At 45.5% G+C, this 50,878-nt stretch overlaps 4 protein-coding genes across 7 annotated transcripts; 1 reads left to right on the top strand and 3 right to left on the bottom strand.

The window, feature by feature from the left end:
• The first annotated feature begins 5,063 nt into the window (after positions 1-5,063).
• meis3 (myeloid ecotropic viral integration site 3) lies at positions 5,064-16,788 on the top strand. 3 transcript variants are annotated; one of them, XM_068585680.1, is made up of 13 exons: positions 5,064-5,420; positions 5,866-5,958; positions 9,914-10,053; positions 10,369-10,543; positions 10,649-10,699; positions 10,792-10,842; positions 11,486-11,635; positions 11,781-11,889; positions 12,276-12,421; positions 13,312-13,388; positions 14,240-14,298; positions 14,437-14,520; positions 15,354-16,788. In XM_068585680.1, exons 2-13 carry the CDS (start codon positions 5,947-5,949, stop codon positions 15,554-15,556), a joined length of 1,257 nt encoding a protein of 418 aa, XP_068441781.1. In that variant the 5' UTR covers positions 5,064-5,420; positions 5,866-5,946; the 3' UTR covers positions 15,557-16,788. The 3 variants fall into 3 exon arrangements, with proteins under 3 accessions (XP_068441781.1, XP_068441783.1, XP_068441782.1); XM_068585682.1 differs by lacking the exon at positions 15,354-16,788 and having other exon boundaries at positions 13,312-13,377; positions 14,437-14,522; XM_068585681.1 differs by lacking the exon at positions 5,064-5,420 and having other exon boundaries at positions 5,748-5,958.
• A 5,798-nt stretch (positions 16,789-22,586) lies between these two features.
• Positions 22,587-30,038, bottom strand: rinl (Ras and Rab interactor-like). Its single transcript, XM_068585846.1, has 11 exons — positions 30,031-30,038; positions 29,781-29,976; positions 27,265-27,361; positions 26,603-26,675; positions 26,360-26,448; positions 26,200-26,282; positions 25,305-25,527; positions 24,503-25,186; positions 24,096-24,413; positions 23,886-24,017; positions 22,587-22,981 (listed from the first exon to the last, which is right to left on the bottom strand). Exons 1-11 carry the CDS (start codon positions 30,036-30,038, stop codon positions 22,587-22,589), a joined length of 2,298 nt encoding a protein of 765 aa, XP_068441947.1.
• A 1,011-nt stretch (positions 30,039-31,049) lies between these two features.
• Positions 31,050-37,128, bottom strand: sirt2 (sirtuin 2 (silent mating type information regulation 2, homolog) 2 (S. cerevisiae)). Its single transcript, XM_068585801.1, has 16 exons — positions 36,976-37,128; positions 36,780-36,835; positions 36,414-36,462; positions 36,039-36,149; positions 35,875-35,916; positions 35,681-35,787; positions 35,374-35,430; positions 35,152-35,220; positions 34,946-35,075; positions 34,802-34,861; positions 34,645-34,700; positions 34,485-34,561; positions 34,223-34,274; positions 34,046-34,113; positions 33,410-33,476; positions 31,050-32,248 (listed from the first exon to the last, which is right to left on the bottom strand). The coding sequence occupies exons 1-16, from the start codon at positions 36,989-36,991 to the stop codon at positions 32,108-32,110; spliced, it is 1,158 nt and encodes a 385-aa protein (XP_068441902.1). The 5' UTR covers positions 36,992-37,128; the 3' UTR covers positions 31,050-32,107.
• An 860-nt stretch (positions 37,129-37,988) lies between these two features.
• dmac2 (distal membrane arm assembly component 2) lies at positions 37,989-40,914 on the bottom strand. 2 transcript variants are annotated; one of them, XM_068585314.1, is made up of 6 exons: positions 40,876-40,914; positions 40,389-40,579; positions 39,509-39,589; positions 38,934-39,073; positions 38,651-38,813; positions 37,989-38,561 (listed from the first exon to the last, which is right to left on the bottom strand). In XM_068585314.1, exons 1-6 carry the CDS (start codon positions 40,891-40,893, stop codon positions 38,387-38,389), a joined length of 768 nt encoding a protein of 255 aa, XP_068441415.1. In that variant the 5' UTR covers positions 40,894-40,914; the 3' UTR covers positions 37,989-38,386. The 2 variants fall into 2 exon arrangements, with proteins under 2 accessions (XP_068441415.1, XP_068441416.1); XM_068585315.1 differs by lacking the exon at positions 39,509-39,589.
• Between the last annotated feature and the right edge of the window lie 9,964 nt (positions 40,915-50,878).

Consider the following 50,878-nt stretch of genomic DNA (forward strand, 5'->3'; position numbering starts at 1 on the left):
ATGGATTTCTCGCAGATCTTATTAGTGTGTGATGCGGACCAGGTCTCACTTTGGATTTATGAACCCTCAAGACTTCTCTCCTTTAATCTCCCTCTCCTCCTCCTCCTCTCCCTTCCTGCATCTGTCCATCCATCATTCCCAGGGTTGGCTTGGGCGGAAGAGTATTAATCCCTCCATCCCATCTCTCACTCCTCGGGACAGATGAGGAGGAGGAAGAGGGGGGTGAAGAGGTGAAGAGGAGGGGGGGGTGGAAGATGGGAGACCTCAGATTACTTTTCATAATATTTCTGTAGCATTGTGGGGGACAAATGGCGAGGCATTATGGGTAATGTATGCAGATTTACTCGATGACAGCGCGCTGCTTTGGCAGCTTCAACAGGTACGAGGACGAGCGGGAGATGTTGAAGAGACCAGGGGAGAAAGCTCCAAACTATAGTGTGGAGGTGTGTGTGTCTGTGTGTGTGTGTGTGTGGTATCCAGTTGTTTGCATGTGCATGTAGTGCGTGGTTGTGTGTATAAGTGTACGCGTCACAGTGAGGTTCATGCAATAAAAATGTGTGTACATCTCTGCAGAAGTGCAACAGAAACGACATCGTGTCACCTGTAGATGAGCAAAGAAACCTTTCTTTTTGTATTTATTCACACGTTTTCACTTCTAGCTACAACGTGAAAGCCCAACGTGTTCTTGTAGAAAACATCTACATGTTTATCTTTTCTTTTAACATATTGTTTTGTACTTTAACAGCAACAGAATAAAGCATCCGAAAAGCACTTAAACTGTAAATCAGGGATTGTTCCTCCGTCCAGCAACACCAGCAGCAGCATCCCCCTTTTCCTGCACTAATGTTAATGTCTCACACACACACACACACACACACACACACACACACACACACGCACAGTATTGTCCAATAAGATGCTGGAAATCAATTGCAGTGATCAGGACATTTAATGAGTCCGGTTCTTGGAGGCCTGATTCTCCCGACGGCAAAAGAAACAAATTCAGAGTAAAGAAAATAATTAAACCTTTGACCAGCAGTCGGGATGAAGCCGACTCTCCTCCTCCTCCTCCTCCCTTTACACCACCCCGCCCTCCTCCCTCCTTCCCTCCCCCCTTTCCCTCCTCCACCCAAGCCCTAGCAGTGACAGGTAGATTAAGGGGTGTGATAGATGCCCCTCTCTGTATCTCCCTCGCTGCACCCCCCTCCGCCCTCCGCCCTCCGCCCTCCGCCACCCCTTTCCCTCCCCTCCATCCATCATGGCGGCTGGTGTAATTGCGGCTGCGTGGGGCTGGCAGAGGGAGCCTCCATCCATCTCCTTAACAACAAACAGTCAGGAGGACGGATGGCGCTGCGCTCCCCCAGTTAATCTCCATCTATAAGAAGGTGGGGGAGGAGGAGGGAGGGCTGCAGAGGGAGAAAATAACAGAAGGGAGGAAGGCACAGTGTTGGCTTACTATAAACAAAAAGAGAGATGGAGATGGAGACGGGGAAGGCAGGAGCGAGGGAGGAGGAAGGAAGGATGGCGAGAGGCCTTCCCCCGAACAGGTAAGGGAAGGAAGAGGAATGAGGAAGTGAAGGAAAAGTTTGCAAACAGGCGACAAGAGCAGATAAGGCCGGGTTTCTCTCGGCGAGCAAGCCAGAGGAAAGCAGGGGAGATGTATGGCGCGAAGGGAGGAGGGCGGGGGGGAGGGGGGTGAGAATTTATGTCTCTGCGGCCAGACGACCCAGAAACTGGAGAGGCACAGGCTCATAAAAATGCACTCTGCGCCCCCTCGTCTCACTTTTACCCCTCTCTCTCCCTTTACTTCCCTCCATCACTTGCCTCTCTCCCTCTCTCTCTCTCGCTCTCTCTCCCTCCCTCTCTTCCGCAGGCGGCGGCGGCGGCGGCGGGGTCACCGCTCTCTGATGTATCGCGCGGTCGCGCCAGAGGTCACGGCAGCCATATTTTCTTAATGGCGGAGTCACTGGAGTCAACAAGGCTGGGTGGCCTCCTGCACCTCCCTCCATCTCTCTCTCTCTCTGCGGTGGAATGAAGTGAACGAGACTCTCCCTCGTCGGCGAGGCGGCGTAGACGCTGCAGACGATGCTTCTCCATGAGCACCACGTGCACCAACACCCTCGCGTTGGGCTCAGAACTACAAGAGGGGAGCAGTTTGTAAAAGTCCGCCATTTTTTCTTGGCCACCCCGTCAGAACTTGATCGTATCACAACGGCAAAGTCCCATTTCTAATTTTGGGGAAAAAAGCGAGACACAACGACACGGTGCGGCGTTTGAGGGTCAGCAAGTTGTGCACACGCCCCTCTCGCTTGTTGTTCCCTGTCAAACAGCCTGGGGCATCGCCTGCAGCGAGGCCCGACTTAGAATAGCATGCACCTCGACGCTGACCCCGCGGCGGGCCGAGCAAACAAGTAAGCAAAGCACACACACACACACACACACACACCCCGCATTGCTAATCTGAGGTGCACGAACCCAACGAGCGAGCCTCGACGGGGAGTGACAAATAACTGCAGCAGCCTCGGCGTGCGGCGTGAGGAGTCTTCACGCGTCAGCGTTGTGCTGCTGGAACAACACGAGGCTCAAACCGGAAGATTTTACATGATTTTGTTGGAGATTTTCACTTAATTTGACATCACTTGAAGACGGCGACGAGAAAAATGTATTTCCTGTTGGAGCAGATGATCCTCTGGGCTCCATCGATCTGCTCTGGATGAGTGAAGCTGTTTTTTAATAATATTAATAATAGCAAAATCATCTAAATTATGACGCTTAGTGTTTCTTTCCTCTGACCTCGCGTGTGCAAAAGTAAAGAAGTGTTATATTATAACTCTTTGCAGCAAACCGGGTTTGCACAAATTGTTTTTTTTATTGATTTTCTAGATATACGGATAAAGAAAAGAGGCGGACAACATAAAAGATACACATGCACGTGATCATATAAATAAGAAATACAAAATAAAAAATACATATAAGGGTATCCCTGCAGATACACACATGTATATACACGTATGTACATACACACCTACACCCTCTTACATACATATACACACACACACACACAGTGTTAACTACCCCCCTCATATGTCTACAAGTTTGCACAATTTGTTGATCGTGACAAATAAAAAAGAGGCTCAAACAATTGTAAAAGAAATATATTAAATTCATATTTCATCTATATTCCATGTGTTTGACAAAAAGGCATTCACAGACTTATATTTGTACGTTTGTATGTGTGTGTGTGTGTGTAACATTGTAATAAAAAGTGGACTCCTTGCACGTCATTCAGACGCCATCTTGGTGTTTTGTGACGTTTGAACTAAACCTCTCTCTCTGTATTCCAGTGAGACTTTACAGGACCTGTGTGTGTGGTGTTGTGTTGCCTTTCAGCACGTGTTTGACAACATATGTTGTGTTAAAATGTTTCTCTCGCCCCCCCTCCATTAACATATGCAGAGCAGAAAAAAAGCAGTATTGGTGTCGTCCCACAGGAGACAATGTGAGTGTGATGAAAATGACAGATCCTCCAGTGCGTTGTGATGCAAATGAGCTCAATCTGCATGTTGAGATTAATGTTACAGAGAGTTCAGATTTATGGTCCCAGTTAAAGTGGCCTGAAGACAAACACTGAAAGAAGTCACTCTCAATTACATTTAAGTAGCCAGTCATTTGTGGGTTCTGAAGGGTTTTTCTCTCTTTCTTTTTTTGCATGAAGAGAAATGAGGAAAATCTAAGAAACCCACTCCTCCGTGACATGAATCCTTCAGATGACACACACACACACTCACTCACACGCACGCGCGCACACACACTTCAGTGTTAATCCTCCTCATTCAACCTGTTAACGCAGTGAAAACAAACCTTCCGCGTCGTCGTTTCCAGCCCATTGACGCTGCGTCACGGCTGTGTTGCCGGCTCAGTGTAGGGTGGTGGTGGGTGGTGGTGGGTGAGGGGGGTGGAGGTGGGGGGGTGCTGTGATCACCCCTGCAGGAAACCAGCACCCTGCAGAGTTAAAAGACCCCTTTGGCTGTAGGGCCGGTGCGCTGCGGTGCGGTGGCCGCCCCACGGTCCAGCTCCACGCCGCCCACGGAGACGCAGGCCGCGGCCCGCGGGTCCCCGCCAGGCCGCTGCTGATTGAAGTGCAGCCGCCTGTTGGCCCCTCGCAGCGGGCCGGGGGAAAGAGGAGCGTTTTGTATAATTATTATGTTACTGAGGTGACATTTACAACACAAGACATCGCGGTTGAGCTATTCCACCAACACGTGAAAAGCTTTCTGTTTTTAAACTTTCTCACGACCAAAAAAAAAGAAAAAGAAGCTTTGTTTTCTCACTTCTTCCAATCAACAAGCAGAGGGACAAAGGGGGACATTTGAGCTTTGTCAAAAGGAGTTACAACTGATTGACAACAACACTTTCAAAGCTATCATCAGCCAGTGCGTTTCTTGTCATGCATCACACTGCAAACTTATTTATGAGGAGCGACTTGATTAAAACGCCTTGTTTTTTCATGCTATTGCCCTTAAAATGAACTCTTCTGCAGGTGAAACAACACACAGACGGATTTGTCCTCTTGCTGATCGCGTTTAAAACTACATATTCCCCATGCACTTTTAATTATATTTGATATTCTGAACTACATGACCTGCCATCTTTGAAATAGACACATCAAGATGTAGAAATAGCAGATATGTGCATGCAAGGATGAAACATCTGACATTGTGCGTCTTCTAATCACCTTAATTGGCTGTTAGGAGTTTAATAGACTGTTTAACGTGCTCCAAACCGCCAGATTGAGAGTTAGCGCGATGCCTCTCCCGAGTTATCCCGAGATTAAAGCGCAGCTGCGGCAGCGGGGATGTGGAGAGCGCGATGGAGGAACGCTATCAGCTCAGAGAGCCGAGATAAAACGGTCGAGGGGATCTTCTTCTTCTCCTCCTCCTTCTTTTTCTTCTTCTTCTGGCGTTTGTGTGTGCGATAAGGAGGAGGAGGAGTAAGGGAGGAAGGGGAGGGGGGTGGAGGGGGGCCAAGAGACCCCGTCGCGTTTTGACCCTCCGAAACCTCCCCGCACACCACCGCCACCACCAAACCACCATCACCACTCCTCCTCCTTCTCCTCCTCCTCCTCTTCTTCTCTTGAGACAGAAAAGCAGCATCTCTCACTCCCGGGCCGTGACATTTTGCAGCCCGTCGCCGTATGCCTGCGCGGACAGCGAGCGCAAGGAGCCAAAATACAGAGGGAAGGGACGCGTTCCGTTTCTTATCCCTCACCCCGCGAGCACCGAGCATCCACGACCGACTGTACGGAGCCGCGAAGCCGGAGCGAGAGAGCCAGAGCGCGGCGCACCGGGCGGAGGCGAGCCGCTGCAGGACCCCGAGCTCCGGACGACACACACCGGACACGGCTGGATATTTACGTCTCGGTGGGACATTTTACACCATTTACTGGAGCCTCGCGCGCGTGTGTATCAGCCTGCACACACACACGCACGCACACAGCATCAGCCAGTAGCATTTAATAGGCTGCGAGCTTTATTGTGGTGTTTATTGGCGCTGAGTGTATTCTGAAGCATTAACGCGCACATCGACAACATCGTATACGAGGTTATTAACGTCCATAAAATCTCTCCAGCCCCATCATAATGTTGTAATTTAAAACGCGATGGGCTCGGAGTAAACACACACACACACACACACACACACACACACACACACACACACACACACACACACACACACGCAAAGCAGGTCTTCACTGTTTTTCTACCCACAGCCTCATGTTTGTGTTGATTCCACTGAGGAGGGGTTTGCATGGTCGTGTTATTGATTTAAAAATAATACTATTTATTTTTGGACTTTTATTCCCAGGGACACAGGAAGGGGCAAAGCTCGCCGGACTAACCGAGCTGCGCATCACCGTCTCCGGCGTGGGACTGGCTGTCGAGTCGCATGGAGAAGAGGGTAGGTCTGCTTTCTTCTTCTTCTTTTTCTTTTTTTCCTCTCTCTCTTCTTCTAATTTCATTTGTTCATGGGGATGGTTTAGACCAGAGTCTGGCGGGAGAAGAGCTTTCCTCTCTGGCGCGGAGAAGAGGTAATTATAAAAGAGAATATTAATGGGAGCATATGGTTGGGAATCCTCTTTGCACTGCTGGTCGGGTGTAGCACCAAAAAAACACAAGGCCACTGCAAACACACTCGTGGACTGAAGGCTGCTAGCATGGACTGCACGCGTTGGGCTAAAACAACAGCAAAGGATGCATTTTAGTTCTTTTTGTAAAGTAAAAACTGTTCGGAAATGTTCGAGTTTTTTTATTGTGCTGTGAAGAAATAACTTTAAACTGTCCCACTCCTTAATTCATGAGGTGAAAGGCACTTCAATGGAGGTCCTGTGTGAGTGGCAATCAGCAATCTCTTAAAACGCTTCACAAGGAACTGTTGATTTGGATCTAATGTGTCATCCTGCCCTAAAATAATGGTATTGAGCAATGCCAGCCAGGCGTAATGATGGCACAATAAGGGTTGGAGTGCTGCGGGTCACGCAGAGGAGATGCAGCTCTGCAGCTTGTTATATCTACGTGAGTTGTTTATATATTTTTTATTTTATTTTTGTTTTGCTAACGTGGTTCAGATGCATTCAGGTGCTGGAGGAGAAACAGACAGCAGAGGCCGAGGAGAGCAATTAGAGGCAGAAAATCACTGCTGTATGAAAACAGAGCAGGAAGGAGAGGAGCAGAGGAAACACACACACACACACACACACACACACACACACATTGTACAGCACACACATACAGTAAAACATACAGAGAGAGAGATAACTAACTCTACATGTAGCTTTCTAACATAAAGTAAAGCTTTCTGCTGTTATTAGTAATATATTATTGTGCTTTGTGGGTCCTTTGTGTAGCCACATGTTGTGTATTGGTGTTTAAAGTGACGCATGGATGAACTCCACATCCTCCTGTATTGTGCAGTAAAAACGCTTTATGACCAACAAAAGTCTAACGGGATGATTTTTGTGAGAAAATGGAGATTTTTCTGGTTTGGAAACATGTTGGCAGAGAGTTTAAAAGTTGCACTGTGTCCGTGAAGGCATCATGCAGGTCCAGTTTTAGTTTCGTTTCATTTAAATGTTGTTTTTATCACATTACTTGTGATGCACGTTGTCTTCGTGCCAGGTGTCGTTTAGTGTCGTTACTTTAACTTGATCTTGTTCTCAGTCTTGTTCATTAGCAGAAAGAGAACTACTTTCTTTTCTTTTCCTGAATCGGCGGAGGGAGAAAACGAAAGAGTTCAACTGCGGATTGTTTTCTGCTGGACTCTTTTAAGTGAAGTAAAGAGGCTTTAGCTTTATTACAGACATTAATGACTCATGAAAATGTATTTGACATTGTTATAAAAGACCTCAATGAACTGTGAAGGTTCATTCAGTTACTTTTAATCTCAGCACCGAACTCCGTCTCATCTTCTTTTCCTTTGACAGAATATAATATTTCAGTCTGAAACTTTGTGTTATGAGATAAATGTTGTGACGACGCCCCGCAGGCCTTCAACAACCTCTCTGCGTCGGTTGAAATTACAACAATTACAACTTGCTGTCCTGCAGTCTGAGGCCTGTTTTACGAGCTCCGTGACTTTACAAAAAAAAAAAAAAGAAAGAGGAAAATTTGCGGAATTTGTCATCTCGACTCGCGCGCTTTGATCCGCCTGACGCGCAGAAACCCGAGAGGACGCCGCGCGTAAAGGGAGACGCGCAATCCGATAGCGGTGATTGTGTTAATAGCCAGCCTCCATAAAAACTAGAAGGTGTCCCGGGGCCTCGCGAGCAGGTGCTTTCTGTGATCCCGGTGGCCATATGGGACTCTGGAATACAACAATTTGATAAGCCATTTAGGAATTAGGGACAGTGGTTTCCCCAAAAGTTAGGGGTCCGGAGACCTCCAGGGTTTTCCTGCAGAGGAGGACAGCATGCACAGAAGAGGATTGATTTCATTTAAATATCTATTAAGACCCACAGGGGTCAACGTTGAGGGAATATGTAAGAATAACTCTTACATTATCCAAAAGTGTCCAATTTACATGGACGCTTGGATAAAAACGCCGCCTGTGAGCCTTTTTTTTAGTTCTAAAAGTGCTAACATGCTATTAAAATATATATATATAAATATACTTTGAATTGCTGCAAATGCCAAAGAACAAGAATAAAAGAGTCGCCGCCCCCTTTTTCTTGTGTTCCTCTGCAGTTGCACACGTCTGTAGTAAATCTCGAGCTCTCGTCGCGGCCTCTCTGGGGACCAGCGTCCAGGAGAAGCACGCAGACAAGAACTGTTGTAGTTTGTTGAAGATAACACAGAAGTGAGAGGCGTCCGGGTCATCTATGGGTACTGCCTGGAGGCTCCCGGGGGCCCCCGGGGGCCCCTTTATTAATAATCCAGCAGAAAGAGAACAGAAGCAGATCTGCTGACGGAGACATGAAGCTGCTCACATTAGCTCCGTAACACAGAGACAGAGAGGGAGGGGTTAACCAGGCAGGGAGACATGGATATTCATGATGCTCCTGTGTACAAGAAGCTGTGTGTGTGTGTGTGAGCGTGCCATATGTGTGTCTGACTCACTGTGTTGGAGTGTGAGTGTGTGAGTGAGTGTGTGTGTGTGTGTGTTAGCGGGCTCCCAGCGGGTCGTGAGGGACGTCTCAGCACGGCTCCCGTCTAGTCGGAGGCGAGGAGGGAGGAGACGATATTAGCAGCTACAGGCGCTCCGTGGATCTCGCCGCCCACTTCCTCTCTCGTCTCGTCTCCTCCGCACTTCGTCCTCTGAGCGCCAAAAACACCAGACGACCCCAAGAACATAGACAATGAAGAGAGTTTTCCTTTCATGAGGGAATGGGGATAGTCACACACACACACACACACACACACACACACACACACACACTGGAGTGTACAGTGGCATCCATAAATGTACACACACACATTCAGGGAGTTGTGTAGATGTGGGTCGTAAACATTAGACACATTGATTTGAGTCAAAAGAAGTTAAATCTTTTTCTACTTTTGATTTTTGATATTGTCGTTTTGTTTTGCTTGCAACGGTTGAAAGATATTTACACGACAACTGACACACACACACACACACACACACACACATGTGCATGTTGTGTGTACGAGCTGAAACGATTACAGATCAATAGATGAACAGAAAATGTATCAGAAACCATTTTAATAATTATTTAAGGCAATTTTTTTGAAAGCAAAAATGCCCCAAAACTCTCTGGTTTCTTCTTCTTGAACGTGAATATCTGACAGAGAATTTAGTCCGTGTGGATTTTGAAAGCAAATCAGACAAAACAGGCAAATTAAATTTGTTAATGAGGATTTTGAAGCTGCAAACTAAACGAGGAATCAAAAAAAACTACAATCTAATTATCAGGAATAAAAAATGTTAGTTGAAGTCCTAACACACACTCACACACACTTACACACACTTACATGCAACACTTATATATAATAATATACGCAACACTAAGACATAATAATACATGCAACAATAATACATAACACTAACAGCAGAACAGTGTCTGATTGGTCGAGAGCTGAAGCGTCCTGACGGCTCCACGTCATGAAATCAGATTTGATGATCAGATGTCGGCCGTTGTCTCACGTTGTGTGTCTCTCCGTCTCATTGTGTCTCACGTTGTGTGTCTCTCCGTCTCATTGTGTCTCACGTTGTGTGTCTCTCCGTCTCATTGTGTCTCACGTTGTGTGTCTCTCCGTCTCATTGTGTCTCACGTTGTGTGTCTCTCCGTCTCATTGTGTCTCACGTTGTGTGTCTCTCCGTCTCATTGTGACTCACATTGTGTGTCTCTCCGTCTCATTGTGACTCACGTTGTGTGTCTCTCCGTCTCGCCGTGTCTCAGTATGAAGACCTGCTGCACTACTCGGGGTCGGAGGCCATGTCGCTGGGCGGGTACGGGGACGACGTCCGGCCGCATCCGCCCCCGCACTACGGCGCCGCCATCCCCGACTCCCTCAAACACCACAAAGACCAGATCTACGGGTACGTGTGTGTGTGTGCGTGTGTGTGTGTGTGTGTGTGTGTGTGTGTGAAAGCTGAGGTGGAGGCAGTGATTTATGTCGCCTGTTAGTGACGTCGTTGTTTAAAATTATAGTTGTGCCTTCAGCAGATGAGCACGCGGTGTGTATTTGTGTCCTGAACATGGACGTACATGTGGAGTGTTTCCAGCTGTCGGCTTCATAAATACTGCGCGATAAAGTTTCACCTTCTGTGAAGGTATCGTGTGTACACTGTGTCAACTGTTTCTGTGTTTATGTATAGTATGTTAACTGTGTGTGTGTGTGTGTGTGTGTGCAGTCACCCTCTGTTCCCACTGCTGGCCTTAGTGTTTGAGAAGTGCGAGCTCGCCACCTGCTCCCCTCGAGACCCCGCCTCCCTCTCGGCCACCTCCCACCTCCCCGGCATGACCAACCACAGCGACGTCTGCTCCTCCGAGTCCTTCAACGACGACATCGCCGCGTTCGCCAAGCAGGTGAGCGGCGGGCTCCACGAGCCAATCGCGGCGCGGGTGTTGATCGACGAGCGGGAGGGGGGCGTGGCCGGATCTGTAATGGTTTCGGACTTTTATTTTTCGCAGATCCGATCCGAGAAGCCCATATTTTCTTCCAATCCCGAGCTCGACAACTTGGTACGATGTGATAAAAAAAACACCATCGCGCTTTTTTTCCACAGGTGCATTGTGGGATATGCGTTCAGTAATCCACATTCTCCTCTCCACAGATGATCCAGGCCATACAGGTTCTCCGCTTTCATCTCCTGGAGCTCGAGAAGGTCGGTGGAAGAGAAGCAGGGTTTTTATTTCAACACCCTCGCGTCAGTTTTACGTTTGACTTTTTGTGTTTTTCTGCTCTTGAGAAGGTCTGACATCACGATTTCAGAGAGTCTTCGCATTGAAATCTTCTACGTTAATTACCTTTTTGCCCTTTTATGGCCAGTTTGAACAGAAGAAATGACTGCTGACAGTAACGGCTGCTTCACTGGACGTACGGACGCGTGTACGTTGATTTAGGAGAGACTTTAAAAAACCGTGAACTCGCCCTTTAACCTTATCAAGCCCTGTTTTCTGGTTAATACCCGAACTACAGTCTGATTATCTCCCCAACCACAAGGCCTATTTGAATAATTTAACAAGGAATAATATAGAGAAAACCCTTGGGAAGATAGATAATAAGTTGATGTATGTGTTACTGGTACATTGGTTTATGATAGTGCAGAGAAAAGGAAGAAAATCTATATTTTGGAACAAATAAATAAATGAAAAGTGGTATTTTATTATCGTAACTAGATTTGCTATCGTTGAATTGAATATAAAACATAGCTAAGCTAAGTATTTTTGAATAATTATTGATGATGATGATGAGGTCGTGGCGATGCACCGATGAGTGTGAATCTGTTTTTCTTTTTTCCGAAAAAGGTGCACGACTTGTGCGACAACTTCTGCCACCGCTACATCACCTGTCTGAAGGGCAAGATGCCCACGGACCTCATCATGGACGACCGCGAGGGCGGCTCCAAGTCCGACGGGGAGGACTTCACCGGGTCCTGCACCAGTCTGTCGGAGCAGGTGAGGCATGTCAGACGCCGACGTTCACCCCCACCCGATCTCGCTGCTGCTGCGTCCGCCGGAGGCCTGAATGGCGTCCTCCGCCCTCCATCTTTTCCCCCGTCACGCCGCCTCCAACCTCCCCTCCTCTCTCGCCTTCCTGCAGAACGCATCGTGGCTTCGGGAGCCAGACGAATGTGCCACGACTCCCCTGGGAACGCCGGGAAACTGCGGCCTGCCTTCACACAGCACAGCGGACAACTGTAGCGACCCAGGTACACACACACACACACACACACACACACACACACACACACACACACAAATATAATTCGCTAGAAAACACGGCACTGTATTAAATATTAGGAAAAGTCTTTTCTTCCCAACCTTCTACATGCATTTTATTAGCTAATCATTGTTGTGTCTTAAATTAATTTAAATGCAACTTTTTTCCTCAGTTCGCACGTAAGAAGAAAACATGACATTCATATAAATTATATTATTACTAATATATTGAGTTCCCATCAGAAAATGATCCAAGAAATTCTACACACACTGAAAAAGTGACTCGGCTTCAGGAATAGTCCCGCGCGTTATCGCCAACAAAAGAGGTATAAATAGAGCAGGTGTGCTGATAAACGCGATGTCGTATCCTCTGCAGGCGACGGGCTGGACGGGGGCGGGGCCTCGCCCAGCACCGGAGACGACGAGGACTCGGACAGAGACCGCAGGAACAACAAGAAGAGGGGCATCTTCCCCAAAGTGGCCACCAACATCATGAGAGCGTGGCTCTTCCAGCACCTGTCGGTGAGAGCATCTGTCTGCTTTCCCCCCGTCGCCTCGACGTTCAGAGAAAATATTGAAGATGATGAAACCTTGTTGGACTTCAGGCTCTCTCGTCGGCTATCACAACCTTTTCTTTTTTAATTTAATTCCTGTCTGCCTCTCCCACGCTTCAAACTCATCTCGTCCACTTTTTGCTTTTTCCTTTTTATTTATTATTCTCCATTTTACCTCACGGACCAATCAAATCGCCTGTTTTCTTATTGATTATGTTCTTGTGTTATTAGGACATATTTATGGCACAAGGGAAAATCTTCAGATATTATATAAGAGGAAAGTTCACAGTCAGCCTCTTTCTTGCTGTTTTCATTTTAAAGCGTTTATTATTACAAATTTACTTTTGCAAATAAGTCTCCTCTCGGTAGGCGTTGTTTATTTGTTTGTTTATCTGTTCAATCTGTCTTTTTTGATTTTTTCCTCTCGCTTCTGTTTTTGCATTTTGTTAAAAAAAAAGAGACTAATGACTGAAAGAGAAGATTTAGTGAGAGAGGCACGACGTCACCGACAGAGAGCCGAGTAATGGAGGTCAATTAAATGAAAGAAGAAGAAAAAAATCCAGGGATTAAGTGATTACGTGAATATGCTCGCTGTTGAAAGGCGGCGGAAAGAGGAGCGAGCGAGGCAATTAGCTCCTAAATGAGGCGGGTCAAATGTTGCTTCACGCCAATTATTACAGTGTGTGTGTGTGTGTGTGTGTGTGTGTGTGTGTGTGAGAGATAAATACAGAGCCAGCTGGAGGCTCGGCGAGGTCGTCGGACGCCATCGTTTCCCGCCGTGGATTCACAGGCGTTCGCGTTGTTTGTCTCGTTGAGGTTCCTTCCTCACCCGCATCCGCTCTGTGTGTCCCCTCCCAGCACCCGTACCCGTCCGAGGAGCAGAAGAAGCAGCTGTCTCTGGACACGGGCCTGACCATCCTGCAGGTCAACAACTGGTCAGTGCACTCGCAGATCAATACACTAACTCTCCGCGGCGTGTCGGTAATCAGTTAAACCGTCTCGCCTGAACGTGAAGCCGTCAACTTCTTTTTTTTTTCAATTTGGACCGGCGCGTCGATAACGCGAAGAAATGGACCGGTGTCTGTTTTCTGCTCGGTAAACTCCTTATTGAGACTCATTTGTGCAACTAAAGGTGGCGCTTTTTTTTTTTTTTTTTTTACGAGGCTTTTTTTCTGCTTTATGAGAGGAAAAAGGAAGCGGAGGAAGAAATGTCCCGCTCAGCATTTTTTGATTTTTCCCAAAGCGGCAGCGGAGTAAAATCCAGTCCATGTTCATAAAAACAGAACAGTGAAATCAATGTCCAATAATCAGATGGTTTACTGCCCTCATTCACACCCCACACACACACACACACACACACACATTTCCACGTCGCTGATACACTTTTCTTCTTTCGTAATGTTCAATTTAGCTCCCTCAGATATTGACGCAGAAACCGAATTATGAAGCCTGCGTGACGTGTTAAATAATAGATACTGTAATTTGATTACGCACTTGTTTTTATTTGCACACACACGCACACACACACACACACACACACAGCGGCTGACCTGTTCGATGCAGATCAATCAATTATCACGGCGCGATCGATACCTGCTCTGCCCTAACGTTGATTTACTCCGCTCTCTGAAAGGGTTAAGTGGTTGTAAAATGGAAAAGGTTAATAGTCTCCCGGTCAGCCTTTTCCTTCTTTAAAGGGGGGGGGGGGGGTCTCTCTCTCTCTCTCTCTCTCTTTCTCTCTCTCTCTCTCTCACTCTTCCTTCATGTCTCTCTCTCCCTCGTGCAGGTTCATCAACGCCAGGAGGAGAATAGTTCAGCCGATGATTGACCAGTCCAATCGCTCAGGTCGGTGTTTAGAAGTCAGTCAGCTGGTCGGCCGCTCCGTAAACAACTCTGTGTGTGTGTGCATATATATACGAGAGTGTGTGTGTGTGTGTGTGTGTGTTGTATGTGTGGGTCTGACGGCGTGTGTGTGTCTTACAGGTCAGGGTGGTCCTTACAGCCCAGAGGGAGCGGCGCTCGGCGGCTATGGGCTTGACGGACAGGCGCACCTGGGGCTCCGAGCAGGTAACGCCGCTTTTAGGGGAAAATACTGCACCGAATGAATATTATTTTGTTTTAGCGGCAATAAAGTCACTGAAAAACAAACAAATGTCAGCATCGAAAGCCTGATAGTGTCCTCTGAGCTGCTGTTATATTCCATTAACTCTTCTGACACCGTCCTGCTGCTGGAAGTCCTCCACAGACTTCTTGGTGTGGATTAATCCGCCGCTGAAAATAGTCCCCAACAAACGCACCGGATCTTCTTGTTTGAGGGACGTTCCTCCGAAGCTTTAACCTTTTGGAAACCGTGTGTGAAAATCTCTTTTGCGTCCATTTTAAGTCCCAGCATGCCCCATTTAGACAATCTTTTGGCATAAAATACGTAATAATTTTCCATTTTTTGAACCAAACGACACAGTTTTTTGACTGAAACTTCTTCCTAACAGCCCAAGACTTTGTTTTATTGTAATTTTTGTTGCATATTCAGATTCTTTAGGTCCTAATCTTTCCAAAAAGGTGTCTTATTGACGCTCCAGGAGGCGTTTTTGGGGGAATCTGGCTCACATCATGCTGGATGTTCATAGTTACGATCAAAAGATCTTTTAAAAGTGTTTTTTTTTTTGCAGATATACATTTTTTTCCCAAGACTTTGCTGAACAAATACATACAATAAACACAAGTATTGGAATTAATTTGGGGTTCCTGCAACGACTCAAACACAGGGGAAAAAAAAGGTCTGGAGACAAAATTGGAAGGAGCGTTCAGAGCGATATTTCCACGATGTGAACGTCCGTGTGTGTGTGTGTGTGTGTGTGTGTGTGTGTGTGTGTGTGTGTGTGTGTGTGTGTCTCCTCCAGGTCTGCAGGGCATGTCTTCCCTGCAGGGCGACTACCCCGGCGCTCTCCTGTCCCAACCGGGCTACCCTCCCCACCCGGGCCCCTCCCTGCACCCGTACCCGGGCCCGCACCCCCACCACCCCGCCATGCTGCTCCACCCGCCGCCTCACGCCCACCCCGCCGACCCGCTGCTCGCCCAGGGACTGGACATCCACGCCCACTAGTAGTGGGAGTCAGAGTGTGTGTGTGTGTGTGTGTGTGTGAGGGCAAAGGACTGTATGACTGTGTGTGTGACTGTGCACGGTGAGATGTGTGTGTGTGTGTGTGTGTGATGACGCAAACTGAACACTATTTAAAGAAAAGAAGAAGAAAAAAAAACACACCGCCCCGAAAGTTTACATTCCCCACTGAAAGACCCTGACCTCAATGTAGCTGTTCCACACACACACACACACACACACACACACACACACACACACACACACACACACACCCCAGGTTTAAGCCATACCTCTCTCCGAGTAGAAGTGCTTCCTCCTTTGTCTCCACTGTGTCCTGTGGGTGAGACACGCTTTAAACTACACTTCCCATCATGCCTGCTGGACCACAGGACGCCGCACCGGGGCGGGACTCGACCCCGTGAACACGCCTTCTTTCACTACTCCCTGTCTTCCTGCATACGCTGACTGTCAAAGAAACACACACACACTTCCACACACACACTTTACGTAAAGCTGATTTTTTTCTTATTCTATTTTTATATTTATGTGCCACTGCAGGCGGATTAAATATTAGTGCTCTTCCTCCGCATGAAGCTACACACTATGAATGACTTCCAGTCTGCCTCTCGTACCACTGACCTCCTTAAGACGCCAACAGGTGTCCGTTACCTTTTCCTACACACACACACACACACACACACAGCAACATACACACACACACAGCAACATACACAACACACAACACCGAAAGCCATTTCCACGCACACACACGTACAATTTTCTGTAAGCATTTCTAGTCCATTCTGTGTGTGTGTGTGTGTGTGTGTGTGTGTGTGTGTGTGTGTGTGTCACAGCGGTGTGTGAGGGGAGCTGCAGCCAAAGGACTTTCTAAACATTGGGCTCCTCTCCGCTCCGCCGGAACATTTCTGAATGACGACGGGAAATACAGTTAAAGTATTAAAATGTTTTTTTTTGTAAGACTCGTCACTGTGTGTGTGTGTGTCTCCGTGTGTGTGTGTGTGTTGTCTGATTCTACCTGACTTACCTACCTACCTTAACTAAATGTATGATAGTCAAAGAAGTCCGTACTGTTGCATACATTTACTTTTATTAATGCAGTTGATTAAAAAAGTCAAAATTGCACCAGGAAAATCATGCGTTAAAGAATTAAATAAAAAGCAAAAAAAGTTACTTTTGATGAGCAAAATCATTTAATTTCAGGATAAAATACTTTAAAGTGCTGATTTCGTTAGCTAGTGAAGCCCTTTGTTGTGTCGTACATACAAGTACTACTAACTTATGTATACTCATGAGCTCCCACATGAGTATGAAGTTTATAAAGTATTTAGTCTGGCATCAGGACACAGCCGATGTCGAGGTGAAAGAAAAACACCTCATGAATTGCATTTAATGTGAAAAATGTTGCTCGTTTTTGCAGCAATTCTCCTGTTCGAGGTTCTCAGCTGTTTGGTTTTTCTTGTCAATTCATCAATTTTCATTCACTATTCTCTACTTTCCTGCTTTTAAGTGCAATCAACAATAACAATAATCACATTTTCACATTTTAATGAAACAATTAAACCTCCTGAGAGCTCAAGAGGCTCAACGTGAGATGCAATAAGTAAAAAAACAGACGACAGACATGACTGAAAGTTTCTTTATTTACATGTTTCATCCCATTTAGGAATATTTAGACTCCTCCGTGTGAAGTTCAAACACTTAAAATAAACCACAATAAAAAGCTCCACACGGCCCGTTTCACCACAACCAGAGCGACCTCTCTTCCTCTCCTCCCTCCATCATCAGTCCTCTGACTCTCTGGCGGCCTCAGGCTGCAGCTGCAGTGATCCGTCACGCCGGCGGGATCGTCACGTTTCCCCATCGTCCTTCTTTCCGACTTATTGATCACCCAAAAAAAAAAAGAAGGCAAAAGGAGACGACGGACAAACACTCGGAGCGAAAACACAAACCCTCGACTTTAAGCTCGACCTCTCCGTGACCTTCACCTCGCGTGCGTCCTTTTTTTGGACGTCGGACATCCAAACCTGCCTCCGCCCCGGCGGGCACCCACCCACAGCACCCCGAACACACAACAAACACTCATTACCCCCCACCCCCCTCCCCATCAGGCCTGGAGCGGGTGGAGGGGTGAGGAGCGGGAGGGGGAGGGGTCAGGGGCCAGAGTTCAAACGGAGGTCAACAGGAAATGGCTCTTCTCTCTGGCACCCGGGTCCTGACCTCGCCATCCCTCCACTTTTCATTTTTCACTCACTACCGATCAGGACACACACACACACACACACATGCACACACACACACTCATATATAAATGAAAGTAATTTTCTATTTCAATGTTCTGAGGTCGTTTTCTCGACTTTTACATCAGTTCATAAATTCTCTTTTTGCAGGCTCTTGCATATGAGAAACATACTCATGTGTTACATCAAAAGTTGCAGAACAGTCTCAGCTCTCTTCATAACGAGGCTCCATTGTGCCAAGGCACCAGTGTAAAGTGATAATATGACCCTGAAGCTACAAAAATGAAGCTCGATCTGGGAAGTCATAATTCACATCACTTTTCACTCATGTGGATTCGGTGGAAATCGGTTCAGCAAAGCGCTCACGTTCACGAGTCAGCAGTTATCAGTAACCGGCCTCAAGAAAACCACAATCAGTCTCTTTGTGTTCCCGCAAGGACCCCGTTTATTTCCCTCTTCCTCTCCAGCTACTTGAGTCCTGAATCCTCCGATATCCTGATGTCCTGATGTTCTGCAGCACGGAGCAGCAGGAAGAAGGAGAGAAAAATCCACATACTTTATTCACACATCAGCGTTCAGGCCTCTTCTCGCGCTCCATCATTCACAGCCACGGCCCCGGCGTGTTATTGGTTCAGATAGATTGACAGCCTACCCCCTCCTTCGCCAACACGGACTCCATTAGACGCTGGAATTACGCTGCATAAAATCTGCCTGCGTGTTGACAAATAGAGGAGGAAGAGGAAGAGGAGGAAGAGCCTGGATGTGTTCACGTGCACTCAGTGCATTGTTTGTGTGCAACAGAAATGCACCTTAAAAAAAAATCTTAAAGATACTTCTTTTGTGGGAAATGTATTTTTCCCGCAAGTTGAAAATGCTTTGTATAAATGACAACAGTGTCATTTAAAAAAAAAACACACAAAAAAAGGGCTCGTCTCTTGCACAGTGCAGCATAATGTTCACGCTTGCTCTCTTTGTAACGGCTCCATCGTCTGGAGAATCCACGCCGCCTTGAATTTGTTTGGCAAAATGAATGCACGTGTGTGTGTGTGTGATTTGAAAATGTGCATGTGCATGAATATGTGTGTGTGCATAAATATGTACATTTTCCATTTTAGCATATAGTGTGTGTTTGAGGGAAAAGGAAGAGGAGGAGGAGGAAGGGTGGATGTGGCCGGTCATTAATCATTCAATTACACACCTGTCAGAGTTCAGACAAGTGGGAGAGAGGGAGGGGAGGGAGGGGAGGGAAAGAGAAAGGGATGGGGGAATGCAGTGGAGAGAGAGAGAGAGAGAGAGAGAGAGAGAGGACCAGGGGGGTAGAAAGTGAAAGTTTTATTGTGTTGCAGTGTGTGAACGGGACGTGACGGAGGCCGCCGGGAAGACAAAAGACACTTTAAGCGACGGAGGAAACGCACCGGAAGAGTTCAGAGTTTACGGCACAATGTGAGATAACGTTAACAACCGAGTCGCTGGAATACGGCAAGAGGAAGGGGACACGTTCACGTGACGCACAAGCTCATTTTGTTAGTACAAAACGACAACAATGGTCGCGCGTTTGTGACGACTCATGCAGGAAATAAAAAGGTGGAGAAAGTAGAGAAGCGTGTGTTTTACTTCAATCCAAAGATGGTGACATATTGTATGTTTTATTATGCTGAAAAAAAGGAGCATCATTTAGAGAAATGGCTTCTGTGAGAGCTTTTTCTCTCAGATATTGTCCCGTGTTATTTGGTACATATAGAGCTGAATGTATCTGCATAGTCTGAGAATGCAGTGCAGCAAAAAGCACAACGTTTGTCGAACGTGTTCTACTTCAATACATGTTAAATTTACTTCTATCCACCACAGAAGTTGTGTACTTTCTCCTCCTTCTCGAGCTTCACTGTGTTTCTCGTATGGACGCTGAGGAAATGATGCCACTGAATCGTCTCCCCGTCTCTTATGTCTGCTCCTGCAGTGTGTTGATGTGTTTGTGTATGTGAGCAGCCCCCCAACACTTAATCTCCTGCCCGCGTGTGTGTGTGTGTGTGTTTGTGTGTGCTGCAGTCTCCATGTTTAGCTGCAGTACCTCAAATGCCTCAGGCCTCAGCCATCTGTGCCCCCCCACACACACCCCACCCCACAAACCCCCTTCCGCCTCTCCTCATTTCGCATGCACACAAACACACACACACACACACTCCTTGCCGAGCACCCCCTCCACCTCCTCTTCCTCCTCTTCCTCCTCCGCCACGGCCTCCTCCGCCGCCACCTCCATATATCTAATTTATGACCGCGGTGAGTGCGTTACACACACTCGTGTATGCATAATACATCACATGTGTAAAAGAACTGCGCGTGGGAGAGCGAGTGTGCGACACTCTGCACCGGCCGCACAGTCCTGACCACAACTCCATCCTCAGTGCGCCCCTGAATTCTGTGTGTGTGTGTGTGTGTGTGTGTGTTAGTGTGTGTGTGTCCAATAAATGTGTGATCCATCACGTATCACAGTGTTTCTCTCTCATTCTTCCACAAGATCTGATAAAGTGTGAGAGGAGAAAGGAAAAAAGAGTGTCTGTGTGTGTATGTGTGTGTGTCTGTGTGTGTGCGTGCATAAAGGCCCAGCTGTTTCTAGGTTTGACATCCACATGCAGGCAGAATGCCAGATGTCTCATTAGGCAAATTTGATTGGCTCGGTCATTTAGAATGCAGCGATGATACAGTTCCATATGCGCTGAGTGAGAGTGTGTGTGTGTGTGTGAGAGTGTGTGTGAGAGTGTGTGTGTGCATTTACATAAGAGGCCCACTGTATAACTATTTACATGTGTTTATGGCTTGATGTATGTGCATGCATTATCTATTTTGTTAATATTTGATTTCACAAGCTGTTAAATACACAGTGATGTAAACATGAATAAATAAAAATAATGACGTAATATCGCTGAAGTCGACAGAATGCAAACTAATAAATGAAAAACAATAGATGAAATGGCGGTAAATTATTGTTGATTTACATCCTGAACTCCTGTTTGTGTCACTGTGAGCAACTCCTTTATCTATTTTACAACTGTGCTTGAACTTTAACTGTTCGACTCCTCTGGTGTTTGATATTCTGCAAGAAAAAAACCAAGTTAAAAAAGAAAAGAAAATGTACGAAAAAAAGAGCAGGCAATTTAAAAAATATTTAAAATATTTAAATATATTAAAAAAAATATAAACAATGTGCTGACTGTAAGTGATTGAACTACAACTTTCTTCCTCTTCCTTTCAGCTTCATTGCTTTGACTTCACTTCCGGTCACTTCTCCTTAAAATTCTTTGTCATTGCAGATTTGATCCCTTAAGGAACCTTTAAGTGTCTCAACCTCTCGTTCAGCTCCGCTTAACGTCCAACTGTTGTCCGTCAATGTTCCTCTCGAGTCCCCTCATCTTCATCTTCCTCTCCTGCGTTCAGCCCTCTCGGGGCCTCGACGCACTTCGTCTGCGACACTCGCCACTTCCGCTTTTATTCTGATCGCCTTAAACACACAAAACATGCTAGTGATCGTTAGCATAGTAGAAGATTTAACATTGTTTTCTACTTATTATATCCCAAAAGTGCAAATGCAGGACGCAGAAACTTTATTCCATGGATTAAAAATCAAACCTTGTGACTGTTCTGCCAACTGTAACCGCTAAAGACTCACAGGAGGCGCAGCGGCGCCCTCTGGTGGCCGGAAGGGTTAGTGTAAGAATTAAGAATTAATGTTCAGTTTCTTGCAAGAGAGCTGAAGCTACAAAGAAGATAATATAGTGTGTGTGTGTGTGTGTGTGTGTGTGTGTGTGTGTGTGAGGTCATTCCGCCATAAAGGCCATAACAACAGAAGCCATAATTATGAGATAAAAAATTATGAGATAAATTATAAGATGAAAAGTCCTAATTATGAGATAATAAAGTCATTATTATGAGATAAAATGTCAAAAATTTGAGATAAAAGTCATAATTAAAAGTCTATCTACTTTACTATGTTTAAATTTATCTCATAACTATGACTTTTATCTCATAATTTCGCCTTTTTTTGTGCCACTCCGATAATTCCAATAATCACTGTCTTTCATTTCAACTCCTGATGTTTAGCTGCTGAACGTTTCACTGCGTTCCGCTGCAGGTGAGGACTTTGCCTTTTCGTGGTTGACGGGACGTTCAAGAGAACCTGTTGGCTTTGTTTGCTCATTTAACAACTAATAAAATGACCTTTTTCAATAATAACAATAATAATAATACATGAGACAAGGCTGCTGCTGGAAACGGTGTTAAGAGGGAACCAAAACATCATTAGTTTCAATAATGTCCTCTTTTCTATCACATTTATTACTTTCATGTTAATATTTACAAAACATTGCATTAGTTTCAGGAGAGAATATATATATATATATATATATATATTAAAAAAAAAAAATACAACTCATGCTGCGCCGTACAAAACCGAATAGCCTCCAAACATTTAACTTTGATTTGTTCCCATATAAATATATTAACACTTTGATATCTTTACAATAAAACTATGACTTTGAGGCTCCTTCTGAAAGATTGTGTCCTGAAGAGGACGAATATCTGAAGTACTTTGTAAAGAAAAGGTTTGTTTTAACTAACACTATGACCTCTGGAAGGAAATCCCGACTGAATTTCCATGACTGCGGCGGCCCCGGTGTGTTGATGACATCAGTAAAAATCTTTCTTTGGTCTCCGTAGAAGAGGAATCTCAGCAGGACCAAACCTGCCACTGAGGACCCTTCAGCACCTCCTCTCCTCCACGATCACCTGCGCTCCTCTTCTCCCTCCGTGCACAGAGTCTCTCCATCTTCCCGCTCGCTCCTCGTCGTCTCGATGGCGTCCGACGCCTGAGAGGACGCCCTCGGCCCCGCCCGCCCTCTTCCCGCCTCCTCCCTCTCCGTCACGGCGTCGTCGTCTTTCTCCCTCCCCCTTTCCTCCCGGCCCTCGCCGTCCGTCGCCCCCTCGGCCCGGCACGCCGGCCTGCGGACGGTCCGGCGGCTCCGGCTGCGGCGCGACTGCTCGCAGTGCAGCGTGCGCCGGCGGTGCCACTGGTTGAGGGAGTGCTGGGCCTCCACGCTCAGCTGGCGGGCGGCCAGCCGCGGCCGGAAGCTGCTGATGTAGTAAAGAGAGGCGTAGAGGGTCGTCAGGTAGTAGCCACCTGTTTGACATGAGGGGACGCAGAAGAGGAGACGCTCTGAGACTGATGACGGTGATTAACCAGCAGCGAAATACGTAAAGTCAGAGGAAAAAAACACTTTGAACTGAACGAGCACATCACGATCGCAAAGTTTAGGGCCTAAAAAGTTCTTTTGCAATTCAGCAAACACATTTTTCAAGTACTTTTATACACGTTTTTAAGTATTTTCAAGTACGTTTATACACATTTTATGTACGTTCAAGTACTTTTATACACATTTTAAGTATGTTAAATTACATTTATGCACATTTTAAGGAAGTTTAAGTACTTTCATACACATTTTTAAGTGTGTTCAAGTACTTTTATACACATTTTTAAATATGTTCAAGTTATTTTATACACATTAAAAGTATGTCTAATTACTTTTATACATATTTTTAAGTGTGTTCAAGTACTTTTATCCACATTTTTATTCCATCTGTATATTTAATATTCTTCTTACTGTTAATTTTTAATTTTGTTTTACTACCGTTCTACTGTTTATTTATATTACTTGATGTTTATCTGTATTTACTTGTGAGCAGTGCTGCTGTAATCCTGTAATTTCCCCACTGAGGGACTAATAAAGGATTATCTTATGTTATCTAATCTTAAACATGGAGACATTTATGTGTTTTAGGAGTTGTGAAACACCTGATCATGCAAACCCAGCTGCAGGAACCGGCTTATTATTAAAACATTTCTGTGAAGCGTCATCCAGAATCTGTTGTAATATTTCGAGCCGGCGAGTTCAGTCACAACGGCTCCTGGAAGAGGATTTAGTAACAACTCATCTCTCCGTGAGAAAGTCTTCCTTACTGACACGTGTACATCTCCACTCTCATCACGTCTGCAGCTCGTGCATCGGCCTCACAGTCGGCCTCACCTTCTCCCTGCAGCTGCGTGGGGTCCAGCAGCTCCATCATGTAGTCTGTGTCCAGGTGCAAGGTGACCACGTCGCTACGGAGCAGCACCCAGGTGAGGCAGGGCAGGAAGTCATCCGCCCCGAACGCCGTACCTGCAGGAGAGGAGAGCGTGAATTTACAGGGGGAATTGAATCAACAAATTAAAGTGACTGCAATAAGTGAAATCCTACCTGAGCTGGCGTTGGCGCTCATGCTGTGGTAGATGATCTTGCAGACTTTGAGCAGGATGTGGACCTTCTTGTTGGGGGAGTAGGCCTCGTGCATACTCGTCCACTTCTGCTGGATGCGCTCCAGCGCCACGGCGTCGGGGACCCCGACGCCCGGCGAGCCGCCCAGCTCCTCCACGCCGTTCTTCTCCAGCACGCGCATGTTCCTCTGGAGACGCTCCAAGCTGCGGTCGTTCGTCCGGGAGACGTGAACGCAGGAGTAGAGGTGTTCGGCGACGGGCTTCAGGGCCACCTTGTGGAGGGAGAGCTCCACCAGGGAGTCTGCGGGGGTCGGACGGTACGCTTTGAAAACGAGGCGTTCTGTCGGGACGCGTCATTGAAATGTGCCTTTTTTTTTCCAGCTCACTCACCGATCTCCAAGTCGTTCATGTCGGCGATGGCGTCCAGCAGCGCCTGGATTTCCTGGTAGTCCAACAGCGTCTCCTTCAGCGACGACAGCTGCGCCCTCACCTCCTGCAGGAACTCCGACCCGGTGACCCCGCCGGGATCGGCGCCGCCCCTCAGCGTGGCGTCCACGAACCCCCTGGCGGCCTCGGCGAACGCCGCGCCCCTCCGCTCGCTCAGCTCCTGCACGCGGTTGAGCAGCCGCTTCCGCTGGCTCACCAGCCCGCCGAGCGCCTGGCCCACCGCCGACAGCCGGTGGATGACCTTGTCGGCCAGCCGCTGCGTGCACGGGTGGTGCAGGGTGGGGCTCGCCGCCGGGGAGTCAGGCTCCTCCTCGATGCTGCTGACGGACAGCGAGTCCAGCTCGAGCGGCGGGTGGAGCAGGGAGGAGGCCCTGCCGGGCGGAGGCAGCCAGACGCCGTCCTCGATCCAGGAGACCCTGTGAGGGGACTGGGGCGCCGGGCCGCCGTGGGCCTGCAGCTCAAACGAGGCGATTGAGCTTCGGGGGGTGGAGGGAGTCGAGGGAGTCGACGGAGGAAGGCTCCCCGCGCTCGCTCTGTCAGGAGGGTTGGAGTCTCGGCTGGGCCTCCTGAGAACCACGCCGTCTGGAGCGGCTGGTGGGGAATCGGCAGACATGGCTCTGATGAGACCTGGAACACGTGAGTGATGAACAAACACCCGACTGGGTCAGTTCATTTTAGCCATGCAGACGGCGCATACACGTTTTGATATCTCGCAAGTTTCATGTGCTAAACCAAGTCCCCTCACCGGAGCTCTGCACGCCGCCGGCGGCGGCGGAGGGTTCCCAATCCAACGAGATGGTCCGTTTGCTCTGCAGCCCGGACCCCGCCCACGCTCGGGTGGTGCTGAGGCGGCGCTCCCGGCTGCAGCCGGGCGGCGTCCGCGCGGTCCGGCGGGTCAGCCAGTCGTCTCCGTGTTCGTGAAGGTAGAGCGGGTTGATGACGCACAGGGCGCCGTTGGTGGACGTCAGCTGAGGAAACACACACACACACACACACACACACACACACACACACACACACACACACACACACACACACACACACACACACACACACACAGTGAAGAAATAGGACGGATATGACACACTGCTCCCCTAAAAAAAGGCTTTCCAACCTCTTCTTTGAAGTGGTAGAAACTGATTTTCTGCCCACTAGGGGGCAGCGGCAACGAGCTAGAAGCGCAACATTTATATATAAATATATATATATATATATAAAATCACTTTATGAAGTTGATATCGCTAAGGAGTGAGGAAACAAGTGCCAACTAAGCATCCAGTCGTCATCTTTCTTGCCACCCGGTCCAACGATTTCTACTTTTAGCTGAGTTTTGCGTCTCCACCAACTCATAAGTCATCTGTCTCTTCAGCGGCTAAATGCTGCAGCGTGTAGCCGAGAGGCTAAGCTAGCCGCTAGCTAGTCGGTGACGACAAAGCTGCTGAATTCATGTGTGTTTGTCACTCTGAGGGGCTTCATATTACCCATAACTATTTGATTATTTTGATTCTTGAGTTAGAAACATTGATTCATGCAGCTTTCAGGCCTCGACACACATGCTGCCTGGCTCACAAACGCAAGGAAATAAGGAAGCAGTTGGAATCCTTTGTTCTTTTACACACACATGGATAGTACAGGTGTACCTGTATGGAGCACATCACGTCGCCTGGCTCCCTCCCGGTCATTTCCTCAGCGGGTTGGTCAGTCGGGGTGCAGAGCCAAGTGTCTGCAGGAGGGAGGGAGTACGAATGAGACAAACAAACCAACATCTTTCTGGTTTCTGGTTTGCTGTTCGAGACTCACTGGGTTCAAGTTCAGAGAGACGATCTCTGGTCGTCTCCGTCACGCTGTAGATCCAGCGAGGGATGGAGAGGCAGACGGCCAACACGTCCCTGACACACACAGTGGGGGAAGAGATGACGTGGGATTACAATCAAACACCGAAATACAAGAAAACACAGAGATACTCAGCCATGTGTGGAGCCCGAGTTCGATCGCACACGACAAAGTTAAATGAATAAAAAGCAGGCGGCGGCGGCTTCTCACCTGGTCAGAGAGTAGAAGAACACGAGCTGAGCCAAGTCAGAGAACGACAGACGAGACTCAGACAGCTGGAAGACTGACGAGTCACAAAGAAAGAGGAGGCTGTTAGACTCGTTTTTTTTTTTTTTTATGTCGAAAAATACATTCCTGGAAACACAACGAAGGTTTAAACAGGAAGAATGAGGAGGGGGAGTGGAGGGGGGGAGGGCTAAGATAAGACAAAGTGTCCATTTCATGAATTATATCTTTCACATCAGCCGCAGAGTCTTATTTTCTGATAGCGTTGTGGTTTCCGCTGCCGAGCAGCAGGTTTCTTTTTTTTTTTTTAGCGGTCACTTTTTTGTCTCTCTAGCTTTGAAGCTTTGAAGCTTTGAAGCGGCAACAACGCAGCACAGCAGCTCAGGTTGAGGAACCAGTATTTGAATTTCGAGAGCTCGTCCGATGAGGTAACCGCTAACCCGTTCTCACGCTCGCGTGCGTCAGCCATGCACACAGAACATCGCACAACTTGTGACGTTACCGAGTCGCTGTTCATCCGTCTGATCGCTCCGTTGCAGCTGATTTAATCATTTATAAAGTAGGAGTCACACATGCGTGGGGATTTTTTTGGGGACACACACACACAAAGAGAGAAAGAAGTACACATTGGCATACTTGGTCCATACCTGTGCCTGTGCTGTTGATGCTGTAATCAACAACCGCTCCATTCTGTCCTCCAGCAGACACACACAGCAGGCCGGAGTCACGCACAACCAGGAAACTCTGGAGGGAAACACACACACACACACACACACACACACACACACACACACACACACACACGCAGTGAGTCACTTCAGTAGTTAGCCGTCGTAGAAGCTCGCCTGGCAGTTTTTTTTTAATGTGAAATGCTCACACGAGGTGGTGACAGACAGCAGGATGGATTTGTGTGACTCAACACGTCAGAGTTTTTATGACTAAATTGACTTCATGGTCACTGGCCGTCGAGGTAACAGGAAACTTCACCGAGCTTCACACAGAAAGTGCTGCAGAGCCGCTTGCCCACAAGTTCAGCTGATGTGGAGGCCGGTTAATGAGGTAAATCGGCTCTGCTGCGTTACAGTTGTTCCTTCTCCAAACACACACACACACACACACACACACACACACGCACACACACACACACACACACTGAGACAGTCTCAGTTAGAGTTTGTCCCTGCAGGACGTCTTCCTTCCTTATGACAGTTGCATCTAATAAAAAAACAGGTGACACAACCGAGAGCTTCCCAGTAAGTCGACCTGGACTGAAGCTGAGGCTCTTCCTGGTTCTGACATCACTGATAAGCATCTTTATGGCATGACATAACTCAGCAACAACATTTCTTTTCAATTTGCACGTGCTTGAGACCAAATATCTGCAAAACTAATATCGTTTACCTCGATTTTAACGGTCATTAAACTCTAATTAGCAAAAGTTAGCATTCTAGCTCATTAGACGCAAAGAAAAAGGGTTTGATTTTTGTCTTCTTGCTTTCAGAATCCGTCGACTTCCTCTGGGTGTTTTCTCATGGAGGGTTTCTCTCCTCAAGACTAACAAAAGCAATAATTGTCTGTCTGCATTTATGTTCAGAATGATTCCTCTTACTCGTTAAAGGCTACTCATATAGATTGGAAAAAAAGTGTTGTTTTTTCCCCCACAAAATATTTAAAATCCGTTCTGCTGTCTCGTCACTTGAAGTGGGCGGGGCTCGGTTAGACGAAGCGGACGTCGGTGATGTCGTTGCACCAATCAGAGTTCAGCAACATTTGAATCAAGACGATGCATCAGTGAGTCGCCAACTTCAACCCGACTTCATGAAAGAGTTTTGATGAGGCGGTTATTACTACTTATGATAAAAACACAAAGGAATGACTTGCTTTTAGTCTTAAAATATTCATTTCTATTCCTCCTAAAGACATTAAAAACATTCTGTGCGTGGACACAACGAGTCTGATCACATTGAACTTAATATAAAACACACAAATAAATAACTTTAGGATAAAACAAAGCAACATCTCAGTCAGGTGGTTATACACCACAACTGAATGCAGGGGTTCTCAAACACACACACACACACACACACACACACACACACACACACACACACACACACACAGGAAGTGGCTGTCAGTGTGCACAGAAATAGAGACGAGCTTCACTGCGAGTCGTCGCAACACTTTGAGCAACAAGCGCCTGACGGAGAGAAGAAGAAGAAGAAGAAGAAGAAGAAGAAGAAGAACTGGAAAACATTTAAGCAGAAATGAACATTTTCCGGTCAGCATTTCGGGAAAGAAATCCTCCAGTAGATTTGATTTGTTTCACGCAGTAAAACACATCCTCTCCTCGCTCCATGCGCTCGTACTCACAGCTTAACGGGTCGACACCTTTCGCTGCTTCCAGTCAGAGGTTTGCATGCGTGGTTGTCTATTTGCATGTCACTCTTTCAAACTCTTCTTACTTTCTGACCCTACTCACATCCTCCGTTTGCTGCCCATGCATCACTTTGGTAATTTGTCATTTCCTGGAGAAATGACAAACCTTTTTTTCTTTATTTAACATCACTTCTGCATTCAGGCCCCCCCCCCCCAAAAAAAACAGAACACACAAAGAGGTCGTTGTGTTACGAGGTGAATCGCGTAGCAAAAAGGGAACTATTTTAAGTCATATAGACGGGACAGAGGCCGGCTCGCAGCGCTTCAGGGAAGCGTGGAGATGATGGAGATTTTAAGTCAGCCGATTAGATCATATATATGTATATATATATATATATATATATATATATATATATATATATATATATATATATATATATATATATACTATATTTGGGATTTTTGTTCCCAATATTAACACTGTGTGCTTTGGGAAACATCCAAAACTCTGGGATTAATTGCATTGTGATGAAAACATAACCAGCATGGAGGCTTTTTTTCCCCCAGAAAAAACTAAAAACCTGGAGAATTATTCATTATTGTTAAATAACTTATCGCTGGCGGACAAGATATATTATATATACATATATTTCATTCCCTGGTTAATTATTTTGTATGAATATTACATTTTCAAACGCTCTCAGATGCGAGTCGCCCTCACTCTGAACCTTTAAAGCCACAATAAATAATAAAAAAGGTGGATATTTGGTGGATATTCGCGGCTCACCCCGGCAGGCGTCCCACAGATGGCGGCGTGGGCCTCCTCTCTGTCCCAGGGGGCCGCGGGGCACCAGGCCTCCTGGCAGCCCCTCAGCTGCTCCAGCAGCGTCAGCCGGCTCCGCCTCCTGCTGATGCTGCTCCTCCACGGGATGGCCGTCGTCCCGGTGACTGAACCGTGGACCGACCCCGACATACGGACGCGTCTGTGCACAGAGGACCGGTCTCAAGCCGGCACGAGGATCGATGGAGCTGCTGACGCCTTCATGCCTGAGGAGTGAGAGAAAAATCAAGGTTTTTTACCTTTTTCTGGTGGTATTTCACATAAGATTTGCCGTTTTTTTGAACATACATGTTCAATAATCACACACACACTCTTATAGAAAACACTTAAAAGCTTATTGTGGTGTGAAAACGGTTGATACTCACACGTGTTGGACTAGTTCAGTTGGTGCATGCGTCTTCTCTCCTCTGCTATGAGCACATTTCTCTGCATGTTGCAATCTTCTTCCTTTCTGCAAGATGTTGCTTAAGAGCTCAACAAAAAATGAAAATAGGAAGCTCACATCCTCCTCAGAAACACATCCTCAAGAAGGTCTAATGTGCAGAATATCTTCAATATTTAAGGATCCGTCGTGCGGCTGCCGCGTGAATCTGTCTCCTGCACACGCTGCTGGCATTTAATGAACTTTCAGTTCAAGTGAAACTGTTGAGCTGATGCTCCATCACGACACCTCCTTCACCCCCCCTCCCTCCACTCTTCAGATCTGTGTGTGGTTAACCTGCTCTGAGAGCAGTGAACAGACACTGTGTGAACTGTGGAAGAGCAACACATGCCCGTCTGACAGTGTTTCAACTGCGTTGTCACAACTCTTGCTGCTACAGATTGTACATTAGTTTGATCTGAAACGTGCACACGGACGCAAAAAAGGCGAGAGAGACACGCAGAAGATGTTATCGAGCGGGGACGGGGGGAGGGAGGGTTCTGGACGTCCGACAGACCCCCGCCTCCTCTCACGGAAACCGCACGTGGAGGTGTTACTTGTTGGTCAGCGCGGCGGTGCCTCTGCAGGAAAAGACTCGCTGCCTTCTTTCTGCACGCACTCGCTGTTTCCTGCACAGCGGCGATGACCAGCATGACTTCTCATAACCTCCAGGGGCCTGAAGAATTACACTTTTGGAGCTGTAGACCAGCTTGTTTGTTATGTTTTAATCACTGAAGGAACATAGTGGGGCAGTTCATCATGAAAAGGTGCAATGAGTTGTCTCAACAAACATGTTTCAGCTTTACAAAGGTCAAATTTATTGCAAGATTCTTGTATTGGTTTCACTCAGAGCGTACAGATGGTGATGTAATTATTTATGATGCAACAATTCATGCTTTTTTTTTATAGATACCCCAAATAGTTTCCTATAAAACTACTTAATTACACCTTATTTATGTATTTTGTATCTTTTTTTTTTTTTTTTTACCTTTCTTGTGTTTCTGCAGCACTTAAACTCTCCCCAGAGGGATGTAAAAAGCAGAATCAACTCCAGTCCTGCCTGCAGAGTTATGTCTGTTGCTCCATGAGATGAAGATGAGATGAAGATGATGTCACAAGCGTCGCGTGAGCAGAAATGATAGGAATCAGTCTGAATGGGGAAGTGGTGATTAACATGAAAAACACTGCTCGCTTAAAACATTTTTAAAAGTTCCACGTAACCAAGTTATATTCACAACTACCTCGTCTCTCCTGTCAGGAAGTTCAGCCTGTGACACGTTCGATGACTTCGAGGGGTCACGACCCGGCAGATGCCAGCTGTGGGAGGGGGCGGGGCTTAGAAATACACACTATCTTCTGACGTGGTTATCTTTTCTGAGAGCTGGAGCTGAAATCACACGACTCCGAGGAGAGCAGGAGGGGTTGAGGTGGCTCTGTTGGGCTCACTAGCGTGGAGACGACACAGGAAGTCGTGCTCTTACAGCTCGGGGGAGGGGAGGGGTTAGCAGATATTAAAATCCTTGAGATGCGTTCATGTGCCGCTATACTTCAAACTACGCCGCGAGGAAAGCTGCAGAAAGAAATATACAGCCGAGACCGATGTAAGCTAGTGCAAAAGAAAAATAAGATATAGCAGATTAAGGTGCAAATAACCGATATGAACAATAAACAAGAGGCATAAAACACAGAGATGTCCGGAGCGAGTCAGAAGAATGAAATGTCCGCTTGTGTACAAATGGGAGCGCGACACCCGTTGAAGCTTCACTTCCAAACAAAAAAAAAAAACCCTGGTATCATCATCATCCTCCTCATCCTCCTCCTGATCCTTTATGAAAGGGAGCTTTGGGATGAGTCACTCCTCCTCTTCCTCGGGCTGCGCCGCAGCAGCGCTCTCCTCGGCCGTGGCGGCTGCTTTGCGCTCGCCGGCCTTCTCTTTGGCGTCCTGGAGGTCGATCTTGGCGTGCTCCTGCTTCACCAGCTCCTCCAGCTCCGCCTGCGAGGAGAGGGGGGGGGAGGGAAAAAACAAAGAGGGGGGATTCAGCGTGACGAATCGCCTGGCAACCACACACAATGAGGACAAGGAAAACATTGCTGCAGCACGTAGCGCCCTGTAAAAAAATGAAATTGAGGTTTTTACGATTCAGTTGTTGAATATTAAACTAAATAAGTACAACGTGCTGATAGGTGCAGGGTTCATACATGTTTTGACCAATGGATTTCCATGACTTTAAACCACATTTGTATGACTTCTAACTAAATTTCCATGCATTTTAACCACATTGTCATGACTTTTAACCACATTTTTATAACTTTAAACCAAATGTCCATGAGCAAACATGTAGTTTAATGTGTGAGTAAACAGTAAAAAGTGATAAAATGTAGTAGTTAAACTAACAATGAGGATTCAAAGCATACAGTATACCTTAAATGACACAAATGAATGAGAGAACACATGATTATAACACATTTACACGACTTTTACTACACTTTTGGGAATCGTATAATATTTTATAGACTTTTCCAGGCCTGTAAATAACCTTTTTCCAGGTTATTCATTGACCGTATGAACCCTGTAGATGAACTTTATTGAACTATTTATTTAATCCTACATGGAGTTGACAATACTGAGATAGCCGACATGTGAGCAGGCTGCTGGTTTTGATTTATTCCGTCGACACATGCAGTTCGGTTTGGTGCTCAAGAACAGACGAGGATCAATCCTTAAAATGATCAGTTAGTTAATTTAACAGCAGCTGGATCTTCTCACGTGTACTTAAGAGGGGGAGGAGTCAAAGAAGAAACTATTGAATGAAGCTTTAACGACGCTGTGCATCTGTACGGAAATTCAGTTTGTGGTGGGAGCTGAAAGTAATAAATTAAAAAGGAGAAGAATGCAATCAGAGAGGAAATGAGAGGCCCAGCAACCAAAAAACAACAGATGCACACCCTCAAGAATTAGATCAGTAAACACTAATGAGCCCATATTTTAATATTGGCCTAATTACTTCCTGACTGAAGTGATCACGACGGTCCGAGGTCATTTGTCCTCAGAATCACTGTTCGGTGACAAATATCTTGGACTCAAACACACACAAAAAAAAGTACAACCCTAAAAATGAGCAGAGGATCTATGACGAGTGATTGCGTAACTTGCCTTCCATCCCAACAGCTCAGCGAGAGCCAGACAGCCGTCGTCACACGTGCTGATGTAAGCGACATCTCTGGAGAGAAGGGAAAGAAAAGGACAGCATGTTGAAACCTGGACACGGCTCCATGCAACTTCATCAGTTCCAGCATTGGCGCAGATTCCAACATGACAACATACTCCTCCGACTCGGCAGTTTCTCGTTGGTATCGAGAATGAGCAGCAATGTTTGACAAGGATGACTATTGAGTGATTAATGAGTAAGTGAGGTACTGACTAACTACATCAAATATTAAGCTAAACAATGAATACAGCAGAAATGTAGTGAAGCACAAACTCAGCATCTCACTAAATGATCATTGACGCAGCGTTGGCACCCTCTGGTGGTGAAAAAGATAAACTGCATGCTGCAAACTAATGCCAACAATACATACAAATGTTTAATATATCGATTATTACTGATTACTTTGGTTCAGTTGATCAATCCTAAAAAACATTTCCATCTCTATTCTTTCCAGAAATTATCTGATATAGCGTATTTGATCAGATTCAGGTGTCAGATGCAAGTTGCAACGGGAAGACCAAAAAAAGACACGATGGTAAAACAGTTGCAGAGGAGAAGCGGCCGCAGCGTCCGTGCATCACCTGTACGCCTTGTCGGAGTCAAAGTCCATCCCGCCTCCGAAACCCAGCAACCCGAACAGAGGATCGGCCTGCACACAGAAACAAACGGCGCTGCACAAAGAGTCCAGGAAATACATCGATGACAGAAGAGAGTGCGGATGTAGGCAGGAAGCTGCTGGTGGACGGACGGAGTCTCACCTGGCCCGCCTTCTCCATGTTAATGAGCAGACGGGGGCAACCTTTTGAAACTCTAAATGGCAAGAGAGACACAGGAGAGAAAAAACTAGTGACTTGTATGTATCGACGAGAAGTTCCACCATGTGGGCGAGTGGGCGCAACAAGGAATACATCTGAAATGGAGCCTGGAAGAGTTTCTCTGGCAGATGGACGACAGCACACGGACAGATTCGTACTGCAGCAGTGTCTGTGGTCAAGAATATGACGTATGGATCTGCAGTACCTGCCGACGAGCCCGGCAAACGGTTGGACCTGAAGCGACGTCCCCATGATGAGGAGGAGATCACAGCGAGGAAAGTCCTGGCGGGTAAAGGAAGAGGGGTTACATCTTCAAAACATTCCCTTCAAAACATGCACGCAAAAAACCTCCACCGCGTGCTCACCATCTTCATTGACGTGAAGAACCGAACGGGCAAACTCTCTCCGAAGAAGACGATATCTGGGGAGGGAAAAGGAGCAAGGGACACAGAGATGCTGAGATAACGAGGGACACAATTATCACGCAGCCATGTTCGTGAAGTAAAGAGAAGATCCACTCACCTGGCTTCACTAAACTGCTGCACTTGTCACATCGAGGAATGTCTTCAGAAAATATTTTATCTGCGAAATCAAGAGAAGGACGTTAAAAAAAAATCACGACGACTCAACGACCCTGAGCTCTCTGAACAAAAAGTCATACGGCACCTCTCATCCAGTCCAGGTTGTACTGCTGGCGGCAACTGAAGCTCACGCAGTGCGACGTGAAGAACGTCCCGTGAGCTTCAATCAGATCCTCCCCCCCGAGCCCGGCCACGCGCTCCAGGGTGTCGATGTTCTGAACGGACGAACGTACATGAACGTCGACGCGAGAGCAGAAAGATTCGATGTAAGAAGAGGAGACTCTTTCTCACCTGTGTGTAGCAGCGTCTCAGGTGCCCCTTGTCCTTCAGCAGCTTCATGAAGTAGTGACAGATAGTCGGCTAAAGAAAGATAAAACATTAAAAAGAAATCAACCACAAGTATAACATTTTAAGCCTGAATAGAAAACACTTTATTTCATAGTTTTCAACACTCAATATGAGACCTAAAAGGCAGCAACAAGCTTGTTTTTATTGTGTGGTTTTTTTTTATACCTTAAACTGTCCTGGGTAAAGCTCCTTAGCCAAGGCAAAGAAAGGCTCTGGATGTTTCTGAGAAAAATAGAGGCACAGATTACATTTTACTGTATCAACGGGTGAAGAGTAGAGTAAGTAAGCATCAAGTCATGAAGCAGGATCCTCTCCAGATGACTGTACACGTGTATTTTTGTTTCTAATTATAGGTTGTATAACAGACTTCTTCTCTAAATCTTTCATACGTAAATATAGATATAATAAAGGTTCCAATAGTATTTCTAATCATTTGTCAAAACTGTCAAGCAAAGTAATCGTCCACACACACCTTAAAGTAATCTATCTGGAAAATGGCCTCCGGGTAAGGCAGGTTATATTTTTGCAAGTTTGCGTACAGGCCGGTTTCTGGTGAGCGAAAATCAGGGATCCCAGCCGCTGTGGGCGGAAATGATGTTGATCAAATATGAAAAGCAAACAAAACAACAACTGCCGGAAAGTAGTTTGACACTTTGAGACACTCACATGTGGATATTCCAGCTCCGACCATGCAGATGATGTTTTTACCTGAGAGGATGCAGAGATGAATAAATAAACAAGTTATGATAACCGGCTGGTAAAGCAGTAAACAAACACACGACACTCGGCCGTCAACGGGACAAGCCGACTTGAAGCAGGCGGAGACTCACATTTGCCGCTCTTTATGTATTGCGCCACTCCGTCCAGGGTCAGCTCGTCCAGAACTTTGTCTGGCGAGCCGAGGCCGAGGGTGCTGGAGAAGAGGTTGCGCAGGAAGTCCACTGGGAGAAACACACAAGAGGAGAACCAGGTGGCGATGCATTCAAGAGTACACACGACACTGTGTATGCAGATACAAATCAATAATTATTCATGAACAATAAATGAATGTACGCAGCACATCTACAAAATACATAAATGATGTATGAGACACATCCCATTAGAGTGTAATAATGTGCCAGATTAACTGAACTGTATAACTTTCTATTGAAGTAGTTTGCACCACTTCCGCATGTGCCAGATGTGCCATTGTTCTCCACACATACTCTCTGTGTTGTCTGCTGCCTCTTCCCCGCTGCTGTCGTCGGACTGATCCTGCAAAAATCATAATCACAACTGTTTATTACCGAGTACGATACACACACGATGAGTTTTACTCGGTGAAAAGGTGCATGACAATGAAAAAAAACAAAAACTAATGCAATTACACGAGACATCATTTTAAAATAGCAACATAAGATTTACAGTAACAAAAATATGGTAAACAAATTAACTGTATGGTAAAACAAGTGTATTATCAACGTGGCGAGTGTATTCAAACACAGCATATGACGTTTTAATGGCATTAAACGATGTCTAACATTACTGGGTCTATGCCGAAACGCGACAGCAGTTGAAATGCGTTTCCTCACGTCTGGTTCAGGTGTAATCTCCTCCTCCCTTTCTTCTGGCTCTTCTTTAGGAAGCTCTACAAAAGACAAATGGAAAAATCCACGTTAAAACCCATCAAACGTTTCTCCGCGTAACGCCATGTACCTAGCTAGCTAACCTAGCTACCGCCGTGCAGCAGCACTAGTTTTGATTTAATTCACTAATCGGACTTCCTACCCGGTGCATCAGACATCTAAACGTCTACTGAGACCCTTCAACCACGAGGGTCCGGATGACAAGTCTTTTTAAATTCCAGATTTCACGAAGTTACGACCCCGGCAGCTAGCTGGCTAGCTACTACAGCGAGCACTCGGCTGAACCTCCTTGTTGTTGTCCGTCACAATTACGGTCCGTGTTCCTCGTGACCCAGTTCCCACGACTGCAATTGGTTCCTACCGCTGATGACGTCGCAAATATATATATAACACAGCAAGTATGACATGATAATTGACAACTCGCAACAGCAAACTACTCAACATGAGGTGGGAAGTAAAATGAGTTAATAAAATAAACTGTTCACATCCAAACTGGGAACCATTGCAGATGACACCTCTACGTACTGACGTGACCTCTTCATCCCCATCCGCTTTTGTCTCCCAGTCTTACTGGTGTCTTCGTCCCAGTGTGAGGTCTGACAGCGCTGTGGTACAAGGCTCATACTGGATTATGGGCTTTAGTTTTCATACATAAGCCTCCACTGGGAAGATTAGAACATACATGCAGACACGCTGAGACGTTAGTCGTCAAACACGACTCGTGAATTCCTCGGTGAAAAACAAGTACATTTGCAATAACCATTTTTCAAATAAGAATCTTTATTCTGTACATTTACATTTCAGCAAATAAAACCATGAACACATTGGCTTGAAAAAGAGTTGATTTTGCATTTGCGTCATAAATGTGAAGCAGACTGTGATGACGTGTTGTATTTTATATCACAAAGCAAAATGAGCCAACAAACAAGAGTAGTACATTATTCTTCCACACCTATTGTGTTTTGTTTTGCTTTTTTTGCATGTCTAAGTGTCCAAATATCAAATATGAGTCAATAACTGAAAAACTGCTTGAAATTTTAATTTTGTAAAGTGGCCAAATGTTGGCACCTCCAGGTCCAATAGACTTACTTTAGAAAAGGAACGTCTGTAACTCAGTGGATATATATTTTTAAAAGAGAAACACACTTCCCTGTCCGGACACATAATTAGCTTTTATTGAAATCATACGGTCCAAAAAGTTGAAAATGCTCCAATAGCCAAAAATCTAAGATATATCCATCGTCTGTTTATGTGAATGAGTCCGAGAACAAGGCTGGGAGGCGGGGCTAAAGCAAACAGGAATCTTCATGGGAATTCTGAACTCGGAAATCAAACTTTTTTCGCTTCTTACGTCGACTGGCATCGACGTCTGTTGAAAAATAGCCCGGACTTTATCTGCGACGACCAAATTGGTCCGAACCGGCTAAAGAGCTGCGATGGTTGAATTGCTGCAAGGTGTTTTCTCGACATGTCTCTTTGCTCCGACAGGCGAAGCTCTCTCAGAGGACTCCTTCTTTCCGAACGCAGTCTCTCGTCCCGTCCTGGCCTGCTCCCTACCTCGGCCCTTGCATGTGCCCTTCTATCTCCCCTTCTCCCTCTTGCCTCAGGCTGTGGTCGTAGCCAGTAGCGACGACATGGCACTGAGGCAACATCTCTTCCAGCAGGATAACCAGCAACCCGGGATTCGAGATCCCAGGGAGGGACGACACATCCAGACGCCGCAACCCCCTACAACACACATACACAGAGAGGGAGGAGCTTAATACAAATGTACCATTTAAAAAACACCAACTCGTTGTCAGAGTTTGGACACTTACTTGAGATTCCTGAGAGCCGCCAGGCCGCCTGTAGTGATGCGAGGACAGTGAGAGATGTCCAGCTCCTCCAGAGAGTCCTCGAACACGTGGAGCCTGGCCAGGAACCAGTCGTCCACTTCGGAGCATCCGCGTACTGACAGAGTCCGCAGAGATTTCTGCCCCTCTGAGAGAGGACGAAAGCAGATGGACGTGCACGATGAATATTTTTAAAATGGTCCACCAGCACAGAGTAAGACAGATAGAAAAGGGAGGTTGCAGTGAAGGAAAATATCATGTTCCTTACCCAGGTTCACCAGTCCCCTGTAGTTAATGATTGTGTGGCTCATGTTCACTTCCTCCAGGGGCGTATCTTTATGGTCCAAGAAGGCCCAGTTGAATTTGCCCCTCCGGTCTGTAAGGAACCACTCGGACTGGCCGGCGTACCTGACGGCACAACGCAGACGATCACATGACAACTGGGTATTACATTGTTATCTCCGCTGCGTTATTTCAGATTACATGCATAAATATTACAACTACACACTGACGCTGTAAAAAAATAAGAAAAAAAAGGTAATATGATAAACGCTAGGGAAAGGGACGAGGCCAAACAATCTATTTAAATGTTCATTAAATGCAAATAAAGAGTCTGAGAACCAGCCGATAGCAAACAGGAAGATCTGAGAAGTAAACAAAATGTTGTAATAATTGGTTATTTGGTAGTTTTATTGAAGCTCAAACTCCAAACAACTTCTTTATAATGTAAAGGTCTTCAGCTTTTCTCTGTTTTATATGGAGGCACATTAAACATGTCAAGGCTTCGTACAGAAACCAAGCCTTTGAGGAGGCCACTATGGCAACTTTTGACAGGGCACTTACCTAAATCCTCCCTTCAGACTCAGGATATAATACGCGGACGCAAGGTCTGCGCCGTAGAACTCCCGAGTGTAGCCGTAATAACTGTGACAGACAGGAAGAACAATCAGTGATTGTTAAATATCTCCAGGAAGCTGACAAGCTGCATCTAAAGCAGACTTAAAGCACCCTGTCACAAACTAAAGAATTATATCTTTACTAGAGGATGAATGACACCGTTTCAATACGTAGAGCGAGAGGAAAACGGGGTTTTGGTTTTTTAAAGCTTCACAGGTTCACTTTGTGAGCCGGATAATAGAAGTGTAGCGATGTACGCTAGAAATACATAATCATAAATATGACAACATTTCCTTTTGATACCAAGCCGTTATGTAACATAATAAAACAGATAACAAATACAAAATCTTGTCGTGAAATGTTACATGAACTGTAGTTAAAACACGTGAGCCAACAGTGGACACTCAGCCGAAACAAAATACAGGTTTTAGAGACAGATTAGAAAGTTTTTCAAACTTGAGTAAATGTAGTCTCCCTTAAAGACTCCATGAAAACCTGTGTCAGAGTTTTTTTTTGTCCTTCAGCAGTAGATAGGTCGCGGTCAGGCTGAAGGTTTTTCTAGTTTTGGGGGGAAACTCTCAGGAGTACGAGCACATTTTCCTTTTTATTGCTTAAAAACCTGTGTAAAATGATTTTTTTCGACAGCATTATTCATTATTTTACTGCAACATGTTGCACACCACCATCTACTACATATGATCGCGTGCTGCTGATGTAAATATTGCATGTTGAATAATATCATGCTGGCCTGTTGAACTTTGGGAAAAACATACGTAACAGCACTGAATCAAGACAGCCCAAAACAAACCAAAGCATGGCTTCTTACGCGTTCCTGTTGTGAGTCCTCTTCCTCTTCTGCATAGACCCCCAGTTCAGGAGCATCTCTACGTCATAGAACCGCTGGGTGAGGAAGAGGAGGACCCTCTTGTGAAGAGGAAGCGAGGACACTGAGCTGGAGCTGCACGGTCGGACGGCCACGCCGAGGTGAGCCGACCGCTGGCAACATCTGCGCAGAGCCTGCGAAGAGAGAGAGATATTGGGTTGTCTGGTAAATACACTAAAATAGACACGAGGTGTTTGTGAAAACATTAATGTACGCCCTGATGACAACACCGCTGTTAGCTGTATGAACTCCATTAACGTTGCATTCAGTCAGGCGGATATTGACGTTCATTACCAGATAGAGACACATAGCTTGAAATTAGCATGCCGTCTGACGTCATACCGAGCATGTAGTTTGGTATTTACAAGTGTTATATCGTTAAATATTGTCTGAAGTGTAATAATAAGTCGAAATGCGAAGGGTAACCTACCATGAAGGGGGCTGACATGACAGCGGTGTTCAACGAAGAGTCGCAAGGGACAAATGTCGCGCTTTTGCGTTTACACAGGCAGTTGCTGTTCACCGTGTCCGCCGCTGAGTGTCGCTGTACGCACGTTTTTGACGCACACCGGATTAACCTGACCTGACCTAGGAGTCAGGAAATAGACGACAAGGACGGACAAGAGTCTCCCGAAACAGTATGAGCAGCAGAAACATCTGTGTTTATTATGGCACTCAGTAATAAAAAAGGTATGAAAAATACATCCTGTACAATCTTTTCAGATCATACTGTAGTTACAGGGGTCGTCTCGCTTGGCCACAAGATAAAAGACAGTAGAATAGAGTTAATTGGAATGATGCTTGTTAGTATTAAGGTGAAGTCAGCATGAAAGTAGTATAATTAAACTTTAGAAATTTAAAGGCACAATGCAAATGTCTAAAACAAAAATATCCCCAGTAATAAAACTGAAAACATGATAAAACTCACTCTCAAACTGTCTGACTGACTGAACTACGGGAAGAGTGATGTTAAAAATAACGTTGTATTTATAACTGGTGTTGCCGAAGGTTCGTTTGCATCAATATCAAAACACTATTGAACATTTTAAGACCCTGTGTTTTAGTGGAAAGAAAAAGAAAGACCAGAAGTAAGTAAATAACTTATGATCAAAACTTTTATTTGAATCACACCTTGTGGATGAAAACAAAAAAACAAGATCTACATTTGTCTGTTTGAGTTTAACATTTCTGCTGCCTGTTTGGCCAGCAGCCTCCAACTCCCACAAATCATGTTTATTTAGTCATAATTTCCAATGCAAATACATTTTGCATGGACTAAATGTGACCTAGATCTCCCAGTTTTTCATCAACATGATAAAAACCCTTGTGTTTTTAAAAGAAATAGAATATATATTTCAGCTCACTTTTGATTGGTGCAAAAAAAAAACAATCACCTCGAGGTGGCAGCCGGCAGTTTCCCCTCTTGTGTGTTGTGTTACATCTCTGAGCTGAGTGTTCATTCAATTTTCCTTCAGGCCCCCGATCCGGTTCTCCTCTTTTAATACCGCGGGGGAGAGAAGACGGCTTGAAACTCCACACGTCTGACAGATGTGTCGCTGAAAAACAAGCATGCCCACTCCGCTTCTGACGCACACACACACACATACACACACACACGCATATGTTGTATGACAGACGGCTCACACCTGCTAATGAAAACAATTAATACAATGAGATGAGGGACGTTCAAACAGCCCGTAACTGCAACATAAACACAGCGTACAAGTCTGAAGAATGTTCATGTGTTACTGTAAATGCATAAGATGTGTACACACACGCACACACACACACACACACACACGTGTCACACACACACACGTATCACATCTAAAGAGGAGTCTATACAGCAACATGGCGGATTCAAAGTCATGGAAAACTGTTCAACAGCTGCTTAGTTTCAGCGAGAGGGATTGACAGAGGGGTTAACAAGATGGAGGTAAAGGCAGCGGGAGATTGAAGGTCCGCGTTGAAGCCGGAGCAAATCACATTACCGAAGGGTTGGTTGGGTGAACATATGGACCAATGAAGTTAAGAGTGACTGGATGAGGGAATGAAGGAATCGATGCATGCCTGAGTGGATGGATTGCTTACTGGACCAGCATTTTAATGCTCTAACCGCATTGACAGCTAGAGAACGTTGGTATTGTCCTGCGTGTGTGTGTGTGTGTGTGTGTGTGTGTGTGTGTGTGTGTGTGTGTGTGTGTGTGTGTGTGTGTGTGTGTGTGTGTGTGTGTGTGTGTGTGTGTCAGGTGTATACGTCCGTGGGCGCTCACGTGCGTCTCGACTCCTACACTAAAATGGATGATCATGGATTCTGATCCATTTAAGCTTCGGAGATTAAATATTCTCCGGTTGGAAACTCCTATAAAAACAAATCAATCTTCATCAGGTTGAGTTTTTTTTTACGTCAACCCACAAGAATATTCATGTGTTCAGATCAAAAGCGCCGTATAGCTGCTCGTGATTCACCGTACTGCGTTGTATTTTGTTCTCGCATCCTTTGCGTGTGGCTTTGTTTCTCTGTGTTCACTTCCTCACGTGTTTCTTTGTATCCTCATGAATTGTTTATTGTTTCTTAATGGACTTTTAATAAGTGAACCATGCAGCAGCTTAATGTCTACAAACACATAGGTGGGTATTTTTGGGCCATAAATGGAAATGATTGGCTATTTAAACATTGCCGTAAACTAAAGCTTATTGCAGTCGCTTTAAATATCATCAACAGAAGGAGGGGTAAGGGTTCAAAACAGATGTCAAGTTTCTCAAAACTGGCCAATTAAGAGTTTGATAACACAGCAAATCCAGAGGAGAGGAGGATCGTGACCTTTTTTACCCAAATAATTCTGTGCTCCATTGATTTCCTTTGTGTTTTTTCACTTGATTGCACATTGAGACAAACACATGTCTGAACCACATTTTTTTGCCACCTACAATCTCACTCAATTCCCAGACATCCATAAGATTAAGCAAATTCAATTTTCAGTATTATTATATGTAAGGACTGCAGGGAAATATCAGATAGAATCACGGGTTCTGAAGATTAAATCACATCTTATCTTATCTGCATCCAGAACACGTTTGAAGACCATTAAAGGCAGATTATAATCGATAGATGTGGCTCGAGCTGGAGAAGAGCCGAGCGTATGAAGCGTCGTATCATCTGCATAACAATGATATCCCTCAAATGTGAGGGTGAAACCATTGTTGAGGAAGATTTAGAAATAGTAGTGGCCCCGGTAAAGAACCCTGTGGAACCCCTACGGTTAAACAAAAGGGAGCCTGAGACCAGATCTCTCGTGTTCAGTCAGAAAAAAAGATGCACGATGTCCGTGAGTTCATCCAAACCACGACCGCACAAAACCAAAAGAGTACTGCAAACCAATGGAAAAATAAATGATAATAAATGTCATTATTCCACCGCGCTCACCTTTTAATCCAGTTTAAAATGCAGTCCGGTACATTGATATGAATCTTGTAGACTTGTAGACAGTCAGTGAGTTCAGAGGCCGTCAGCTTCAAAGCACGCTGATGAAAAGCTTCAGCTATTGCGAGCGGATCGTTTTTTAGTCCTGACAGGCGCTCGTCACTATGATTATTTTATTCCTCGTAAGAGGCAGAACTACTTACACGGTCTTGTTAGCAGAATGAAGACTGAGGTTTCCTAATAGCTGCTCCCCTGTGGCGCTGCACTTTTTTACTGAGAGTTGCGGTAAGCGATGGCCCTGTGGGAAACCCATTAGCCAGCGGTGTCTCTCGCTCTCTCTCTATGTCTTCCCTTTTCTGTTTTTGCAGAGATGTGGTAAACACACACACACACACACTCGCACACGGTCACATGCACAAACCTCTGCAGCAATCTCAAGACCGTTAGCAGCTGTCAGGGTTGCTTTGTTTTGACCGGATCCCATAAGGCCGGTCTGTAAATCTCCACGGTAAAATGGAAAAGAAGAAGCCATTACTGGGCCCGTTGAGCAACGGGAGCGTTGAGCAACGGGCCGCCACTGGGAGGCCGACTGGAGAGCACGAAGGTCACGAAGAGTTGACAGATGACGAAATCCAGGTTAAAAATTAAGATGTACAGTGATTTTGTACAAACTACATGTACATCACTTAAATGGAAAATGCAATATCAAATATGATTTAATATACTTACAGCTGTCATAAGTATCTTCTCACAATACGCCTTAATTGGCTGACACACACACACACACACACACACACCTTCCGTAATTAAATGTGCATTCCTTTGCTGTGATGTGTGTCCTTCTATCTTTTGTACATTTGCTCATTATTCAGACACCTTTGTGTATAAATTTGTGTAGGTGTGTTTGTGTGTGTGTGTGTGTGTGTGTGTGTGCGTCTGTGTATCTGAACAACAGCACATACTCATCCTCTTGTTATCTCTCTTTTCCACACATCTCTACTAATTTCCATTGACAGAATTAATTACCGCGGTGTCGAGAACTGCACACACACACACACATACACACACTCACACTCACACACACACACACACTCTCTCACACACCGGCACGAATCTCGTCGTCGTCATCACACACGACACACACGTCTCAAATTTACACAGCAACCGCTATCTTCAGGGGAGACGTCGCCGAAAATAGCACGTGGGCCAAAAATAGCATAAGCTGCCGGAGCATGTCACGGGACAGAGAGGGTGAATTCTGATGCACCTAAAATCCCTGCCCGTCACTCTAGATCTCCACATGGCGTCTGCACACACACACACACACACACACAAAAAATCTGGGTCGTGCACGCACGGATGCAAACTGCTTCTGTGTTTGAGATCAATAATCTCCCATCGTGTGTGTGCGTGTGACCCTGAAAAGAGCAGGATGTCAGGATGTAGAGCATGAAAAAAAAAAAGAAGCAGAGCCGGCTTCTGGTTCTTCCTTTGAAACTTCACCACAGAAACAAACTGTATTTAATGAACGTGTATTGATTGCTATGTATAGACGCGCTCGTTGCCAGTCTGTTGCCACTGCAACAGATTTTAGTTCCCGCCAGGTACAGGAAGCCCAACGGAGTCAGACCCCATTTTGAATGTTCATTTCGTCAGCAAACTCTGCATCGCGGAAGAAGAAAAACAGCCTGTCGTCCACCTCCGACTGTACGTACAGTACCAGTATTCCCGCCAGGTTGAGGAGAGTTTCTCAAAGTGTCAGCTACATAGCAGCAGATGAATAATGCAGAGGAAATAAAAGGGCTTTTTTTTTTCTGCACGGCACGCTACGCGAGCTATGATCCATCCGATGGAGGTTGTGAACGGATGCTGAGCTCAGGGTTGCCATTTCTGCAACCTTCCGCTTGTTTTGATGAGTAATGCATCATTATTGAACTTGTATTAACCTCAAGATCACATGTATGATTGATAAAATGCAACGGGTCGCGTGGCAGGTCAATTATGAGGTGGAGTGAGACTATAAATAGATGTAGTAATGGTTCTCAGTAATTACCCTGTCACAGTTTTCTATTCCAGTTCTTTCTTCACCGCTTTTCTCTTAACTTCCTCCCCTCCTTTGTGCTTCTCACAACCCTCCGTCCGGGTTTTTCTACACTCAACAACCTTCTTTTTTTCCCCTCCCGTAACATGCAAGTTCGGCTGTTTTAAAAATTCAGCTCATGCCTTATCGTTTCCGTTCACGTTCCTCTCTAATCTCTCCCTCGCTCTGTCTCTGTCAGCAGAATATTGAGTCGCGCCTGTGGTGCGTAATAAGGACACATGCGGCTCGCGCGCACGCACACACACACACACACACACACAGAAAAACAGGCCTACGTGTCAAAAAGAAAATGAGGGAGACAGAAAATTCAAAATGACGCCCAAGATCGAGCCGCAAAACATGAATAACTAATAACAAGAGTGATATTCCGGCTGTTCGTTGGCAGCGTCATCGATCACCCTTCTTGTCTTTTTTCTGCTCCGCTGTAGCTTCATTAAGATGATAATGGATTTACGGGCTGCATGTCGACCAGGCAATATCTGCTCCTATTCAAACTGTGATTGAATAACCTCTCCGAGCAGCCAAACTCACGCCGAAGTGCTTTTGTCTCCGAGTAATCTCACCGATAAATGGCTTTCCACCGCCGCTATAGTGGGTTTACTGGCTGCAGTTGACTTCACACAACATATTATATACGTGTTTTGTGTTTCAATACAATGTTTCATCAAATAAACATTCAAAACAACAAGGTGTTACAGTCATGGCAGTAGTTTTATGTAGCAGGGTTGTCGGTATCTCCTTTTTGTCATTCGTAAATGCTTTAAATCTGCTTTGAGGAGACTGCGAGCGATTGCGTAATCTCCCAATCTTTTCTCACCTAAAGCGGGACCCCTTTGCTCTTTCAGGTGATAAGCAGATTAGAGCGATGAAGACCTCCAGACGCACAGCGGGAGGTCTGACGATAAAGCCGAGCCAAACACATGTCGAAAAAACACCGATTGGTTTTTGCCGTCTGCCCACAAAAAAAAACAAGGCTGATCAAATTAATTCTCGTAGATGACCGGCTGTTTTTATGTGTTTTTATAGATTAAACCTGCAGGAACCTCCAAATCTCTGCAGTGATTTGTTGCATGCGATGACATAAAACATTCAACCCCTTTTCTCTTCAAAGTCTGGTGAAAAAACAACACATATTAGGCATTCTGTACATGTTGTCACACACAGCCTCAACCACCATGATTTGAGTGGGAAGCACTCTAATTTGATGATGCACATTATTTATTTAATGTCCACTGTCTAAAATCCAACAATCATGCACTAAATAAAAAGAAGCACTTGTGTTTTTTTGTGAATTATTATAATCATGGCTTCCTTGGGCTTTTGCTAGCAGGTTGTTAGGAGGGAGGGGGGGGGGGGGTCATGCTGGTTAAATGGGCTTTAAGGGGTTCACAAGCATCTGAGCAGCTGGTCGGGCCCCAGCTGACTGTTCATTCCTTATTTCTTTGCAATTGTTCAACCTTCTGGATTCGTCTCTTGTGGTTATCTTTTTTCCTAATCAATGTTGGTCAGTGCATGGTGATCTTAAGATTATTTCACTCAATACAATCTATCAGGATCAGAAGTAGAAGCTTCAGGTATGTTTCAAATATGATGCATTTGTGGTGCAAACAAACAAACAACAACGGTCAACACAGTGCAATTTACAAGAATATAAACAAGTGTACTGTAAGTGTATGGGGAAGTGTGACAGTAAATGTGTTTTTAAATAATATATGTCCGCATTTGATACTCTTGATTCGGTCTTGTAATTTCACTGAACCAAGTAACTGAAAGAGTTGTATTGTACTAATTAGACAACAACAGACTCAAACACACAACAACAGACGACAACAGACAACAACAGACTCACACACACAACAACAGACTCATACAGACAACAGCAGACTCAAACACACATCAACAGACTTAAACACACAACAACAGACTCATACACACAAGAACAGCCTCAAACTCACAACAACAGACTCAAACACACAACAGCAGACTCAAACACACACCAGACTCAAACACACAACAACAGAGTCATACACACAAGAACAGACTCAAACGCACATCAACAGACTCAAACGCACATCAACAGACTCATACACACAACAACAGACTGAAACACACAACAGCAGACTCAAACACACATCAACAGACTCAAACACACATCAACAGACTCATACACACATCAACAGACTCATACACACAACAACAGACTCAAACACACATCAACAGACTCATACACACATCAACAGACTCATACACACAACAACAGACTCAAACACACAACAGCAGACTCAAACACACATCAACAGACTCATACACACATCAACAGACTCATACACACATCAACAGACTCATACACACATCAACAGACTCATACACACAACAACAGACTCAAACACACATCAACAGACTCATACACACAACAACAGACTCAAACACACAACAGCAGACTCAAACACACATCAACAGACTTATACACACAACAACAGACTCATACACACATCAACAGACTCAAACACACAACAACAGACTCATACAGACGACAACAGACTCACACAGACGACAACAGACAAGGTTCACAGTGCACAACAGACAAAAAAACACCAGAACACGTCATATGAAACAAGACAACAAGACTCATAACTGACATAAAAAGATGCTAAATTTAAATCTAAAAACACGACTACAGGTGTCCATTAAAACATCAAAGAGCTGCTGGGAGTCGTGTCAGGATGCAGTCGTGTCTCGCCTGCGTAGTTTCAGGCTCCTTCATTGAAACAGACTCTTTGCTGTCGGCGCTTCGAGGTTTTTCTTCCCGCTTGACACCGATGACTCGAGGTGAGCCTCCCCAGCTGCGAGCTGCTCTGGCATGCAGAGCGTCACCTTGACGGACACGAGTCCTCAATCTGTGAAGTGATCCAGCCCAACACTTCACGCCAGTGTGGAGTTATACATTCCTTTTATTTTATTACTTGGAAAAACTTCATGAATCAAAGTGCGTTCAGGCTGTAAAAACTGATCGATAGTCGTTAAATGTCATTAGAGGCACATTTACAGCGGCCATTTTTGTGTCAATTACACCATAATGCTTATATAATATTCAAACATATAATTATTTTAATCATACTAAATAATAGTTTGTGTATATAATTAAGCAAGAGAATGAGGTTTTAACCCAGCGTATGGATGATATTTAACACAGCAGTTCATTTTACTCGCAAGTTTTGATTGAACAAAAACATGGCGCCCGGTTAATGAAATGGTAAAATGTCGCAGTCGCCCAGTGGGATGAAAGCTGTGTCATGTTTTTCTAGAGCACTGGTTTGAGGGGCTCGATAAGTATCCCTCTTAAATGTTTCAGTCAGTTTGGCGGTCGGCATCTGGAGCTGTCAGAGTGTTTAAAGACGCGTCTCATCTCTCATCTCTCGTCGGCGCTCCCAGAAGATTCCCAGGCGGGATCTTTTCTCACTGACTGGAAGTGACGTCAGCAACAAAAAAAGAAAAGCCCTCTGAGACGAACTCGTGATTTTAAGGCTTTTTACCACTGGCGTGACTTGTCAGGACACTTCTGCTGCTCCAGACTCAGTCGGAGTCCTTTCACGGTGATCACAGCTGCAGTAGATGTGTAACGATTGATAAGTTTCACTGGGACGTGCCAATTAGCGAGCGCCGCCATTAATACGGACGAGTGTAAATTGCTGTCGCTCATTAACTTCCCGTATTCAACGTATTTAGGTAATTACGTTCATGGGCTGCAGCTGCGTTTTCTATGCCGCGAGGTTCCTCGAGTAACAGAGAGCTCGACGGCAGCAAGCGTGAAGAGTTTCGACGGCTAATTATTTCCACATCTTTTTAATCTGTAACCTCCCTAAATACGGGATAATGTGTTGATCATGTGACGTCAATATCGCGGTCCATTAACTCATCAATGTCCCACTGTATTCAAACTAAACATCGTACAAGATTGCAAGCATCTGGTTTACGTCAGAACTACAGAAGTGTCAAATAACCTGTGGCCACGTGGGTGAGAAGCCGCCATCTCAGGCAATCACAGTACAGATACACAAAAAATACCGAATTTTACTTGTTAAACCTGTATAAATGAATCTTTTAACTGATCCAAGTTCACCTATCCCGCAGACATTAGCATTGTATGCTAGCATAGACTACTATTCACTCTCCTGAATCATATTTTACTTGTTAAACCTGCATGAATTATTCTTTTAACTAGCTCAAGTTCATCTGTCCTGCAGACATTAGCATTGTATGCTAGCATAGGCTAATATTCACACTCCTTACAGCTCCGTTTTGGTTACCGCTAACATTTTGGAGGGAATATCTGCGTCTTTTGCTACTAAACTCTCCACTACTTTTACCAGCTAGTCAGTAACTTTGTCTGCTGTTTGGCCGGTATCCTTACTATGGATTTATCACAGGTTTTTATCTAAAAACACCTGCACACCGCAGCTGAACATCAGGTGAAAGAGTGGAGACAGCAAACCAAACGATAAAGTCGAAGGTCTAAAACCCAAACAATGAGATGAAAGATGCTAACACGCTACGAGCTATGTAATACTTCTCTATTGCTTCACATTAAATGTGGAATTTCATCGTAAAACATGAAGATGTTGGTTTGCGTAGCATTTAAAGGGGTTCACAAGTCTTGAGGAGAAAATAATGCATGAAGGCTAAAGTCAAAATGTTCTCTGCTCTATTAGCACAACTCCTCTCCTGGCGGCCGAGTGGCCTTGTGGGTAAGTGTTTGATGAAAGAGACGATATCTATAGCTGTGCTGCAAATACTCATATTGTTTTAACCCAAACCACAACGTTTTCCTAAACCAAACACAGCAGTTTTGTTGACAAAACCTAGCTAAGTTGTTTTCTGTGAATACGGAAGTTCATTTTAAAAACACTG

Source organism: Clinocottus analis, unplaced genomic scaffold (assembly GCF_023055335.1).
Source record: "Clinocottus analis isolate CAN_PGR_092001 unplaced genomic scaffold, fCliAna1.0.p SCAF_2, whole genome shotgun sequence".
NCBI classification, from domain to species: domain Eukaryota; kingdom Metazoa; phylum Chordata; class Actinopteri; order Perciformes; family Cottidae; genus Clinocottus; species Clinocottus analis.

Bases quoted from the DNA above. Each gene is read 5' to 3' on its own strand.
- meis3 (XM_068585680.1), top strand. The intron at 10,054-10,368 runs GTACGTGTGTGT...GTGTGTGTGCAG, and splicing joins CACAAAGACCAGATCTACGG to TCACCCTCTGTTCCCACTGC. The intron at 14,521-15,353 runs GTAACGCCGCTT...TGTCTCCTCCAG, and splicing joins GCACCTGGGGCTCCGAGCAG to GTCTGCAGGGCATGTCTTCC.
- rinl (XM_068585846.1), bottom strand. The intron at 25,528-26,199 runs GTACACCTGTAC...GTGTTTCCTCAG, and splicing joins ACGTGATGTGCTCCATACAG to CTGACGTCCACCAACGGCGC. The intron at 22,982-23,885 runs GTGAGGCCGACT...CATGTCAAACAG, and splicing joins CACGCAGCTGCAGGGAGAAG to GTGGCTACTACCTGACGACC.
- sirt2 (XM_068585801.1), bottom strand. The intron at 35,788-35,874 runs GTGAGTGTCTCA...TTCCGCCCACAG, and splicing joins CGGAGCTGGAATATCCACAT to CGGCTGGGATCCCTGATTTT. The intron at 35,431-35,680 runs GTGTGTGTGGAC...TATTTTTCTCAG, and splicing joins TCCAGATAGATTACTTTAAG to AAACATCCAGAGCCTTTCTT.
- dmac2 (XM_068585314.1), bottom strand. The intron at 39,590-40,388 runs GTAAGAAGCCAT...TGTCTGTCACAG, and splicing joins AGGACTCACAACAGGAACGC to TTATTACGGCTACACTCGGG. The intron at 38,814-38,933 runs GTAAGGAACATG...GTCCTCTCTCAG, and splicing joins CAGGGGACTGGTGAACCTGG to AGGGGCAGAAATCTCTGCGG.